The sequence below is a fragment of the Seriola dumerili genome, unplaced genomic scaffold (assembly GCF_002260705.1).
Source record: "Seriola dumerili isolate Sdu_G_001 unplaced genomic scaffold, Sdu_1.0 BDQW01001414.1, whole genome shotgun sequence".
In the NCBI taxonomy this organism is placed as follows: domain Eukaryota; kingdom Metazoa; phylum Chordata; class Actinopteri; order Carangiformes; family Carangidae; genus Seriola; species Seriola dumerili.
Window position 1 is genome coordinate 232,138 of NW_019175669.1, and position 61,167 is coordinate 293,304.

At 40.3% G+C, this 61,167-nt stretch overlaps 2 protein-coding genes across 3 annotated transcripts; one reads left to right on the forward strand and one right to left on the reverse strand.

The window, feature by feature from the left end:
* Window positions 1-11,508: 11,508 nt before the first annotated feature.
* LOC111238517 lies at window positions 11,509-15,857 on the reverse strand. Its single transcript, XM_022768079.1, has 4 exons — window positions 15,666-15,857; window positions 14,771-14,983; window positions 13,239-14,427; window positions 11,509-12,527 (listed from the first exon to the last, which is right to left on the reverse strand). Exons 2-4 carry the CDS (start codon window positions 14,907-14,909, stop codon window positions 12,341-12,343), a joined length of 1,515 nt encoding a protein of 504 aa, XP_022623800.1. The 5' UTR covers window positions 14,910-14,983; window positions 15,666-15,857; the 3' UTR covers window positions 11,509-12,340.
* Window positions 15,858-29,956: 14,099 nt separating this feature from the next.
* Window positions 29,957-60,545, forward strand: LOC111238520 (alpha-2-macroglobulin-like). Of its 2 annotated transcripts, none has more exons than XM_022768086.1 (36): window positions 29,957-30,182; window positions 31,890-32,070; window positions 33,100-33,256; window positions 34,925-34,977; window positions 35,835-35,855; window positions 36,445-36,613; window positions 36,737-36,821; window positions 37,922-38,042; window positions 38,132-38,246; window positions 38,335-38,444; window positions 39,333-39,488; window positions 39,748-39,984; window positions 40,360-40,423; window positions 40,826-40,971; window positions 41,126-41,275; window positions 41,996-42,256; window positions 42,800-42,890; window positions 42,984-43,122; window positions 45,940-46,165; window positions 46,344-46,470; window positions 48,104-48,225; window positions 49,509-49,560; window positions 50,121-50,204; window positions 50,312-50,488; window positions 51,037-51,118; window positions 53,576-53,732; window positions 54,009-54,083; window positions 54,465-54,630; window positions 55,736-55,932; window positions 56,036-56,251; window positions 56,971-57,089; window positions 57,979-58,069; window positions 58,461-58,529; window positions 58,676-58,781; window positions 58,915-58,956; window positions 59,661-60,545. In XM_022768086.1, the coding sequence occupies exons 1-36, from the start codon at window positions 30,100-30,102 to the stop codon at window positions 59,681-59,683; spliced, it is 4,470 nt and encodes a 1,489-aa protein (XP_022623807.1). In that variant the 5' UTR covers window positions 29,957-30,099; the 3' UTR covers window positions 59,684-60,545. The 2 variants fall into 2 exon arrangements, with proteins under 2 accessions (XP_022623807.1, XP_022623806.1); XM_022768085.1 differs by lacking the exon at window positions 42,984-43,122 and adding an exon at window positions 43,240-43,384.
* The last annotated feature ends 622 nt before the right edge of the window (window positions 60,546-61,167 follow it).

A 61,167-nucleotide genomic window follows, 5' to 3' on the forward strand; every position in this document is an offset into this window, starting at 1 on the left:
ACGAGCAATTAGCAAAATCCTGAAGCTTTTGCCAAATTCCTGGATAATTATCAAGCTGATTAACAGCAAACAACATGTAAACAAGACAGTTTTCCTCCTGCCTGTAATCTTTGTGCTAAACTAGGCCAAGCATGTCCTGAGTCTCTGAACACAGAGATTAAAACTGATAATAACCTTCTAAACTAACTTGCAGAAACAGCAGATATTGATATTATTTTTTTATGTCAGTGTATTCCTTTATAACTACGATACTGTCATCCTTTTAAAGGCTTAAAATATTAGTCGTACTCTGATGAGCTAAAAACATTGTGACGTTCACGTGCCACCGAAACAACACGTCCTCTTTAGGACACAAGGTGCACAGTGGTGTCTGTTTCTGAGATGCTCCGACTCGAGTCAGCTGCCTGTTCACTCGCTCCCTTCATCTGTGAGTGGTCGTAATGTTTTTGCTCTTCGTGTGTATATTATTGTTTAAGCCATTTATCAGGTGTGTGATTGTGCCTCAGATCAGTTAAAGCCATATGATCTATTCAGTCTGATAATCTAATTTACTTTAATTGTATTGTTTTGTATCTTGCTTAAAGTCATGTTGTTGTTGTTGTTGTTTTTTAAATGATTTGTCTCAATTCTCAATAAGCTTGTTTTCTTGTTGATTTTTTTTATTTTTATTTTATTTTGAGTGAGTATCATTCTCTGGGTTAGACTTGGACGTTGGTGGTGTTGGGCAACGGTGGAAAGGATAACGCCACATATAAATGTAGCTGCAAGCCGTAACATAAGAGATTTATACAGACAACAGGAGCATTTTCTTTTTTACTGTAGTATTTTTGAAGTGATAAGTCATTTAGTGGTAGACCATAGTGAATATAAAATGTTCTGATTTATTGTTGTTATATGGAAGAGCTCGGTATCGGCGTACCGAGCGTTCAGGTTGCCTAAGTCCTGTTCTTATTTCTCTATGTAGCCGACAGTAGCCTTCCCCTTACAACTCTATGAGTCAAGCACTTTGGTACAACTTGTGGAATAAACAATTTTCATATGTTCGTCAAGTCCTAAACCTTTTTATGTAGCCGACAGTTTCCCCTCCAACTCTTTGTCCCAAGCACTTCAATACAAGTCCTGTTGTTCCTAAACGTGCTTTACAAATAAAGTTTCCTTACACTTTGCATTGCAAAGTAAGAATCCATCTAACAGCACCGGGTCTGTGTAAAAACCACAGAACAAATGGTCTCCCTGCCAAGACCTTCCCGGGCTTAGGTCATGTGTTTGTGCATGCGCCATAAACGTCGTCGTTCGTCAACACTATATAGTTGATTCAATGAGTGGTCAAGTCCAAGTTAAGTATCGTAGCACTTAGGTAACATTTGTTGTGGACTTTCACTTCATAGTTTCACTGTTTGTACAATATAAGTTTTTATACTCGTGTGAGTTGTTTTGCATTTGTTGTTGATGATTTTCTTGCAGTTTCAACGACAATAATCCACAGGACAGATTTTATTTACTGATCAAAGAAAGAGAGAGAGAGAGAGAGAGAGAGAGAGTAGTCCACCAAAAAGTAATCAAGTACTCACGCTTGAAAGAGTGACATCATTTTGTTCATTTACAGTATCTTACATCTTAATATATGGCATCTTGCTACTTAGATTATAATGTAAGGTCAAGGGTCAATGAATTTTTCTTCTGAAAGTGTAACTGATCACTTAGGAGCTTGTTTTATCTTGTTTATTCCTGTCAGTTTAAAATGAGCTACTGTTGTTGAAAAGCTTTTACAGTGGGAAGGTTAGGTTTTTTAACATATGTAGTGATTCATAATTCATGGATTATTATAATTCATGCTTCTGTAACAATATGTGCACAATCTTATTTTTTTTATCTCATATCAATAAAGTTCTGTGTTCAAAAAACTTTGCTTTTCAAATTATTTTTTATTGCTGGAACTGAAGGTACAAATCTCTAAAAAAAAAAAATAAATAAATAACAGGAAAACTTCATGGTATATAACATGATTTTAGAATTATAGAGATTTTTCCTCTGTTGCACACATCCATGGAAAACATTATTATTATTCATTTTATTTTTTTTAAAGCCCCATTAGCCCCTGTTTTAATCACAGAAATTGTGACTAAAAAACTAAGTACAATAATAAATTAGCACAACACGCACAGTACAGACAATAACAGACACGTCCTGTAAACGTTCTTGGGGATGAACAGGATCAGACACAAATTGTTGAGTTTTCTGTTAATAATAGATAATAAAACGTGTATCAAGCAGCTGTAAGGGTTTCTTCACTTTCCGTTTTATTTTGTGGTGTTTGCCACTGTGACCTAGAGGATTCATGGCACCTGTACTGCTGATGGTAAAACGACTGAACAACTAAAACTCACAGATTTACACTAGTCCTATAACATACCTGTGGTTACTTACAGAAAAATGTAATAGCTCCAATTAATTCCAAATCTTATGGTTTTATTCTGTTTTAATGGATGACAGATTTTTATAATCAGAGTCACAAAACTCAGCCAATATTATTACACATCTTTAAAATGTCAAGCTGTAACAACAAAGAGCTAAAAGCTTTCTGAAGCAGTGCACTCTTCAAGCTGTCAGGCTCTTTCATGTGCCTCCTAAGTATTGTCTAGATTTGTCGGGGCATGCTGGGGTGGCGTGGGTAGATGACTGTTCAGCTATGAACAGTTTAGTTCTCAGTGCCAAGGTCTGATGGCCTTTACCTGGGAAACAGCCTGTTGAAACTCACTTTTTCATGACTTACTGTAACAAGAGGCTTTTTGCCAAATTGGATGACCTTATCAGAGATGAGGATCACTCTTCAGTTTACATGGAAATTAGAAACCATAACAAAATAAGAGATGGAGCGGGGGAAAAAAACAAACAGGTCTTAATTCAGAAAATTAGATCCTGTTTTCACATTTGCCTGCATGAGAGAGACCACAGGGAGGGCACAAGGAATGTCTGTGATGTCCAGCTGAGGGGGAAAATAGTTTTAGGCTCATCAATCCGGTTCTATATCACAGTCTGATGAGAAATGTAACTGCATGAAGCCGACGTTAATTGCAAGAGAAAGTCACAATATCTATGATGTGACATTAGATCTAAAATGTAAGTGTAAAAAGCTGAGTTGATGTCCACAAATGTAAATGAAAAAAGGTCTAAATACGAAAACTTTTATTAAAAATATTTAAATTGTGATCATTTTTTAAATATTTATTATGGTGGATTTATATTTTTATTGTTTTAATACATAAATTCTTGTAAATACTGAGTTCGATCTCAATCTACAGTTTATATTGAGTCTTAAAAAATAGGTTTTAGATCCTGTAATTTGTAGTTTTTTGCAGTTATATGCAGTCTTATGCATGCGGTGCTTAAAACACAACACAATGTGCTTTACAGGCCAATGAGTCACGATAATGAACACACACACTCCCTACACCCACTGTCTATTATAATAGTAGTCAGTGATGTCAAAGCAGGAACGTAGGTTGTGAAAATTACCTTGATGTGACATCAGCGGTATGGGTGTGGCCAGAGGCGTAACACACTCTAAGGTTTCAAACCGCAGAGAGCTGTGCAGCAGTAATTTTCCATCCTTTACACACATGCAGAAAGGCCTTAAACACTCATGGGAACTGCAGCCGCCGTCTGTCCTGACTACTCTCCATGGTGCTGATCGTGTCCTGGATATCTGTGCCACATCTGCACCAGGCATACGCACGGCCGATCTTCCCAGGGATACATAGATACAGCTGGGTTTGTATCCAGCCATGCATATATGTTTAGGTTTGATCATTCATTTGGGGTCATTGTTGTGTCTATCTGATGAATGTAATGCCGATCAATAAGTGTACGGTGGGAACCAAAACACTGAATTTGCAGGCCGGACATCTAAACAGCTGAAATGTACTTTAAGCTCCGTAAATCAGATAAAGGTGATATTTCTCTGTAGGTTCATCTCTACCAAAGACATCTTCACATTGTCATTGACATTACTTTTACATTGTCATTTCATATGATGTAATTATAAAAAGAATTACTGATTATAGCGGCTTTAAAGCTAAAGTTTAACAGAAACTGTTTCCAGAAGGTTTTCCACAAAATACACATAATGGGAAATAGTTGCTTCAGTGCTGTGAATCACAAAATCTCTTCCATTGCCATTGTTGAAATCTCTCAAAAACCTTGGCAAATAATGACAAGATAACATCATGGGTAAGTGATAAAAGATGGATTTTTTTGTAATTTGGGCGAACTGGCCCTTTAAGATGGGAAACTCATGATGCTCTACACCGTGCATCCAACACATTTGTTAGACGTCAAGGAGACTCAGTGCATTTCACTGAATATAAATATAACTCATCAGGGTACCTTTACCTTCACACTAGAACAGACTGTTCTGCCCACCCTGAGGATGGTTTTAAAGGTAGATTTTCAACATATGATAAATAAGATGAATAAGAATATAAATTTATAAAGGATAGCAGAAATTGGATAAGAGAAGAAGACTTTCTCTGCATTTCCTCCAAATGCATCATAATAAATATCGACTACACCTTGTCCTGTTATGCATGCAATAACACGTCAGGAAGGTGTCAGTGTACAAATATGTTTTCCTCACGGGCTATCTTTTGAAGCCAGCACAAACAGATGGCATCTAGATTTTAATGCTGTAATTAAAAATGTTCTGGGATATTGAATTCCTGATTTATCGTGCATTTATGAACATTTGAAAACATTTGCATAATCTGCATATCCTGAAGTATTACCTGTTTACCTGTGGTGGCACATGAGGGGATGCAATTATCCTTTATTCACAGAGTCATGTTCTCTGCATGGCCTCAGTATCTCTTCATCGTAATCATACAGAGGAATGTAAAGCACTTTTATGAAAGCGCTACAGAATATTTCTTTAAAGCAAATTGGGTTTTATTGGCTGCCGTTAAAGCTGAGGATTAAATGTGTTATCATGCTTGAGATGGACAACAATGACAACAAATGTTTAACATTTCACTTTAAAGAACTCTCTCACTCTCCAGAGGTGGAAAGTAACCATCTTGTTTTGCTTCTATTTCTATTGTTTCTATAATTCTACTGAAGTTAGCATGCTAACAAGCTTGCTGCGGCCTGGTTGGACTGTCTCGTCACTTTCCGATACCGAGTCACTGTAGCGTCCAGGCTGCCCCGATAAGGTAGCGCTGCTCAGAGGACGTACTATAACCTCTTGTATTGTAAACGCATCAATGGCTGAAGCTCTTGCCAAGACTATATCTATGTGTCTGTCCGTGTAATATCTCCTTTAAACTTATTTTGGTTCAAGAAACGACAAAAACATCTTCTGTATCTGCTGCAGAAATGATGAGTGATTGAGAATCTGACTCGGTGTGTGTTATGTATGAATTTAATCAATTAACGTTAAACTAGAAATCAGAGTTGTACCACGAGTTTAGTCTTCTGCAACTCTAGCCCCCTGAAAGCCCCCTTTCACCCCCACCAACTCATACAGCAACCGTCTTTAACCTCAGCACCTACCCTCACAGCTTCTCCAATGGCTCATAATGAATTTAAAACCTGCTCGCTGGTGTACACACAGCCTCAAACAGAGCCGCGGGCCATTCTGCAACACTTCAGCTCACTCCAGCTACTCTCCACCACTGCTGGATGCTCACTGTGGTCCCTCCACCCGCCTCCTTCATTTCTCTCTTTCTTGCATCACATCCCCTCTCCCACAGCGCCCCCCCCCAGTTCACCGCACCCTCGCCAAACGTCTAATATGATTCATGTGTTGCGTTCATTTACCGTCTTATTTCTTTAGGCGTGCGCACTTGTAGACCATACTCACAGGGAATATTAATGTTTATTGAGCAATGTAAATTTGCAGGTGCTGTTTGTTACAGGTGATGTAATTTGTCATTTATCTTTCATTTCTTCACTGGAACAATCTCATGTCATTAGTCATTAAATGTTGCTGTGGCCCAGTTTTTATGCTTAACATTAATTCAATGCAGATTTATAGTTGTGTTTCACACTGGAAATCAGCGCCAAAATTCACTATACTCAAAGATATCAATGTGCAGACTATGTTAGCTGCCTTGTTTTTTTGAGTGTGCTATTAATTGTTAAATGCTACACAAATTGACCACAATGCAATGCACAAAAAAATTGAAATTGCAGTATTTGGTAAAAGACAAAAAAGAATTGACCTTGAGGTGAGATTGTTTTGTCAACTGATGTTTCCAAGGTCAAACAACCTTAAATTATATATTTGTCCTTTTTTTTATATTTAATTTTTGTTTCATTTAAAAAAAAAAAAAAAATTCTCTTCTTTTTGTTGATTTTTTTAATGTTTCTTTTAAAAAAAAAACTGATATGACTGATTGTAAATTTTCCGATTTAAGTAAATGGAAGTAGAATTGTAAAATATATATATTACGCCAACACGGAAGTGCCAAAGACTGCAGTTTCTCGATTGACCACTAGAGGCTGTCTCCAAAAAGCGAGAATCCTCATAGACTCTGATATTGAAATGTTCAACTGTACAGCAGAAATACACATGTTTACAACCTGGTACAAAAACAGTATTGGTCTCTATAGATAATATCCCCCTTCATGATAACTGCACGGGGGGTGAATCTTTATGTAATTTCAACTGTTTAAATTTTTATTAAGGCTTAACATTAAGCACAATTGAAGGCCATGGCCAGCCGTCACAGGTGGCTACCCGCCCGGTGTCTGCTCGGCGTCACGTCAGCTAATTCAGTCAGTGAACGTGACTTTGGTTGTTATTTTTTGGGGTATTTTTCATGCAAATGTCGNAACGTGTTTACAACCTGGTACAAAAACAGTATTGGTCTCTATAAATAGAGACCAATGATAACCGCACGGGGGGTGAATCTTTATGTAATTTCAACTGTTTCATTTTTTATTAAGGCTTAACATTAAGCACAATTGAGGGCCATGGCCAGCCGTCACAGGTGGCTACCCGCCCGGCGTCACGTCAGCTAATTCAGTCAGTGAACATGACCTTGGTTGTTATTTTTTGGGGTATTTTTCATGCAAATGTCGGACAAATACTATGGCTTGAAGTGCAGTTAACTGACTAAACGTGAGGACCGAACGAGGAACTCTGTGCTCCTGTACGTTGAGGTGAGTGAAACTACAGTGTGTCTGCGCTCACCATACCCGGCTTGTTAGCTTAGCTTGTTGACTAGCTAATTAGCCAGCGAATGAATTAGCCTCGGGTTAGCCTTCGGGCGAGATGCCTAGCTTTGTTAATGATGCTAACGGGAGCTATGATTGTCACATGTATTAAACCGGAATGTACCGAAGTCTCGGCTCCACACACGCCCCACCTTTTTGCCTGTTATTGTACAAGTCGGACGTTAAGCAGAATCAGGCAGAGTCAAGATGGCGGCGGCAGAGCAGTTGACTCACTGAACGTCAAAACTGCTCTTCGGAATCTTATGGGTGACGTCACGGAGGCTACGCGTAATGAACGCTGCATCTTATTGTGGCCAAGGGTTTTAGACTTTGTCCCATTGAATAGAATCGAACCGGAGGGTAGTTATAACTTCACTGTATGTTGCTCAATAGAAAGAACTACCCACCGTGTCCAAGCAGAGCCGGGCAGAAACATGATGACAAATTCTGCTTATCCTACTTACTGCCAATTTTTTGCAGTTTATCATGTCACACCTGATTACCTCCCTTGTTAAGATAGATAATACGCCTTTCCGGGCTAATTCACGTCATACCTGTGTGGCCTCCTGAACACTCACATTGAGGTGTGGACTGCAGGTGTATTTTAAGAGTTCCTTGGAAGACACTCGCCTGTGCAGATTTGGTTGATGTACAAAATCACATACAAGGTTGCACGTAGGCACACTTGTATGTGTTTTATCTATGTGGATTTAACAGTCGATTAGTCGATCTAATTATTAAGTTAATGCAATCTTTTCCCACTTACACTACAAGCAAACTCTGTATACATGTATTTATATATATTATATTTAGTATTTCCTGTGTAAAGCATTGTTATTCTTGTGTTGTGTGGAAATGATACACGTAAAAAATCAAAGATACTACATTTTGCATTGTAACCTGTTGATAGTCATTTTGTTGTGAGTGAAGAAATGTTCATTTTAGGAGAAATATTGTACTATAACTACCATAAAATAGTAATTAATTATAGTAATTAATGGTGTAATGTAATATTAGTAGAGAATCACAAGATTTGAAAAACTGGATTTAGAATTGAGAAATTAGTGTAGCCGATATTTCACTGTATGTCTATTTCTTTTTAAAAACTATAACTCTTTACCTCTAGACCTGTGTTGTAACTCTAAATCCGCCTCTTGTAGATTTGGTTATATTTCAACATCATCATTTGCTCATTAGGTCATAATAAGGATTGAGTTACAGAACAAGAAAACAAACATGTCTTACTGCTCGGTAACAGATGTGTACATGAGATTACCAGTCACATGGTTACGAAAAAAATTGAAGATAAATGAAACAGCCTTAGCTGTAAAAAAAAAAACAGTTAAACACCTTTTTACCAAACAAATGGAACATATACTAATGTACATATATATATATTGACTGAGCAGGTTCTACTGAAATCAAAGCAGAAATTTTACTTCTTCTGAACCACTGTTTCCATTATGAGACACACACTGAACGCAATTAGTTTTTGCTGCTTCAAGTGTTCAATACAACTGTTTTTCATCCTATTCAAGTAGTGCTATCGGCAAATACGACACTAAAGACATATTTCCCTCCACCCAGTTTCATTCCTTCAAGTGCAAATTTAGTGCTTTTTTCAATTATGTGTGATATTTATGAGCCTCAAAACATAATATAATAATAAATAATAATAATAATAATAATAAACTAAAGGCACTTGTATATTTGAGCTCTTGCTACTTTAGATGTCCACTGTATTTCAAAGGAAAATATTATTTTTAGTAAATTAGTAGTTTTCACGCATCTACATTTATCTGACAGCTGTGTTACTTTTTTGATTAAGGTTTTACACACAAAACACATGGCAGGTTTATAAAATACAATTCATTGTTAGACCTGAAACCATCCTGGAATATTAAGTAGTTAAATATAAGCACTATAATTGTACATTTTCTTTACAATACTTATGTACTTTTACTTGAGTAAGAATTAATTTTACTTGAAATGGAGTATCTTTATACTGTGGTACTACTACTTTTATTTAACTAAAACTAAATTAAAAGGATCTTAATACTTCTTCCACCACTGCTCTTTCAGTTTGTTATCTTTATGCGTCTATTTTCGTACTGTGTGTTTTGCTGCTGCGACACTTTAATGTCCCTCTGTGGGATCAATAAAGTTCATCTTATCTTAACACTCTCCATGTGATCCACATTAAAACACAAACTGTGCGTAGATCCAGACTGCAATATAGTGTGCAATGTTTCAGGGTGAGTGTAGAAATCATATTGTGAAAATAACAACCCTGCAGGGCTCCAGTGCAGCAAGTGTTTTTCTAAGCTTAGAGCGACACCTGGTGGTGAAGGAGCCTTACATGCAGCAGATCTCAGTAGAATATTCTGCCTGCGCTCATGAGAAAATTATTCATTTCTCCCTGTAGACAGTGTATGTGCAAGTCTCTCTGTAGACCTGCTCATGTCAAATTAACCCTCATTACAGTGTATATTTATATTTTATACATACATATATATACAAACACATGCGCGCGTGGACACACACACACATATATATACATGTATATTGCAAATTAAAACGTGGCTCTCTTATCCTTACATGTGCTTTTATCTTTACATTACTCTGGATATCTGTGTAGTTCTCACTGAAACTACATATTTTGCATCATTAGTGTTATTTAATTTGTGCATATCATATATTTGGCTCAGTATTCTTCTATAATGTAAAGACATCACAATTTTGATTCATTTTAATTCAATGTTTTTGATTGAAATGTTGCTTTATTGGTCATATACCTCAAATTTGCTCTTTTTAAACTGTAATTTGGCTGATTTCTTTTTTTTTGTAACATTTACATTTAGCATCATATTCATATGATTTATCATTTACAAACCTGGATAAGTGAATAAAAATAGATACATGGATTCTCATCTGATCTAAAATGTTTAAAAAGATAATGTTATAGTGAAGAACTTTATTGAACACAATGCAAAAACAGATTATAATATACATCTTATATCAGCAGTACAATCCGTTTTTACATTTCGTCTGTATCAAACAAACAACAAACAGAAAGAAAACTGAATCAACAGATTTAATGGCATTCTCTGTCAACCCAGTACTTTTTTATTCCGATAGTTCACTTGTATCTCTCTCCTCCTTGTGCAAGTATTGTGTGATATTGCCTCATGCACTTGAAAGGCCTACGACTGCTAGGAGAGATACCAAGAGATTTCACACACTCACACACACACACACACACACACACACACTCACGCTCACACACACTCACGCGTATACATGCATTCGCACACCCTCCGCGAGCTGGGAGATGAGATAGGCAATTTATGTCTGTCTGTTGACTGCCGGAGCTTGATATGGCTCCACTCAGCCCTGCGGATCAATCATAGAGCAGGAACAAAGCAGTAAAATATTGGAAAAAAATAACATGAGGACTGTGTATTAGTGTGTCTCCAAACATACCCCCCCCCCCCCCCCTCCCCCCCCCCCCCTCCCCCATTGTGAGGCTGTTTGGACGAGTCGACTCACTCCTGGCGCCTAAATCTAAAAGAAAGCAGGTTGTTTTGTTGCAGAACGGTCAGGTGTCACTCAAAGCCTGCCCAGTCGATGTCCCGCCGTCCAGTGGTGAATCTTGGGAAATCACTTGGACTCTTGACTGCATTGCAGCCAAAAAAGAGGGCTGGAACCAGCAGTTACGGGGCTGGGCCGAAAAAAAAAAAAAAAAAAAAAAAAAAGATGGGAGGGGCAGAGTGGGTTTATTCTACACCTCTCTCTCTCTATCTCTTAATCCCACAGTCTTCTTATTCAGTGTGTGTGCTGTTCTGGGTGCAGTTGGTGTACTTTGCACAGCCCGTAGCGAGGCGCTTTAATGGACCAACAATGAACAGCATGCAGTGAAGAACAGTCCAAAGGCAGAGATGAATGATACTACATAACTTATTTTTTATTTGGCTGCAATTTACCTGATGTATAATTTCCTGACATTGACATTGACTATTAAAAGAACCTGAATTTCAGATACATCAAATTGATCAATTGAGAAAAAAAAAACAAAAAAAAAAAAACAGAATTTCCCATGAAGTCGTACCATTACCCAACAACAATTTATTGTTGCGTCAACAGGTGATTGTTTGTTCGCAAAATACAGCCGAGAGAGGGAGAGAGGGAGAGAGAGAGGAGAGAGAAAGGAAAAAAGCCAGTGAATGTTGTCTGTTTCTCAAGAGCTGAAAACCAAAACCTGAGCATGGATCACACTGGCGGCGGCGGCGGCGGCGGGGGGGTGGGGTGTGGGGGGGGGAACTCAGAGAAAAGTCGCCAGCTTGATGAGAAGAGTAAAGTCAACTCAGTTAAATTGACGCGGTGGAGATCTTGAAGCCATGCAGTTAACAGAATATTGCCTTCAAATAACACTCGCACATGCTTTTCCAAAATCAAACATGCATTGGGTATTTCAGTGGGGTAAAGAAGTGTAAATACTCAACATTTTAGCAATACAAATTTCTAAATGTTTCTGATAATGAATATTTGTAGAGCATGTTACACACTTTTTCCAGCAATCCCTTTATTCACTTTGATTGTTTTTAAGCAAATGATAAATGAACATTATTAAGTAAAAATAAAAATATAAAATAAAATATATATTTAGTATGGATCTGCCTTGATGCTGCCAATGTGTGTCACAAAAACCACAAGCAAATTCAACCACTACTACTAATTCAAAGAGCATTTTGTAAACGATCAATCATTGCAAGCGCAAACTCAGTCATCACAAGGCTGTGAGTGCAGTTCGGATCACAGTGGTCACGGACAAGTTCAGCATCTCCTCTGGAAGCCACCTCACTAAGGCTTTTAATAGTTTAGTCACCCATCTGGAAACTTCTCCTTTTTTTTTCTTCTTTTTATAGGAAAGGTTTGTTTTTGTTTCGCCATCCTCTTGGAACAAAAAAAAAAATTTTTTATTTTTTTTTTTTTTTTAGAAAAGAACTACGAAAATCATGCAACTACCATTTCATTTTTGTGAGACAAAAACCAGTTGGTGCTCTTGACTTGATTTTTCTCTTGCTGCTGGTTGGGAGATTTTGGAGGTGAGGTCAGCGTGGGCGTTTTAGGCACTGCCATCCTGTTTGAGTCGCTGACTGCGAGCCTTGTAGACCTCGATCAGTAAATCTTTGACATACTGGATTTCTCGTTCCACCGACTCCGCCTTGTCACGAAGCTCTCGGTTCTGCCCCTCGAGGCCATGCAGCTCCTCCTCCAGAGAGTCCAGCTCCGCCCTCTTACGCAGCCTGTACCTGCAGTAGGAAAGAATGCATTCGGTGGGTCTTACAGGTTTTTTGCTGCCTTGCATCTTTATTAATGAGTCAAGTGAACGTGACCTTTTGAGCTACATAGAGCGGATTACTCACACAGCTCAGACACCCCTTCCCTGAGATAACATCATGTGCTGTTTGTTCCACGTACTGCAGGGTTCATGACTGATCAGTTTCCACCTTTGCAAACTTCTATCTTTCCCCCAACATTAAATAGACTTTTTCAACATATATCTCATTTTACACAGATGTGACTAACTGAAACTTACGCACACAGACAAAACAGACTTATAGAAATGGTTAGGTGGGGCTGAATCTGGCAAGCAGTGAGGGACTTTCCATTTCCCTCCTACACTCTGTAGGACATTTAAAGCACTGGGGTGGCTGGTTTATGTAACACTCCAGCCATGTTAAAGTGTCAAGCAAAACAACAAGTATGAGCAGTGGATGGATAAGCTAAGAAAAAGCAACAATATGAACAGTAATGACCCACTACAACAGTGGCTAGATGAAGAAAATAACTTTACTTAGTTGTGATTGTGACTATTTTTTTTACTTTTTATTGTTATATACCACATTTTCATTACTGTATTATCAGACACATGACCTACTTTATTTTTTTTTTTAAAACATGTTTATGAAGGATGTTTTTATGAAGAAAGAAAGAGGGGAAAAAAAAAGTCACTCATTTACCTGTGAGCAGCAGTTTTGTTCTGGTCTCTCTTCTTCTGCTTCCTCTCTCCACTGTTGGCTTCCAGAGAAGCGGCGCCCATCACTAGAGATGGTTTGATGGAGCAGTGTTCATCCTTTAGCCTCTGGGTGGGGCGGTGGATTGGGGCGCCCATCAGCGGCCCCTCGCCCTCCCCTCTGGACAGACATTCATAGCTTTGGTCTGCAAGGCATTCTGGATAGAGGTAGTGGCCGTGTTGGGGCTCTACAGCCTGTGCTTGTGACGGCTGATCTAGGTCACCTATAAAGCTATGGTAAGGCTCTGTGCTGGCCATTGACTGGTGGAAGTAGCCGTCACCGGCCACCATTGTCTCTGGGGGAATACTTCCAGAAAGTCCTCCATCTTTGCTGCAGTGCAAAACATCGAGCCCCGTGCTGTCGTAACTTACATTGACCTTCACATTGTGCATCAACTGTCCCTCTCGCTTGTGGTGGCTCTCGTACGAGCCGCCCAGACAAAAACCTCGAGCAATCTCTTCGCTGCAAAACATTCCTTCTGAAAAACAATAACTCTCCTCTTCCTTCAACGATAAAGCACATTCTCTCACCTTCTTGACGCTGCCGAGGCTGTTCTTGCTCACTGTCTTCAGTGTGGAGTAGTGGTTCACAGACAACTCTGTGCTTCCTGAGTAACTTCCCCTGGAGCCCCACGTATCAAGTCCAACTTCCTCCCCTACTTTCACAGCCTCGCTGATTATTCTTCGCCCGTTGTTGTGGTGGTAGCGGTGATGGTAGTTGTATGGAGCGGGTCGAGCAATTTTGGTTCTGCCGATGGGACCGCCACAGAAGCTGGCCAGGTCCAATTCCCCTGTTGCCAAGGTAACAACCACAGGGCTGGTTTCTGATTGGCTGGACCCATACGACCCATAGGGTAACTGATAATAAGACTGGGAGCCCATGGCTTGAGCACCCTTGTCACATTTTGAGGATTTCTCCAACTTGCTTGTCGTGGATGTGGACTCGGAGCGGAAGTAGTCCTCCAGCTGAGCCAGCTCCTCCTGCAGTAGAGAGGTCATGACCTCCAGATCCGAGGGCACCTTGACATCTTGTTCTAATGGTGAGGGTGGAAGGGAAGAGCTTGGAGAAGACTCGGTCGTCGACACAAATGAAGACAAATCAACTTTTTCCGTCATCCAATCTGAGTGACCATCACCTATAAAAAATTAAAAATAATAACCATATAGTGAATAAAACAATCCATTTTTTTTTTCATTCAGCTCTTTGTATAGAATAACAAATAAAAACTAGAAATTCAGGAAAAAAAATTCTTAAATCACGGAAGGTTGAGAGGATAAAAGCTTAAGTTAAAAGCAAGCAATACATCCGAAAAATCCAAGTGAACAACTAACCGATCATCTGAAAATGATTGAACAGCATCGTCTGCATTCGATAAATATCCACTTAGCTGTACTCACTGTACGACATTAGCCCCGTGCTGCACTGCGGCTCCGACCTCGGGATGTGGAAAAATAAAAAAGCGTCTTGGCAAAACTCACCAATTAAGTGCTGCCTCTCCACAGGCTCCGCCCCCGTCCTGGGCAGTGATTGGCTGTGGCTAGCCTGTTGGAGAAGGGGAGCGCCGAGCTCGCCTGTGGAAATGGGGGGAATTTTCCTGCGAAGGATCGATGCCGCCATTGTGTCGTCTGCTTCGATCGAATTGTTCAAAAGCACAAACCGTGCACTGGGTGGATGAAATAGAACTGGAAGACCTGTGGGAAAAATTAAGGAAATAAACAAATTTTATTTCACCCTTTAAACCCCCCATTTCAAGCTCTATAGCATTTAATAATTCCCTAAAAAAAATTTTTTTTTTGACCATTATTAATATATTAGTTATTAATATTTAAAAATGACACTACAAAAATAACTTTATATTAAGGTTCATTGAGTTCAAATTGACTCTTAATTTTTCTGTCCACCTGTCATCCTCATACTTAAAATTTATGTCAGTACAATTTAATTATTATAAAGCAACATACAAAACAGTGAGCTGACATAGTTTTAGAAACACACCATGAGAATATATTGCATAAATAAAAATGAGAACATAATAAAGACTTTAACATAATTAGACTTTGACACACATAATAGAAATAGAAATAGAAAGTTATTTTACATAATGTAAGCTGCAGAAACACTTTAAAATATGTATCATGAAACAGAAATTCTATTTTTACACATGAAAAAGTAACTTTGACATGGTCACTTTAAAACAGTAATAAAATACAGTCCTGCCTCTCCTCTAATAAAATAAACCTTTAAATGACGTAAATTAACAACTGAATTCACCGATAACGTTGGTTTTAATCAATGTCTTGACTGGTTTGTTTGCTAAATCCTCCTCCGAACTTTCCCCCTGTTCCGCCAAAGCTAGAAAACAGTTTTACTTACCCCATAGTTTCTGAATAGTCTTGTAAAGTGCGTTGCAGGAGCAAAGCACACGGAGCTTTACGGTGAGCACGAAGACGGTCACAGTTTAAAAAGCCATGTTTTCCCCTTTTGGAAGTCAGAGACTCTTCTTGAAGTGCTATTTCGACGAAAAGACTTGCAGACAGAAAGTTTTTAAATCCGCTACTTCTGCAACTCCTAGTGCCCGGGACCTGATCACAGGAGACGAAATTAATCCGCAGCTTACAGCGTTCACCCGGCCGTTACGTCATGAACCTGGGGACTTTCCCATTATCCAGAGGCCACAGACTGTTTGTGTAACCAGCACACACTCATCTAACATGTCTTGTTTTTTTTGGTTTTTTTTTTTACTCTACTTTAGCTTATTTTATTAACTTCATTTAGATTTTACCCTCTTTTTAAATAAATTGAATTATTTGTAATAGAAGTAATAAATAAAAATGACTCTAAATATTCTCTTTTAAGTGGTTTGTATAGCACTTATGCTCTCTTTAGATGCTACAGAAATTAGAAATAACTTAATATTAAAATTACAGTGTAAATGAGTGTTGCTGGTTTTTTTTTTAAATAAAGTAGTGCCCTTCTGGAAAAAGTCACTAAAACATGTAAAAAAAAAAAAAAAATTGCCTCCTCAGACACAGCAGTAACCTCCCTGTTTATCTCATCCAGTCACACGCGAGATAATAAACACACTAAACAGAGAGAGAGTGCAGAGGATCAGGGGATGTGCTCAGCAGACGGTACAGCCGGCACTAGTTTTCGGTGCGCCGTAGCGGAAGGACATCATGTTGCAGTTCGAAGGTGTAACTTTAGTTGCAGCCCTGTTGCATCAGATCCGCTGGGGATTCGCTGAACGCTGTAACAATGTGGCCACACCATTGGTTTATCTGGGGGAACTTTTCTATTTCTATTGGCCTGCTATCAGTCTTACACTGATTGCTAATCATTACACATTAGCACCAACCTGGGACCACAGCACTGTACCTTTATAACAAGAGGCGGTGTGGTGAAAAGAAACCATGGCCTCCAGCTGGGACAAACGGCCACTTAAAGTCAGTGTCCATCCGGCATTTGTGTAAATCCTCCACAGTGAAGTATTTCAGTCATAAGTCTGAGCCACTTTGTGTGAATTTTCTTCAGAAATATACTCAGCAACTTAATCTTTTTTTTACTAACTAAACTTTTAATATAGCTAATAAAGTTTACCACTTTACTGCTACTGCACCTCGTGAGGCTTCTATTAATATTTCACATATAAACACATTTACACTGCATTATATATGAGCAGCATCATGAAGAATATGTGTGTTAAGTCTTTTAAGAGTAAAAAAAAAAAAAAAATCTAATTCACTGCTTTGTAAAACTTTTGTGAAAGTATAAGTGATTTTTTATAAAGTTTTAAGAAGAGATAGATAGAAATATAGATCTCAGTCTGTGTGCAGTTGTGCTCAGAAGAAAATTGGAGCACATGATTTTCAGGTGTAACGACTAACACACTGTGTTTCAGATAAGATATGATAAGATTATTTATTAGTGGCGCAGCGGGGAAAAGTAGCAGAGTTACAGCAGAAAAGTGGACAGTTAAAAAAAGAAACTGTCAAAATGTCAATATCAAATACTTTTATCAATAAGATTAATAAGAGATAATAATAAGATGTGTACATTCAGATATTTAAATATAGCAACAGCAGATAAGTAATACTGCATGGTTGGTGTCTGTCAGTGTAACATGTTAGATACATGTTGCATTAAAATCATTCAATCTTAATTTAAGATGGACTTTATGATTCCCCCTCTGTACTGACCCATGTTAACTATTTAGGAGCATATTTGTACTTAATATATATTTTCCTATTCAGTATAACATTCATACAGCTCCCACCCTCACCCCCACCCCTCCAACTTCTTCTCCTTCTGTAGGCACCAATAAGAGGAGGACGGTGTATAAACACACCCTGAATGACAATAGTAAAGTAAAACACAGTGATAATTATAATAAAATATCCCTTTTATAGCAGAAGTTGTATGTAAACACACACACACACACACACACACACACACACACACACATATATATAACAATTGCTTCATTATACAATTCCACCTGCCTCTTCACACCCTGACGCCTTTATAACTCTCATCACTGTCACAACAACATCGTTATTATTTAAACACGCCTCTCAAAACAGGATCTTTACTTAATGATGAGGTTTAATGAAGCGTAAAAAGAACAATCGGTCGACTATAACTGCAGGGACATGAAAAATGTAAAGACTTGTAAATCAATTACACACAAGATGTGGATGTTGTTACAGTCTTCGGGATGCAGCTGACTGTCACGTCAAGCTGCTGAAGGACGGACTTTGATCTCACATTGATTGATTGATGAGACGGAAGAAGTTTATAGACAGTGGCAATAAAACTGCAGTTAATGTGTAAAATGTGTCTGATATCTCGTCTGTAATCACGGTCTCTTGTCTGTAATCAGTCTCTAATGTGCTAATGAGTCTGTTTTAATCAGGTGTATTTATTCTCCCTCTCTCACCAGGCTGTCGCTCTGTTTGTGCTTCCTACGCCTGACCTCCGAGGCTGCCTGGCGGCATGACGGGCGGCGTGACAGGTAGGACGTGTGGAGGTCGGACAGGCTGGCTGACACCCAGCGTGTCCCGCTGCCCTCATTAGTAAAACCAGGGCGGCTCTGCGTGGCTCCCCGGCTGGAGCTCCTCTGCCTATCCTGGGCCTCCCCAACACGCCAAAAGCTGATTGAAGCAGCCAGGTCTTCCTGTTGCTATAGTAATAGGCAACACTGGCTCACCCCTTTCTCAATAACATGTTTTTGGCATCCCTGTAGCCGTGGCTTTTACGGCCTCCCCCTCAGAGCTCATACAGCCCCATTGTTTACACTGTTCGTCTCAGTATTTTTGCAGGCAGTGCAGTTTTTTTTTTTATTATGCACGATGCACCTCTTTAGTTGCGCATGAATTTGTAATTCGAGGTTGCGGAGATCAAGAAAAGTTGTGGTGATACGTGCAATGCCCCTGCAATCATTTTATATTTAATCTGTTCTGTAACCTCTAACAAATCACACATCAAGATCAGTTACTGAACACATCAACAGTGTTCATTCATAAAAAAATATTTAACTCATTATATTTCAAATTAATTGAAAATCACATTATTACTGTTAATGCAAATTTAAAGAAATAAAATGTGGAAATTTGCATTTGAAAACAAACAGAAATCTCTGACCTTGGCCTATAAATAACATATTCTGTTTGATATTAACCTCCCACTCTTGACTTTACATACTGTATATATTTACAGTCCACAGATTTCAGTGTTGTGTGCAACAGTGAATCCACAATGAATTCCTTAACTTACAGGCTTTTTTGTGTATTGCGGCAAAACGATTGCCTGTTTTTGTGCAGTATTGCCCTCCATCTGTCCTTTTGTACTGTACAACCATACAGGAGCCCTCTCCAGCAGAGCATCGTGGGATGGGAAGAGCCTCCTTCAAAGATGCAGGCGGCCATGCACTCCTCTACTATGGCACATTGGTATCAGTTACACCATAATTTCATCACCAGCAGCTCTCTGTGAATCCTGCTTACATTAACTTTTTACAGGGATTGGCAACACAGAGGCAGAGATGCATGGCAATGCCAGCACTTGAACCCGTTTAGATTTAGCCCTCCTATTCAATAGTTGGTCTCAACATATTGTTATTTGTTGATGAAGTGTTGTATTTGTATGAACAAATGGTCTGCATTGTGAATAATCCCTGCAGTTACAGTGGGATTACATTGAGAGAAAAGGCGAGGGGGGATTAAAAAAACAAGAGGACGGGGAGACTTCAAAGTGGCAAAGTGTGCAGGGCTGTGTTTGAATGATGGCTGGCGTATTGTTTTGATAAGTGTTCCCTGAGGAGAACATGTGAAGCTGCGTGTCACTTTCTCCTCTCATCTCTGCGATAGGGAGCCGGGCACCGAGGGGATGTCAAAAAAAAAAAAACCAGCCGTAATTACAGCGTTCATACAACAATGCTGCGGAGCAGTTGGCTCACACTCGCTCAGCAGCCCAAATGTGAAATGCAAATTAATTAATTTGCTTTAAACATGAAATTAAATTAACATGTTAGACCCAGAGATGGTGATAATAACACTGGTGCACAGGGAGCAAGGGAAGAAAATAAAAGAATATAAAATGTAGACGATGTAAATCAACTCCCGTGATACACAGAGCTGCTTTCATCACTGTTCATTGAGATATTATCAGCTACTGTGAGAGCTTGTTATGATGTCAAATACACTGTAAATTTCCATATTTGTTTACAGTGTGTGAAACTTTAATTAACGTTATATTGTTTCTGCTCACAAATACAAATTACAAGAGCAGCATGAATAAACATGAATTAATTAACCCATTAGTTTGGCCATGAACGTCTTTTAGATGATGAAATGATGATGATCATGGGAGGTCTCATTAACAAATCTATTTATTGTGACATTTTGACTTATTTCATACATTTATATATTAAAATTTCACACACACACACACACACACACACACACACACTATAGTACCTCTAAAACATGCACAAGAAGTCAAAATGCAGGAAACCACACGCACCATGTTTATGCATTAAGATAATTCAGCAGAATCAAGCAGCCTAATCTTAGATGTTCTTCTCTCTTATGTGCAGCTGCAGTGAAATATTTTTATTTCATTTTTTTTTTTAAACAGCTTCATGGTGATATGAAGCTGAAGTGACACAAATTATTCAAAGCAGACGTTTTCATAACAGATTTAAATAATGTTCCGTATAACTGGAGGAAGAGGCCGTGACCACGACAGTCATTTCATTTAACCCACAGGTTTCACCATTATACTGATAATTCAGTGTTAGTCTGTTGCAGTAGTCCCCAAACTAAGGGTCAGAGGTCACGAGATGAATACTGGGAGAGGAAATAGAAAAAAGAAATGTTGCTTTTTTGTCGCAACCAAGTAAAGTCAAGTCTGTTTTATTTATATGGCCCCAAATCATTTATTTGTGTTCAGGTCTTTACGGTCTGAAGAGAAAACTGCCCTTGGTTTCAAAGTGGAAAAAGAAAATCCTTCAATGACGAAACATGGACGACGCATAAACACAACATGGATTGTGTATCTTTATTAAAATGAGATGTGATGCAGTGTTTCTCACCTGTGACATAGAGTATTACGTATTTATTTTAGAAATGATTGAAGAACTAATCAGTGTTGGTCACTGACCTAAACAGAACAAATTACATTTTTGAATTGGGTTCAATATAAATGAATATTTTACTGAGCGTGAACAGAGAGCTGCATTTTGGATTTATTTCATAAAAATAATCAAATTTAATAATGCTCAACACTGGGCTGGTGTATTGGTTTGATTCTGGTCTAAATATTCATCTTTAAATCCCTAAAATGTCTAAAAAAAAAATAGCCACAGACCTGAATGGATGAACACAAACACACACAGTGTCTTATCCTATATATTAAATGACCTCAAACTGAGAACAGGTGAGGTTTATAGAGAGAGACAGGTCATCCACCAGTGTCACTGAACTGAGGGGGAAAAAACCTGTGATGGACCAATAACGTGATTTCTATGCACATGAGCGAGAATGCTGATTCTTCGATTATAATATTTATTAAATCTCAGATTCCCAGTTCTCCAGCAGCATCACGAAGCTGAGCAGATGAGTTTACACCCGGAGAAACCCACATTACTAGATTACTGTTGTGTTTCTCAGGGTGTTTCACTGCAGTCTCTCGTAACAATGTTGTGGTTGGGGGAGAGTGTACCAAGCCATCCCAGCTATTTCAAGTCATTGTGGTCTCATTACAGCAGGCTGTTGGTAATCCTCTGCCTTTGATCTGGAAGCTGAAGGGAGCTGCGTTTTACTGTAGTTCAAACAATGTTCTCCCTGCTCCCTCAGCACCTCCACCAGGAGCCCCGTGGTAACTGAAGAGCCACAGCCCGACAGTGGGAAGTGGAAAGTTTGTTTTCCAGCCAAACGCAGGTGAGACAGAAACACAGACGAAGCTTTGTTGTGTATTGTGTGTGTGTGTGTGTGTGTGTGTGTGTGTGTGTGTGTGAGTCAATCTGAGGTTAAGCAGAAGGAGATTCACTCCACTGGGGGCTTCAACAACGGGGTCAGAAGGAGCGCTGCTTTACAATACAAGTCGATTCAGAATATTTTATTCACGCCTGAAGCGATGATTCAAGTCAGGCGAGTCCACAACTAATGAGAGGCGAGAGCACAGAACGCCATTCATACACAGAGACCCACGAGGAAGACAATAACAGTGAACAACAGCTTCATCATCATAGAACAAGTCTGTTCATTCATCAGCTTATGTGTCTGGTATAGACTCATATAACAAAACCAAACCTACTTGTGTTTGTTTTATAAAGAGTAGCTTATCAATAGTTTAATATAAAAGACTTATTGTGATGTGAAGTGTGGTTGAAAACAGACTGTGTTCTGTATCTGGATACATCAAAGACAAACATGGTAACGCAGATATAAATACACGCAGAATGCATTTGGATCAGAATGTGGATTTGGATCAGCCGGACCACATTCGGAGGTGGTCAGGATCGATCTGATCTCGGGCCAGGTGTCAATACAAAACAAAACAAAACAAAAAATCTGCACAACAAGTTGAAAGGACACCTAACTCCACCTTCGGAACCGGATAACGCTATGTTGGTTGACAAGTCGGACTAATTTGCATGTTTAGATCTAATCACAGTGCATTTTCAGACATCATTCATGTCCAGAGAGATCCAGATTTAGATCATGTGGTAATTACAGGTGTAAATGGGGCCTTGAGTGACAGGTTGGGCCACAAGTGTGAACATGCATCCCTTCCGTGTAGAAACCTTTTAAAACAGAAACAGCAGAGCACTGAGTGTTGTTCTGTATCACTTTATGTTCACAGATGACATTAAAATATGCAGTATATGCACTGACAAAGGTCACGCCATTTGAAGAAATACTAAAACATTTCAGGAAATAAAACGAGCTTAGCTTATCTTAGAAGAATAAAAGAGGGGAAACAACACGCCTCACTCTTTCCAAAGGTTAAAAGTGACATACGTCAGAAATCTTCTGAGGTTGAGGCAACCAGTGGAGTCAAGAAATAGGTACAGAATAGTTTTAGATATTAGTCTTTCTTTTCTTTTCCTTTTTTGTATGGATGAAACAAACATACAACATGTCCCTTAGTGAGCTTTAAAGGTGCTGGTAGGCGTTTCCCCTTGTTCCCAGTCCTTAATGCTAAGCTAAGCTAACCAGCTGCTGACTGATACAACAGTCGTATCACAACAGTTGTCTGCCTCAGTCAAACCAAGCTGATGGGAGCGGTGAGGGTTTTTCCCTTCACATACTATTAGTCATGTGATCCATTATTAAGATAAAAATGTCGATTATAGCTGAACCTTAGTTATAATAACTTGACTCCATGTCTCCATGTTGCACTGACAGCTCTTTGGAGCACTGTGGTGTTTCTATACAACACCGCTCCGCTGGGCTTTCACCACAGCTGCTTATGTCATCGACTCAGACAAACCCACCAATCAGGAACAAGCAGCTGCAAGAATAAACAAGAATTGCAACAAGAACTGTTACAATGTTTTTAACCAGAGAGAATGTGCTCTGACTTACAGTGAGTTTATGCACCTTTCTTTAGAGCTGTCAGAGGGCATTCTGGGAAATGGGATGTATAAGCACCACAGTCTTTTGTCTTTAAGGTTTTATTTTCTTAAAAGCTTAAAAAAAAAAACAAAAAAAAAACTAATTTTGAATGAACTTGTCTAGTATTTCTTATATTGTCATTTTGTAATTTGTCTTAATTCTATAAGTGACATATTTTATTGATTATTGTTTTAATACTCTCGTTTATAGAATATAATTAACATGAGCTGATTTCTATTTCAAACAGGTTGAAGATTTGTTGGGATGGCAGTCCGGTCTGTCTGTCTGTTGTTCTGCGTCATGTTGGTCCAGATAAAACACAATAATGATACTAATTTTGGAGATTTTCATCCATCACCTTCAGGTTTAAGTTTTAATTTGTCCAACCTTTTGGTTTACAACCAAAAACCTGAGAAACTTCTGACATTACTAGTGACATTCTTTTTTTTATAGCCTATTGAATATTAGCACGCTCAGATGCTAAACTAAAGTGACCATGGAAAACATTATACCTGTGTCCCAATTCAGGGACTGCATCCTTTGGAGGCTGCATTGAACACCGATTGCGCAACTATTAGGCTGTCCTATTTCGAAGGCTCCTTTAAATGCCTTGAAGGAGCAATACCTCCATCAAGGCTCCAACAGGTGAATCCTTCGTGGCCCAACCTAGATTCATCACACCCTGGCAATGAAAATAATATGGCAGCAGACAGCGCCGTCAGTGAGCCCAAAGATTACACTTTTAAACGTACGTATTGGGTTACAGCTCAGTTGAACTGCTAATGGTACAACTGTTTTTGTAATTAAAAAAAAGAAAAAAGAAAAAGTTACCTGTTGTCAAGGTTGCTAGGCAACAGGAGCAAACTGTAAGGGAGGGCACAGCTGGTGACACAAAACGTAAATCCTCCGTAGTCCTTCGGTCCGGCCTTCATGGTCCAGACCACGTCCTCCGAAGGATGTGGCCCCTGAATTGGGACGCAGCTTATTACCTGCTAAACATACGCACGATAGCATTGTCATTGTGAGCATGTTAGCATGCTGACGTTAGCATGTCACTCTGCTTGGTGACCAAGCTGCTACATTAGCTGCTAAGAATCATCATGTTGGGCATTGCCACTGTGAGGATGATAGCATGCTAATGTTAGCATTTAGCTTTACTGTGCCTAAGTACAGCCTTGACAGAGCTGCTAGCGTGGCTGTTGAGTCTTAGTGTTGTTAGGATTTAATTATGGGAAGAAATGACTGATTCTTTGGTTGTAGATGATTCAGTTTTCTCAATTTAAACATGAAACAAATAAGTCATCAGAAACTAACTAGATTGTGAATCTTGAATGATGATCTCTAACAGAAAGTATCTGAGGGGGAGTTCTCCTTTAAATCTTAAGTCATACAAGTACAAAGCATACTAAAGCTAAGAGGCAGTGTCCGGGTCTCTGGAGCACCCATGGGACTCTTGAAACAAAGCAAGGCGGTGCTTAATAAACCTCTAGAAACTACACAGCCAAAAGAACCGAGGAAACCAAAGGCAGCCAGCTCTCTGCTATATCCACCACCTGAAGCCCAACATATCCCTGCTCAAGCTCTGTAGACACACACACACACAGACAAACACACACAACTCGTGGATTTTTCTTATACCAATATGGGAATCGTACAGTCTGATATGGCCTCACTGACAAAAATTCTCTGGGATTGTGCTCATCGCTGGCTCATGTACCACCGCTGTGGGCTTCTGTTTGTCCCTGATCTTCAACATTTTGGTAGAAGTGTGGATTCCAATAAAGGCTTGTTAAACAACAGATTTCATTCTCTGACTCAAGAGGGCCCTACATGGCCCAGAGGCGTAAGCTGCTCCTTTGAACATCTAAATCCCCATGCAGCGTCTGACTTCCCTTTGTTATTCACTGGTGGATGTTCCTCCACTGTTTTTCCGTGTGTGCTCTCGCTCTGGAAAGGCTCCAGTGGACCGTGTAGAGGGAGCTTTTAGCTGTAAAAGATCATCTCATTGAGATCATCAAGCCCCAGTTAATTGAACTTTTATATGATATCCTTGTAGGAGCACAGGGCGAACATATTGTTTTAATAAAGAATTCATCAGCCAGAGATGGGGAGCCAGATTTAATGAGCCCTTCCCTGAGAGGGGGATGAGAGACATGAAACAAACACTGTGCTCTCAGCCCTAATGTCTGCTGCCCTCCCCTGCCTGCTGCTGTGAACACACACATTACATTCAAATGCCTCGTGTAGCAGCTTCATGAAGCCAGAGCAGTGAAAGGGTTTTAGCACCAAAGTACATGTTTTTTTTGTTTTTTTTTTAAATTATCTTTTAAACATTTAATTTGAAATGTGCCCATCATGGCAGCATTCCCTTTATGACCATTTTATCAACTGTAGCATTAGTTTTTTTTAGTTTTTGTATTTATTTGATCAGGACAATGCAGTTTAACAGTTTCAAAGCAAAGTAGGAAACTAATGTGTTGCACAAAGAGTTTGTTGCTGTTGCTAATTCTCGACTTCTGTCCCTAGTTGGGTTTCTACATGTATAATCTAATTAAAACAGTCAATAGCAAAAAACTACATAATTGATAATATCCTGCAAGTGGACAGGGTCCAACAAAGACAATTAACAACAGATACAATTACCTAGAAGTGGCTGCAGCTCTGCTTTGCTTAAGTATTTAGCCTCTGTTGAGAAGGAATTTATATCTGGAGTTAATTTGATTTCAGTTGGTGATGTGTTGCAGAGTTGTCAGTCCTTTATGGAGAAAGCTGATTATCCAAATTTAGAATCTTATTAGGGAATTTGTTTGATCAATGTTCAACACAAACCAACACAGGTCCTTTATTATCAGAAAAAAAAATCTAGTTTTATTACCTTTTACTTTCAAAACTGATATTATAACCTCATGGTGCATTTTTCAAATTAAAGTCGTGTTTAATCAAAGCGCCACAAACGACGACATGACTGACTCACAGAAAACCAGGGGTCAGGTAGTGTCCTAGTGTCAGAGCACTGCGTCTGGGAGGAGGGAACATACCGGGACATACACAATATTCCACAGGCATCAGGTGTGGGGTGGTGGTGGGGTCAGTAGGGGGCTCCACTGCTAATATTTGCCCTGGTGGCCCCCTCACAGGTTAATGTGTTTACTCTTTACTTAAAGTATTAAAAGTATGTACTTTGACATTAAATGGATATTGTGCAGGATTCACAGCTTGTTTTAAAGGCTGAAATGAACTACCAACAGCTGTTATCTCAGGCAGTAACTTCCATTTTAAATGCCATTCATGAGACACTGAGTATCTCCATAACAACACACTGGAATAACTGACACTGAATGCAGCTCGAGTGAAACCTGCATGAGGACCGCTGATTGAAAGCGAGATTGCACCTTTTCCTTTAGGGCTGTCAAACGGCATTCTGGGAAATATATGAAGTGTTTGTTTGGGGTTTTTTTTGCCAAAACCTGCAAATGCAGTGAGAGTATTTCATATTGTTTCAAAAATGAAAACAATGTGTTCCCAGTATTATTTTTTTTTAACAGTAAGTCATTTTCCTTATTCTGATGCAGTGACCTGCTTTATTGATTGTTATTTAACACACAGACTCAGGATTGTTCTGCAGGGAGTAAAGAGGAAGTAGATGATGGATGATGAGCGAAGAACTTCAGTTTAAGTAAAAAAGAAAAGAAAAACGTCTGTTGTGACTGATTAATCCCTATAAAATGCTTGCAAAGCTGATTTTTAAAAAAATATTTATACTAAAATATAGTCAGCGTATGATGTCACTTCCTGGTTAACCTCTGCTCCACCAGCTTCTGTAACTCAGCCTCTCGCGTTCCTGAGGTTTACTTTCCATGATATAAGTTAAACAACGGTTCCTGTGTGTCTAGGGTTCATGGGAAATGGTGTTTGTCAAAGGCAGCTAAAAGCATAAATACTGAATTAACAACAATGTAAAGAAAGAAAGAAAGAAGGACTAGATCATCCCCATTCAAAAGTCTCATTCAGTAAAGTTAAAGTACCCGTTTAGTATAAAAGCTTTTGTCAGTGGTGTTTTAATCGCACTGAAGCCACGTTAGAATCAATTCAATTAGCCAATAACTGTCTCGACTGACCAGCTTAATGTCTGTAAATTGTTGCTATAAACACTAAACACTCTTTTCTTTCCTCTGCTTCATTATGTCCCATACAAACGTCCCCTCAGGACATATAGAGTGGTAATCTTTACTCTTGCTTTTCTTGCTCCCAGACGAAACATTAAACACAATGATTATTGTTCTGAGCGTCTCCGACCTCAGACAAACGCCCAGACACTGTGGATGAATCTGAAGCGTTTACAGACAGAATAAGAACAGTGCTGCACACAGTCAGACTGAACTACTCTGCATTGTTACAGTTTCTGGCCCATTTATTCTTATATCTGATTGATTTTTCTTTTCTTTTCTTTTTTTTCCCAGCCGCAGAGATCAAAGGCAGGAGGAGACAAAAGATAAAAGAAGATAAAGGAGGAGCTGCAGAGAAGACATCCTAAAAGCTGTCACCATGTCACCTCCAGTTGTGGAAAACAGGTTCTGCTGCAGACCTGAAGGGAATGAGAATGTGGCCCCTTTCGTATTCTTCTGCCAGTATCTGATTTTAACTGGCCAATTTGCAAACTGGGAAAGTCGGACCTTCCTGTCCTCACGCAGGAATGAGCAGAGGGAGGGCGGCTCGTCAGAGAGAGTATTTTTTAATATCCTGAGAGGAATTCTCCTCATGCTTACCCTCGCCTCGCAGGACGACGGGCCCTTGACACACAATGTCATGAGCCACATTCCCTCAGCTGTGTCTGGTTACTGCTGGATCTTGTTGTTGCCAAAAGCTCAGGTAGAACAGCTTCACCCCATCTACCTGCAGGGTCCGAATGTTGGAGGGAGGAGGAGGTCAATCCTGTCAACGATGATGAACTGTTTTCTTATCAGCAAACCTTTAAGCTGAACCTTTAAAGGGTCAGACCGCAACTTTTACTCATCAAGATAAGCTCACTTATGAGAAACACACTCAGCCTGCGAAGCAGTTGTGTAATCTGTTATTTTGGCAAATACAAAAGCTTAATGAAAATCCTGGGATTTTCTGGAAACTGGAGATGTGAGGTTTAGAAAACACAGGCGACGTGGTCTGACGAAGAGACGCTATTGAATGGCCTCATGGCAATTTGGTACGATTTCGAGGCTTGATCCATATTCAAGGTGATCTTTGGAGTTTCCTCGTAAACGAACAAACATTTACAATCTGTGTTTCCTATCAAAAGACAGTGAGTGTGTTTCTGTCCTCGCGAAACATTTGCGAAGCTGATTTTTTTAAACTATTCGAACTAAACCATAATCAGTCTGGGTAAAGTAGAGAGCTGAAGTCATGATGGCACTTCCTGGTTAGCCTCTTAGCTGGTCAACGATTACTTTGTGAACACAGAAAAAACACTACAGCTTCAGCGCTACAAGCATCCACAAAACTCTAACTCACGAGCTGTGACAGTTAACCTGTGACTGTCTAGGGCTCATGGGAAATGATGTGTTCATTAAAGGCAGGTAAAAACATAAATATTGAATTAACAACAATGATAGATCTTTTAAAAAATGAGTGTCCCCATCGGAACATATAAAGAAAGCCAATACAGTATCGAGAAAATCTCTGCAGGAGCTAAAGATCCAGTTTAACTTTGTTTCTCTGTCAACGTCATAATTAGCGGAGAGCTTGCTTTAAGCCCCTGTGGAGGTTTCAACCCTTACTGCTGCAGTGGAGATGTGTTTTTAGGAGTGCGGCTATGTTTTGCTTGGCACCAACACACACACTGTTTTCACAGTATTTCTACAGGTGCTGGTAATGCACAGAAACACACCAATGCATTGTTTTTCAGGTGATTTAGGACTGAAGTAAAGAGCACAGGTTTGACTGTGAATTATCAAGTAACACAAGTCATTATTGTACTTTCACAGGGGCCCTCCATGAAGCCACTCGGGGCCCCACAGACGCAGGGGGAGGTGTTTGTGGGTGCATGTTACTTCATATACCTATGAGACGACCTGAAGTCCAGCGGGAGGAGCAGATTTATGTGTGTGAAGCTTATGACACCCACAGGGAGCAGGAGAATGTCTCGAGGAGAGCTGGGATCTGTGCTGCTGCTGCTGCTGCAGTCAGGACTGCTGTTGCTCAACTGTGGTGAAACTGCCCGGTCACTGCGCCTGCAGCAGACAATGCCTCCTGTATTTGCACCTTCCCACCTACCCACCCTCTCTGCACCCCTCACACAGTGCCATATGGACTCTTACTGAGTTCTTTAGAAACTGGAGGAGTGGACTCTGGCAGCAGGCAGGACTGTGTGATTCAACTTTTGGGAAATGAAACTCTGTTGGGAATAGGGAGGAGGCTGCAAAAGGTCCAACGAATTTGGGGGGAGTGACTCGGTTGGAGGGGGTGGCGGTGGTTTGGGGGTATAAACAGCAAGCCACTGCCACCGCCCCCTCCGTTTGAGCGACTTTGTGCCCTGCACATCCCTCTCTCTCTCCCTCTCTCTCTCTCTCTCTCTCTGAGTCCGGCCCGCAGTGAGGGTAGCAGGCAGGAAGTGCGTCCTTCTCCTCTGGTGCAGTCCGGTTCGCTCGTGTGGTCCCGCTGCGTGCAAAAGCACCGGCTCTGCTCAGTCTGCAGACATGACACCTGCCCTCCACGTATGTGCTGTCATCTTCGCCTCAGCGCTCCTGCAAACTGCGACACCAGCCCTCCTCAATGACACGTAAGTAAAACAAGTTTGTGATGAAGCTGCTGCATCTCACGTTGTCTGCAGAAAGAGAAAAAAGTTTTGGTTTGTGCGTCACTCCAGAGGACGCCAAGTGCACGCGCCAGTCTTTGCAGGAGGATCAGCTGCACGTGATTGAGTTAGCAAAAAGTTGCAATGTTTTTTTTTGTTTGTTTGTTTGTTTCTTGTTGGTTTTTTTTAATCAATTCATGTTGTAACTTACTGTGGTGTGTTAGTATGACATCGTCTCACCGTGAGCCAAAAAGTCCAGTGGTCGGCCTCAGGATACTGTTACGCAATAGAGAAGATGTCCCACCAGTGTGTGTGTGTGTGTGTGTGTGTGTGTGTGTGTGTGTGTCTGATAAAATAATCTGGACAAAGTAAAACAGTGAGAGATGATTGAACCAAAGTGTTTTAAAGGATTCACCAGATGTTTTGTTTTTTATCAAGATCAAAAACAAAAAGCTCACTGTCTCTGGATATTGATTTCCATTCTGATCTTTGTTTTTCACTCCTGTGTGTTATCTGCTCTGTGGTCATCATGTCTCAAATGCCTTTCATAGTTTAGTATCAGAGTCTAATGACTTTTCATCATCGTGCAACTTCCTCTCTGGCAGAAACAGCATCAATATGCTCAACAGCACCACCTCCCAAAACTCAATTAAATGTGTCCTTTATTTCTCATTGGCAGCAGCAGATCCCTGTGTGCGAACCAGCCGACCAAATACTGATCTGCACGCTTTTTTTTTTTTTTAAAGAAAGTACCAACACATTAACTTCATTCAAATTCTCACATAAGTATTAATCTCAAACTTGACCTCTGAGTCAAAAGTAAAGTTCTGTGAGTGATGTTTTACAAATGCAGTAGAAGTATAACGGAGCATGAAGTGCTCAAATATTAAAGGAAAGTACAAAATTAAAAGTTGTACTTTGTATTTTTGTACGTTTAAACCTGCAGTGACTGTTATTGGCCTTTTGGGGGCAGCAGAACACAGTTTTGACATATTACGACTTTTCAAGTTGATGTGTTTGCACCATAGACTGTATATAAAGATGGACGTAGCCTCCGTGATGTTACCCACAGGTTTCTGAAGAGCGGTTTTGAAGCTCAGAGTGAGCCGCCCCACCGTCCCCATCTTGGCAGTGGCCTGACTCCGCCCCTAACCTCCGGCTAATCCAAAAATGGGCAAAGAGGGGGAGCATGTGTGGAGCCCAGACTTCCATGCAAACATACGCTCGCCCACGTGTCACTCAAAGAGGCCACGCCCTTAATTATGCAGACCTTTAAGTCTTAATAAAATGTAAACCGGTGATTTATATAAAACGGTGTCATGAAGGAAGAAATTAGCTCTAGAGACCAAAACTGTTTTTGTACCAGGCTGTAAACATGTTTATTTCTGCTGTAAAGTTGGACATTTTAACATGGGAGTCTATGGGGATTGACTCACTGTTGGAGCCAGACTCTAGTGGTCATTAGAGGAACTGCAGTTTTTAGCACTTCAGTGTCGGCTTCATTTTTCAGCCCTTTAGGTTTCCGCTTCGTTAGCACACAGTTTTCTATTTATATCTAACAGAGCAACATTATTTATGTGGCGTTGTGTTTGCAGAGGAGAGATTAATAAAAGTCCAATATTCTCTCCTTTTATCTCTGTCTTTAACTGCTAACATTAGCCGTTAACATCATGTTCCTTTTTCTACCTACAGTATTTATGCAGTGACTGTGAGCTCCCGCTTGACGGGGGGGAAACAGGAGACCCTGTGTGCCCAGATCCACGGCCCCACGGAGCCCGTCTCTCTGACTGTCCTCCTCGAGGTGAACTCTGGCACCACCATCATTCTAGCGGAGGCCGTCAAGCAGGACTTTTACCGCTGCGTCGACTTCCAGGTCTGACTCAACATTATGCACACACAGTTTGGCAGCTTGCACGAGAATGTGATATTTCCGTCTGTTTGCTTTATGGTTTTCCAGTGGCAGTGAGGTAGAGTAGAGCAGAACAAATATTTTCAATGTTTAGTGGTTAGATGCATCTGTGAGGTTTCCAGGCATAGTGCATTTTCCTCTCCTCGTCCCGTAGCCCTCCATTAAACTAATGGCACAAATCCTGGCGTCATTATGTACCTAATTATCCAGCCGGCGCCATGACTGAGGCTGTCAACGCCAATGGCTCTCTGTAAATTACTGCTCTGGTTTCTGTCACACTGTTCGGCGCTGTTATGCAACTTAGAGGCCTTGCTACATATTGATGCGAAACGACCCGACAACCCCAATCAGCTCTATGACAATAGCACTTAGTTTCACTTGGTTCCCCAGTGTTTGGCCCTGCCGCAGGCCTGGTCTGGAATTTGTTTATCTGCCACTAAACAAAGGCTGCTTTCTGCCAGAGGCTAGCTATGTACCTGCATTCCTCTGGAAAACATCCTCTGCCCCCTACTCTCAGTCTCACAACACACACACACACACACACACACACACACACACACACACGCATACTAAAAAAGAAAAAAAAAAAAAAAAACCACCCCTTGCAAATTTTGGAAGTGGTTCCAGCCTCTGTTATGTAATGGCAGCTCTATTAGTAAGTGAAAGCATATGCTATACAAGGATGACAGCATTCCATAATTAACCTCATGTAGTGGAGGGGGTCTGTTATTGCTCAATATCAGAAGAGCTCAGATGGATTTGCTTCCAAGCAGTTGTTCTATAACATTATAGTCGACAGATGTTTCGCAGGAAACACACTCCAAAGGAGGACAATGAGAAAAAAAGTGCTTGTCAGCTGGGCACAAATTCTGGTTCTGCATTAAAACAAAATTTAAAAGTCCTCCCTTCCTTCCTTCCTCTCCTCCTGGACATTCAAATAACCCGTGGTCCCGGTCCTGTCCGACAGATGTGATGTGTTTTCTGATACTGCAGGTCCCTACGGTGCGCAGCAGACTGGTGGCAAACATTAATGTCACAGTTCAGGGTGAGAGCGCCTTGATGAGCAAGAAGACCAAGGTTGTCATTGAGCCTCCTGGTTTTATGCACATCATCCAGACTGACAAACCCATCTACAAACCCGGACAGACCGGTAGGTGTCCTGATGCTCATCAGTAATACTCTGGTACTGCTCTTAAATAGCGCTTCATACACACTCATACACTGATGCAACAGCCATCAGGAGCGATTCAGGGTTCAGTATCTTACCCACTTTGACATGCGGACTGGAGGAACCGGGGATCGAACCACCGACCTCCTGATCGGCGGACGACCCGCTCCACCTCCTGAGCCACAAGCATCATAGTTTTAGATTCGGTGATACTCTGCTGCAGTTGTGTTGTTCATCTAGCGCACATTATTCTCTCTGCACTGCTTAGCAATTCAGCTGCACTCGCACAAATGTGGACTACTTTATGATATCTGCATAATGCTGAGCCACTCGTTGACAACTTCAGGAACTACGTCTATGTTCAGCACACAGAAGAACGGCTGTTCCTCAACAGTTCTTGGGGAGGTTGTTTGGATTTTTCCTAAAGAAAAAGTGGGTTGAGTAGGTTTTTTTTTTTTCCCCCTTTAATTTTTGCAACATGTTTGGAAACATTAATATGTTATTGCTGAATTAATATAACCTTGTAAAAAGTTTTAGATACTGGTTCAGCCGACTTATCGTCTCTTTCTTACACCAGTCATATTTTTAGGATTGGTATTTCCTAACGTCCCATAATGCAACTCAATAGCAACCGTTATTAGACCACCTGGTAAACACCTGCTTCTTTCAAACTCAATGTCCCAGAAGCCCAATCTGAAATAACCCTGATGACATCATCCTTGTGATCATCCTTAAAAATCAAATGGATAATCCAATCAATTAGACATTAAAACCGATTTGGTTATTTCTGCTAAACCTTTGAAAACAGTTTGTTAAAATGTCTTCTGTGGCTCTGGAGGAACGTTGTCGAGCCTCGGGAAAAAACTTGATGATGTCATAGTGACGATGTCATGGTGATGTCAATAGGGGTTGCCTTGGCTTGAGTTTGGAGAAAGCCTGTAGTTAAACTGGGGGCATGGAGTTTGAAAGATGTGGATGTTTAACAGGAATCTTATACACTTTTGATTTGCATTATGGGAAATGTGGTCCAGTGTCTTTGGCGAATTATGACGCGTCTACACGGAAAGCATTTCAGCCGTGTTCGTCATTCGTGTCTAACGGAACAGATACAGATACACGACCTGAAGCATATTTTTTTTACACTTCAAGTTTATTTTCCTGTGTTTTTTTGTTTGTTTGTTTTTTCAATACTGTACCTGAACGCATCCTGCGTCGACACAGATGGAGCAACGTAGCTGCTGCTGCTCTGCTAGCATGCTGTTCATGCTAACCCTTCTGTAGACACGGGGTTACCCATACTCGGGGCTAAAATCAGGATATTTTGGCCTCTGCTGCTTCAGTTTTAATCATTTCTTCTCTTTTATTAAATGTCCCTTAGACCTTGTTTCTCATTAACCAAAGACTGGTGATAAATACCTTTTTTTTTTTTTTATTTGTTCCTTACACCATCTGCTATCACCAGAAACCCTGTGCCATATAGCAAACCAGCAGATTTCCCTCGTAATCCCATCTGCTAGCGCTCAATTGAAAATGCAGTATATTGAAGGATTTCATTCTGTTTATTAGCTTCATTTCTTTGCTGTTTCACTGTATCATGTATTTCTGTACATGTTTTACATTATGTTTTTTTTTCCTCCTTTTTCTTTAAAGTCCAGTTTCGAATCGTCTCCCTGGATGCCAACTTCATCCCCGTAGCTCGAGTGGTAAGTTTTTATTTATCTTCTCCAAAATCATGTGACACCGTGTGATGTATGTAATAATTCCAACCAGTGAACTTTGTAATCTGTGCGTGCTTTCCACTAAGCAGCCGGTGAATGTGAAGAGTGAGGTCTATTTTGGTTCAGGAGAGTGGGAGGTGAAAGGAGGGCTGTTTGTTGATTTTGAAGACAGCGTGGGTGTGAAGCGCTGTGTGGAGTAGTGTGATAAACATGCTGTCAGAGTTCATTTGGCACACACTGCATTTGACCCAAACATCTGAATCAATATGGGCTCAAGGCCTTTTCCGTTTGTGATGAGAGGCTGAAAACACAACTGCGTGCATTGACTATGAAATCCATTCAAATATCATACGATGAAGGTAGTTTGCTGGAAAGTGGTAAATCCCATCAGGTACAAAGAAGATTTCAAATGGTCTCAACATTAAAGCTGTAAGATATGAAATCTAAATGTTTTCACACAGATGGTATGACACTTAATCCATCTGCTTGTTTTGACACTTCATCTGAGCTACATGAATGAAATATTTGAACCCAGTATGTTTATGTTTTTTTTATAGCTGCAAAATTATCTAAGGTGTCTTGCATCATTTTATATAAACATTTACTGACACAAATACTCATGTAAGTAGTTAACTACCCTGCTCTTCTTCTGTTTATTTAAAAAAAATCCTGTGCATTAAAAGTTTCTGCTTTGCTTCTGTGAATTAGCTGTAGATTCAAAATCACTATTATACTTATATAAATATACCGACACATAGAAGAATGTTTCACAAACGTTCCCATTCCCATTAACTCAAATTTTACATTAATTTTTTTGTTGTTTCTCTTTTTTTTTTCTTCAGTACAAAGTGGTGGAACTCCAGGTAAGACTTTTATATTTATAAACGTATACACTCGAGAGTTATTTGATCAAATTGTTCAGGGATTTAATTGATCACTCAAAAGTGGGTGTGACTGAACATTTTATAGACGAAAAGACAAAGATTTTGATTATATTGTATAAATACACAAATATGACTTTTGACTTAGACACAGAAACCGAGGATGACATAATTTACAGCTTGGAAATGCAATATTTATTTAAAAATGAATAGGATACTTAAAAGTATTCAAGCATATAATTGTTTTATTTGCAATGTGCTATTTTGAGAACATTTTAAAATCCATTTTGTGCTGGATTTTAAAATGTTTGACTTTGGGGATATACAGTGATATCATTACAAACTGATATCAACTAATCAAGGTACGTTGAGATGAATAGGCTGAAATCTGATACTAGACTGCACCAATTTTCAATATAATTGTAATTTTTCTTCACAGAAATTTTGTACCATCTGCATAATTTGATATAATAATCACATGACAGTACTGCACCTAGGGGCTTTAATATTAATATAATGCAGAATGGAGCAGCCGTCAACAAATGTACGTCTTTCTTTATTGTTTTTGTAGGATCCCAATTCAAATCGCATTGCCCAGTGGTTGGAGAAGTCCATCGATGGCGGCATCCTTGATCTTTCCCACCCCATGATTCCCGAGGCGGCACAAGGAACCTACATCATCTCTGCCTCAACGGACAAAGGAGAGCAGATCTCCCACAGCTTTGACATCAAGGAATACGGTCTCCTGCAGTTTCATACTAAACAAATTTAACCATGACTCGCATTTATCAGAATAATGAGTTTAATTTATGTAAGTTTTTTTTTCCACAGCAAGATTTTTGACTCTGTTTCTTTTGTTTTAGTTTTGCCAAAGTATGAGGTAAAGGTTCACCTGCCCAGTGTGATAACCATCCTGGACCAAGAGGCGACGCTAAAGATCTGTGGAAAGTGAGTGTCCCACTTAAAACGGACAGAGGTTAACAATGGCACTGATGTCTAGCATAGACGACATCAGATATCACACGTAGCCAATTGAATTCTCCCCATTTTTTGTACAAGGAAACATAAATTGTAATGATTCTGCAGCCATTGTTTATATTTTCCTATTTTCTTAAGAGGATAAAACCTTTTTTTTTTTTTTTAGGAAACTGTGTCTAAGCTTCAAGTCTTTTGAGTGGGTGTTTTCCATGGCAGTGGTTCAGCAGCACCACAGCTAGGATATCAATTTCCATGGTGTGCTAATTACTGAGAACGTCACACTGTATTTAGCTACGTTGGTAGAAGACGTGTTGTCCATTTTTCAACAAGCCCACGCAGCATTAGCTGTCAACAGTTGATTTAAACTGTCTGTTACATTTAGAAAACCTATTGTACTGTTAAGTTTGTATACTACTTGGAAATAAGAAGCTAGCAAGCTAGGCTAACTAGCTTTCACTATTTGAACGTTGATTCCCACCAGCAGCTCCAGAACACTCAGTGTTGTGGTTTTGCTAGCTTTATCTGTCTCTCTTTTATGGGTCCATTTTTAGTTACAACCTTAGCCCGTGTATAAAGATGGACGTAGCCTCCGTGTCGTGACCCATACGTTTCTGAAGAACGTAGGCTCAGAGTGGGCGCCATCTTGGCAGTGCCTGACTCCACCTAACTCTCAGCTAATCTAAAAATAGGCAAAAATGGGCGTGTTTTTTGGTGCATGTCAGTTTAATAACTATCGCAAGCATAAGCTCCCATTAGCATCGTTAGCACAGCTAGGCGTCTCGAAGGCAAACACAAGGCTAATTCATTAGCTGGCTAATTGGCCAGTTAGGTAGGCTAACAAGCTACATATGGTTAGCGCAGACACGTATATCTGCTCATTTGTGCTAACACATAAATACTAGCACTTCAGTTTAATGCCTTTTAAGATGTCGTCCACATCTGGATTGAAGAATATCATGTTGTTCGTAGCTTTCTCATTCCACGCTTTGCTATGGGAACTTATTAACCTAAAATCATTGAACTCAACTAAACACCTGCCTTCACCCGTGTTCTTGTGCTGTTTCCTGCAGATACACCTACGGCAAACCAGTTATTGGTTCAGTCAAGGCGGTGTTTTGTAGAAACGCCATCCGGTTTTACTGGTATTCACTTACCCAAGAAAATGATCTCTGCAAGACTTACCTGCTGACCGTGAGTATTCCAGATGAAAGAAATGTGACTTGCTTACTAATTGTATGTATTATTTTACTATGAATTTCATCCTTGTTATTATCTTCCAGACGGATAAAACTGGTTGTGCTTCACAAATTATGAACATGACCGAGTTCTCCCTCAACAAGAGCATGTACGATGACAGTTTTGATGTGAACGCTGAAATAGAAGAGTATGGCACAGGTAGGTCGACCGGATGCCAGATACTGATCGTTGAGTGATCAGCCGCAGTTTCTGATGAGCTGTGATCTCTTTGTTTATTACCATCTAGGGGTCGTTCTCAAAGGCAGCGGGCGGACCAGCTTCAGCAGCCACATCAGAACCGTCACCTTCGAGGACGTACCTGCAGCGTACAAACCTGGCATTCCCTTTGAGGGGAAGGTAATCAGTGCGGGAGCTATAACCCACTGCACAGATAAATGTTTATTTTCATCCATGCTATAGTGGCGTTGTTAAAAATCGTCATGTTCAATGTCGGTTGGTTGCCTCACTACTTTAGAAAATATATCAACAAATATTGGACTGACTGCCATAACATTCAGGGTCCCCACAGGTTTAATCCTATTGATCGTTGTGATCTCATGACTTGAGTTTAAGCTTGCTGATTGAATGTTTCTCCCTGAAATGCTTCGGTTTACGGTTTAGTGGGAGAGTTTCATGGTCATCCAGGTCATCTGTGAAGAAAAGGAACAGGACTTTTACTCCTGAATTTACTTGGGTGGTCAAAATATCTCCATGAAGTAATGTGTGGTTATTTAGGGTCCCCAGAAGATGAATCCTTGTGTTTTTGGTGACACTTAACCTTAATTCCAGCGCCACCAGCACATCAAAATTTATTCTTAACAACACCTATAACAAGGTAGTTTGACAGTTAATAGTCAGATAACCATGACATTTGATGTGAATAATCGTTGTCCCCAGAGGTTGATTTTAATAACTTAAACGACCCTACTTCGAGTGTTGCCAACGGGACAATTTTACAGTTGTGCATATGAAATGTCAAGATCAGTATTTATATCAATAACAGACAGACAGACAAAACTGATTGCTTCCGTGCTCACCAGAGGATGAACCCTTCAAATATCAGACGCTTTATTAGCTTTTCCTCTTGTGCCACCTTCAGGCCTCTGTCACCTTTGCACATAAGACGTCTCACGCTCCCAGAGGGAAACAAACCCTTTTAGCTTTAAACCTAATGACGACCTTGATGTCTTGATACATCTTGAAAGCGTGCTGTCGGTTAGCTTCTACTTTCTGACTTGTCTGCAGGTGAAAGTGGTCGGTCCAGACAATAAACCTGTCGCCAACGAGCCAGTGTACCTGCTTGCTGGCGAGTCACAAAACGCGACCCTCACTACGAACAGCATAGGCATGGCTTCGTTTTCTCTGGACACCTCCCTCTGGAAGGACTCCGTGAATCTGAAGGTTGGTTACCGCTCTTATTCTGCGGTCCCCCCCCCCCTGGACCTGTTTATTTCAGTACAGTCAATTCATTAACTGCCAGTTCAGTATCAATTTTACAATCAATATCTAATTAAAGAAACTTTCATCCTATCCATCGTGTGGCCCACACAAGTCTATATTCCTAATTAAAAAAAAAAAAAACAAGTTGGTTGAGAATCGGTTGATAGGTTGATAACGGAGTATGAATTTGCCCTTTGACCTCCCGCTGTCATGCCAACAGGCGAGCTCAAAAAAGACGGATGAGAATGAACCGTACGTGCCCAATGTGCGCAGACCAGAGTACAGGTCGGCCCACCACCATGTCACGGCGTTTTACTCCAAGAGCAGCAGTTTTCTGAAGCTCATGCAGGTCAGCGGGAAGATCTCCTGTGACGAAGACGCAACCGTACGCGCTCAGTACATCATCCAGGGGGAGGAGCTAAACAAGGGCCAGGAAGTCCTCGACTTCTTCTACCTGGTATGTGTCACGGGTTATGAGCTCCATCTTGTACCTCGTTCCAGTTGTGAGTGAGAAAATGAGACGATATCCTGTTTGATTATTTACATGTTTACAAATTTATGGGACTGCTTTTGTTTATAATATGCTTTATTTCCTCTAACTTTGTTTCTGATCGTCACATCACAGAGACACTTTAACTGGAACTGACGTTTGTGTTTAATTGAATTGTAATTAAATCAATCCATTGACTGTAGAAAACAGGTGATCCTAATTGTGTCATGTTTACACTAGGTGTGTAAAATGGATTCCAAATGGATTTCCCCTTCTTTCTGTTTTTCATATTTAAAATGCACATTGATAATTTCCAGTGTCTGTGTTTGTCTTTCTTCGTAGGTGATGTCCAGAGGGGGAATTGTGCAGCACGGTCGTGTCCCAGTGGCTGTTAAAGCAGGATCAGGTACAAGCTGATGTTATATGATAATAAATAATAATTTACAGTGGCTGTGTTCACAGTAATGATGTCGTCAAATCCCACATATACAGTCAGCTGAAAATAGTCCCCAACAAATACACAATTTACTCCTGATTAAATGATCTGTGGTAGAATCTGCAGCTGTTTTAGAGAATTACTGAGCCCATATATTTGTGACTCATTTTTAAAGAGGTTAAAATCAGTGTTTTGTAACAGTTTAAAAGATGATGTTATGTCACGAATGGTCAGGGAAAGATGGAAAGAGTTGGGATGTACTGACGCATGTGCAGAAAAAAAGAGAAAGTATATTATGTGTTTTTACGTGTTTTGATGTTTATGTTAAACTGTCGCGTCATATTTCTTTTCTCTCTGTGTTTCATGCTTCAGTCAACAAGGGAGAGCTGACCGTATCGCTCCGACAGGTGACCGACCTGTCACCTTTTGCCCAGGTGGTGGTTTACACTGTGATGCCCAGTGGAGAGGCGGTGGCCGACAGCCAGGACTTCCCCATTCAGCTCTGCCTCAATAACAAGGTCAGTTATTAAATCAATCCAAGACTTCAAAGCGTCTTTTTGACGTACGATGAAATACGAAAAACACGTGCATCTCAGATTATTTTATACAGGAGGATAAACGTCATCTAATCGGCTCCCAAACCGTCTCTCTACCTTGTCGTTTCCTGCGTAGGTGTCTCTGAAGTTCTCCTCCGTCCAAAACCTTCCAGCGGAGAAGACGACGCTGAGTCTCCAGGCTCAGCCACGCTCCATCTGCTCCGTCAGAGCCATCGACCAGAGCGTCCTCCTGCTGCGGTCGGAGCAGGAGCTCACCGTCGACTACGTACGACACCCGTCCTCTTTTACCCCGCGTTTAACATCCAACACACACACAGCGTGACGTGGCGTTTGCATTTCAAACGGCGTTAATGCCTTGATTTCAGAGATGAGAAAAGTGGGAATGGTAATTTACCCACAAAACACAGCGTGAACGGGATCGGTCAGGCCCAAAGTCGTTCTGTCATCTCTGGGATTTTTTGCATATTGTACTTTTTTACATGCTGCATGTTCCTGCTACATTAAGCTCACGTTTAATGCCATTTGCAAAGATGTATTCATTGTTTTCCTGCTCCACATAGAAAACCTCAGACCAGATGGATTCACCTGTTGTTCTTTATCTTGTTTTATCTTGTTTTATCTTCTCTTATCTGCACTTTATTTCTCTTCAGACCCAGGGAATTCTCAGTTTCTCATATTTGAAGATGCACACTGACTAACAGAATAAAAACTATTTTATCACTGAATGTAACTCACTCACAGCTGATAGATTGAGAGTTGGTGTTTGTTTTTAGATCATTAGTCTTTGCAGCCTCTCAAACAGCATTTAGACCAGATTGGTTCACGACAATAAAGTTTAATTGCAGCTAATTTGCTGGAGAGTAGACGTGACTCCGAGCTGCTGCGGGTCTTGAAACATTTTTCAGTATTCACATCATCATTGCGTGGACCTCCATCACTCAGTCTGCTGACATGCCCTCGTGTTGTCTCGGGTGTGTTTGTGCAGGTGTACAGCCAGCTGCCTTTACAGAAGCTGTCGGGATACTCCTACGAGGTCGAGGACTCGGAGCCGTATCCCTGCTTCCCTCTGCCGGTGCCGGAGCCGGAGATCGAGCTCGAACCCGTACCAGAACCAGAACCCGAACCCGAACCCGAGCCGGAGCTGGAGCCGGAGATCGTGCCTGACGCGCAGGCAGCCCGTCGAGCAGCGCGCTCAATCTACTTTGGGCCCAACAATCAGAAGAATGACGTCTACAGCATCTTTAAAGTAGACAATCGGGTCGTTTTGATTGGCCATTAAAAAACAGGCTCATTATAAGGAAAAATAATGATCTGTCTATTAATCAATCTTTATCTCTGTGTGTTGACCTCTAGTTCTTTCTCTACCTCACTATTTGTGTTTCTATTTTTCTCTTTCATTATCTGTATTTCCCCCTTTTTTCTATTTCTTTCTCATTTCTCCATCTGCCTCCTTCCCTCTCTCTACTTTTTCTCTCTGTTTAACTCTTTCTGTCTTTCTCTCTCTCCAACTGTCTCTATCTACATCTGTCTCTTTGTATCTCCCTCCATCACTTTCTGTCCCTTTTTTATTTCCATCTTTGTCTAATAACCCAGGGAGATAGACAGATATGAATTAAAGCAGTTTGCATGAGGTGTAGCACTGTCTTCTGTTTTAACCTGTGCGTTCGTCAGTGCTGATAAAATCATACACAGTTTATGACTTAACAATCTCTCATTTGGTTTTACCATCTCTCTCTCTCTCTCTCTCTCTCTCTCTCTCTCTCTCTCTCTCTCTCTCCCTCTCTCGTAGGAAATTGGGATCAAAATTGTGACCAACTCTGACGTGAAAAAACCTTATGACTGCCGCGACAGGGGATACGATCGATTATATTATGACATGGGTATGTTTTTTATAGCACGCCACTTGTGTTTTCCATTGACTGTCCATTGATACTGGTTCCAGAACAAGAAACTCCCATTATACTGTTAACTAGAGTATGCCGAGCTAGATGAGGGGCTCCACATGTTAGCTGCGGAGGAAACAGCTGGAGATCCACCACCTCCACAGCCCAAGGCCAAGACTATTAGAACATACTTCCCTGAGACCTGGATCTGGGAGCTGGTTTCTCTTGGGTAAGTTTTACTTGTCGTGAATTTAAAAACTTTTTTTTTTTATTTTTCTTTCCTTTCTTTTTCTCTTTGTCTTTTTTTTTTTTTTTTTTTTTTTTTTTTTTATCCATGTGTTCCTAGATCGCGTAGACTCTCCCGTTCCCATGGCCTTCAACATGATGCCACAGAGTTCAGGTGGTGTGCTGAAAGGTAAAGATGAGGAGAAGAAGGAAATCGTCAGGACATTCTTCCCTGAGACCTGGATCTGGGACCTAGTTACTGTGGGGTAATAATGATATATATCCTATGAAAAGGATATACACATTCTTCCTACTTTCAGACGTGTCCGAAGTTTCATTTATCTTTCTTTTTTCTTTTCGATTTTGAATTGATTAACTGTTTAGTCTTTTTAAAAATGTTGAAAATATTGACAATGTTAACCGCAGTTTTCCAGCGGCCTGTGTGTGTGTGCTTAAGCTAACAACACAAAATCAATGATAATCTTTCATTTCTTTATTGAACACAACCATTAAACATCCACTGTGCAGGTGGAAAAAGTAAGTGAACCCTCTGATTTAATAGAAGCAGGTGAACCGCAAGTGTTAGAGCGAGCGCACCTATTCGAAGAGCCGATGACCTCGATTGCCCCGAAGCCGTAGCGCCGACCTTGAGACTCGGGGGAAGGCGTAGGGCAGTGGATTGTTGGCCCCACCCACTATAAATCAAACTGTGATTGGTTCAATTCACCTGCCACTTTCTAAACAAACGCACAGCTGTGGGGATTTCAGGTCTTCTGTCTTGGTTATGAAGTCCAACAAACAAGTAAACCAACTAAGCTTTTCTCTGCCTGGAAACAACAACAACAAACACAGAAAAATCTGATTGGATAAGATTAGAATTAGAAGAGAATAATTATTAAATGAAAGAGATTGATTGAATATAACGTTTATAATGCTGATATGTTTGGCTTACTCTGGTTCCCCACTGGTAGCCAGCATTAAGCAAATCAATGATTCTTGATCCTCGGTCTTCTGAGATCGTTTTTGTGAAGCATGGGTGACATCAGCAGATGTTTCGTCTGCATATAAAAACTCAAAATGTCCAAGTTAAAGTTTCTCTAACCCAAAACCTTCAATCTGGATTCACTGACTGGACTCCAGGTCTGATAACTCCTCACACCAGTTAGCTTTGGTTGATGTCATTTAGTCGAGGGGTTCATGTACTTTTTCCAGCCTGAACTTGTTTGAATGATGTTTTCAATATGAACGAGACCAATACAATGATTTGTGAGTTATTAGTTAAAATAGATTGTGTTTGTTCTTTATTGGATGAAGATCTGACGACGTAACACACGACTTAAATACGACATAAATTACGTTAATTCCAAAAGGTTCACTTAGTTTTTCTTGCCGCTGTTATGTGTCACATTCTGATATAAAATGTTAGGTCCAGGTTCATTAATGGATTTGTGTAACATCACATATTTGCCATTTGAAATAAGTTCTAACTCCTTCAGGAAGTACCGTGTTGTACAGGAGCCCGTTGCTCACAGTAAGAAGCTAATTGGCAAAAAAAAAAAAAAAACTTTCAGGGCCTTTAAATGTTGGTTTGACTTTTAATACACGTCTCACGTTTTGGCCACATGATGTAACATGAGGAGCCACGGTGGCAGCGTGGTTTTAGGGATGTTTCCAATAGTTTTGGAGATATTTCAGACTAGAACCGACATTTATTTATTCTTCTTTTCTCTGACTTGCAACCATTAGGTCACATTCTTGTTATACGATGTAAAACATAATATTTGTAAGGTTGGTTAGGTGGTAGGTCCACCACTAAAATATCTCAACAACTACTGAATGGATGGATGGACTGTATGCATGAAATTTCATACGGACCTTCATTGTTCCCAGACAAAGCATCCAAATGGTTTTATTGATCTCCTAACTTTTCCTTTAGCACCAAGATGAAATTAACGTTTGTGTGTTTTTGACTTAATATCTCTACAACTACTGGATGTTTTGTCAGGAAGTTGGTACAGACATTCATGTCCCTTGTTCCAGCATGCTAACATGCTAAATTGGTAAACATTATACCTGCTTAAAGGTCCCATATAGTCTAAAGGTCTCTGTCCATGTGTAGTTTGATTATAGATCAGGTCTAGCTTCTATATTAATACTGTGAAAGTATCAAAGCCTCAGTCCACAGAGAAATGCACACAGCCTGTATTCAGAAACTGAGCCTTAAAACCAGCCGTCAGGACTTCTGGAACTTTGTGATGTCACAACAAAGCAGTCACCAAGCCCCGCCCACCTGGACCCACCATCCAAACCTTGTAGGATTTGGTTTCTCTGAGTGTTTTTACCTGAAATCTTCTATATTTTTATTGCATCACTCAGAAAACCGCCAGCCATTTAAACACAGGCTCCGAGCCTCCTCTCTTCTGATTGGCTCACCGACCTGTTGTTACTAGAGCTCCAGAGAGAAGCCTGAGAGAGGAGATGCAAAACTACACTGAGATGGTTTTTGGTTCTTAAAACCACAAATATATCTTCTTATGGGTCAACACTTCAAATAAAACACAAGGGAAGTATTAAATATGGGACCTTTAACATCAGCATGTTAGCACTGATGTTAGCATGTTAGCATTAGTGGAGCTTGAGGTAAAATGTACAGCGTCACAGAGCTTCTAACGCGGCTGTAGAGTCCCCCCCCCCCAGGCCAAAACATAAGATATCTCATCACGTATGACACAGATTGTTAAGAGATTTTCTGAACACATTCATGTCTCCAGCCTCCGTGCTGCGTGAGGTTTTCAATGTGACTGCTTGTATGTTTGTACAGAGACAGTGGGTCAGTGGACGTGGAGAAGACAGTCCCTGACACCATCACTAAATGGGCTGCCGGAGCTTTCTGTGTCTCCTCTGTCGGCTTCGGCGTGTCGCCTAACGTTGGACTGATTGCCTTCCAGCCGTTCTTTGTCAGTCTCACTTTGCCCTACTCCGTCATCCGAGGGGAAGTCTTTACACTCAAAGCCACTGTCTTCAACTATCTCTCCAAATGCATTATGGTAAATATTTAAACGGAGATGACAGAAGGAATTAATTTAAACTCATTTACAGTTAAAAGTCTGCGTGTAGTGAGCTCGTCAAGATGAAATGAAAACATTATGATAATTAGAGACACAGATATTTTATTGCTGAGGATGTTTTGTTTAGTTTTTGTTTTTGTTTTTTTCCTGTCTGCAGGTGAAGGTGACACTGGCTGATTCAGACAACTACACCTTCAGAGACTGTGATGGCTGCCAGTACAGTGTGTGTCTGTGTGGGGAGGAGAGCAGGACCTTCTCATGGATCGTGACTCCAACCGCCCTCGGTATTAACAGATAACTGACCAGAAATAACACAGGCTCAGTCCCCTTCAATGTAGAAATAATAATATATACATTTCAAAATATAAATATTTTTTGACTGGGCGTCTGAACACGACTTAAATAATTTAATGGATGTCAGTGTTTTTGCATTTTTTTTCTGCCCATTTATACGGCTGCCCCCGAGAACTCAACGCACTGCAACTTAAGAAAACACGTTCAAATAGACAAATGAAAACATCTTTATCAGTTCGAAAACACATTGGCTGCAAATATTCAGAACACGACAGCTGAAGTGTTTCCAGGGGACACTAAAAAGACTGGGACACACTTGCATGGCTGTATTATAAAACATCCATGTGCACTTTTAGTTTAATGCTCTTAACTTCAAGTATCACAAAGCATTGAATGAGTGCGTCCCGTTGTACATTTACTACATAACACACACTTTTATAAACCATTCATTTGAATTATCATGATATTTTTGATGCAATTGCAGATTAGTTTGAAACCCACCAGTGGTGGAAACTACATTCACTCAAGTAGAGTTTTTAAGCACGTATACTTCCACAATACTCATAACATTTCCATTTAATGCATCTTTTTACTAATATTTAATACATATTTGTAGTAAAATATATTACTATTTACATTTATTTAGTACAAAGTGCATCACAGTCATCGAGTCAGCTTCAAATGAAGGCATGAGTAATGGTTTTAAGAACCTTTTTAATGTCTGAATACTCTTTTAGAGGCTTTTCAACCTGAGATAAAACAGTTAAAATTCATTCTCAGAGGGTTTAATTGTTTAATTTTTTATTGTCTGTACAAAATATCACCAATAAATGAATATTGGTGCCCTCTTAAAATTGATTGAACACTGTCTCAGTCAGTCACAGCTCTGGTGTCCCTGCCTCCCTCATTACCACAGAGACATTTTCCACTTGTCAGTTATTATCTCCACCAATAATTTAATGCAGTTTTCACACCTTCAAGATTAAATACTGATGTCTGTTTTGTCCAATACAATCTTATACACTTTGAGTGACAATGATTAGACAGAACAAGCTAATTAATCTCTATTAAGGGCACTGACAGCTGTTGACTCTGCACTGCTGGAAGCAGAGAAAGGCGTCTGTCGCTGTAACGCTGCCTGGTCTGAAAGCAGAGGATTTCCATCAGCCTCCATCAGCCGGGATGGAGATGAGGCTCTCATGAATGTCAAATTGCACTCCTCTAACTCCCCCTTAGAGGAATGCTGACAATCACTTGTACTAACAAGTCAGGTAGTATCTCTGACGAAACACTCAGAAACCTCTCCCTCGGGGGGTGATCTGTACTTGTCCTCCGTGTGAAGGATTGTGGGCTGCGAAGGGGAGGGGGGGGTTGTGGGAGAACGAGCCGTATGGGAGAGAGAGGCTGTGTAATAAGGCAACAAATAGGGATTAATGAGGGCAAATAAGATAGGAAACAGGGGGAGGAAGTAAAACACGGGGGAGGAGGGATGGAGGAAGAGGGAGGATAATGAGTTGGATTGAAGCTGTTTTGCCTCCGTATGCACAATGTGACTGTGTGACAGGGTTGCGGTGATCAATACACCCCTCCTTTCAGAATAAGAGCATGTTTGTGTGCACACAGGTAAGGTGGACCTGAAGGTCAGCGCTGAGGCCCTGAAGACTGATGTACTGTGTGGCAACGAGGTGGCCACCGTCCCCGACATGGGTCAGATCGACACGGTGATCCGCACCCTGCTGGTGGAGGTCAGTGACCGTCGGACATGACACTTCAGACGGGTGTAAAGAGGCGCAGCAACACTTACAGTAATCAGAGGAACATTATTAGACCGTGATGAACGCCACGAGCCGAAACGCATCAGTTCTTCTCTAAACTACGAGTGTTACTTCGCCGTTTTGACCTGCACGCGCCTTGGAAGTGGGTGAAGTTTTACCGACCTCTTCTCGGTTTGTCAGAAAATGAGTCACTAATGTAACTGTGGTTCTATGAGTTTTCAGTGACCGCCAGAATTGGTCCCGTGTGACGTGAGCGGCCTGATAAATGAAGCAGGCGCCCAGCGGGAGACTCTGACTGAAACTACATCAAGACTCTGAGTGACAGTGAACGCTGGTGGTCCTCCAGGACTCGTAGAACCATAGTTACATTAGTAACTGTCGCGGCCCCAGGGCTCCAAAACTAAAGACCTCCCACTGGCTCAGATGTTACGGGGAGAAATGACTGATGTCTGTATCTGCTCCCGTGACCTGTGGGTGGTTTGGCTGCTGGATGTCTTGGTGCTGAGTAACTATCTTAACCTGGCCCCTCCCCTCACACATATGATTATAGGATCACTGATACAAAAAGAAAAAGACGAACGTGATTCATATATAAACCCCTGAGGTTATTAAATGCAGCTGAAGACTCAGATATTTTTCTCAGTGATTGGTGGAGACCAAAACTGAGATAAAAGAGGGTAAATGTATGTTACACAAAGATGACCCCTGATGAATTTTAACTCCACTTATTTACTCATTGACAATGTGTTCGCCATATCAACTTTACAGGATGATAAATATGTTTTGTTCACAGTTTCTCCTGCCGCCACCAAAAGGCCAGAAAGTGAATTAATACAACAGCGAAGTCAGACAAAGAAATGTCGACCTGTTATTTGTTGACTGATCATCTCTTCAGAGGATGAAGCTGCAATTTGTTCCAGTCTGACTCGAGCTCATTTGTTCTTCTTAATTTACTAAAACAAGGCGGCACTGTAGGTTTTTAGCAAATACAGACGGGGGGAAATAATGCCTCTGTTGGGGACTATTTTCTGGATTAATCTACATTTGGTGCTGTGGTGAGTGTTTCTGGCAGTTCGACAGTGTGTTTATGGTAAAGATGAAAAATTCACTTGGTGTCTCACTGATGGGTTTTTAATATGTTCTGCTCTGTGGTAGAGAGGAACAAGATACACCAGGCTGTGATTATTATTATTATTATTATTATTATTATATTATTTAACAACATCATCATTTCCTTTGTGTCTCTCCTTCAGGCTGAGGGAACACCACAGATGGTCAGTCACAACGCCCTCCTCTGCCCATCAGGTGAGCGCTCACAGACAACCTGAGTGTCAGCAGCAGATACGCCGAGAGCCTCAGGGTGATGGGAGGGAAAACTAGGGCACTACAGAAATACATCTGTAAATGTCATCCTGTCATGGAGGCCTGTGCTTGCCGAATTGCACAAGAGGAGCAGTTTGGTTGCCATATCTCTAGATACACATCGATTTTTTAGTTACTGATTTTTATCCACCAAGAAAAACAATTTGTTTCTTAATTTGTAACTTTTTAAAATCATGATTGTTGATGCTTTTTTGCTTTCAGAATAAGATTAAATATATATATATATATATGTTTAATTAAATGTTAGTATTTATTTATGTTTCTGTGAGTGAAATGACACGAAGAAGAATTGTTCCTTTGCTAAAATGTTTAATAATCACAACAACAGTAAATACTGATGGATGAAACATGATAACACAAATGATACTGTGATTGGTAATAAAACACCAGTGTTGTATCTTATTATTCAATATGGAAATACTCTGTTCTGTGGACTTCTACCAGAGAAAATAAGCTCATTCTTTTTACCTGTGTTTCATCAGAGGGGCCGGCGGAGAAGAAAATCTCTCTCCTGTTGCCTGAGATGTTTGTGGTCGGATCAGCCAGAGCCTCCGTGTCTGTCCTGGGTCAGTAACATAAAATGTCTTGTGGTTTTGTTTTTTTTAATCAGGATATAGTGGAGTTTACTTCCACCCTGTCAAGTGTTTTAATCTCTCTCGTTTCGCTCCTGCAGGTGATCTGATGGGCCGGGCCATGAAGAACCTGGACAAGCTCCTGGCCATGCCGTACGGCTGCGGGGAGCAGAACATGGTGCTGTTTGCTCCCAACATCTTCATCCTCAACTACCTGAAGAGCACCGGTCAGCTGACCCAGGAGATCCAGGACAGGGCGACACGCTTCCTGGAGAGTGGTGAGACCCTCGGGACCGTCTCTAAATCAGCTGTGATGCGTTGGGATGGGTCTGATGAACCGATGTGTGGCTCCCAACCAAAAAGATCAAAGATGCATCTCATGGTCCTGCTCTCCGTCTCATACTAGATCGCCAACGTTGTACACTTTCTATTTTATTCTCCCTCTCTTTTTTACATTTAAAACTCTGTGTCATTTGATTGAATCTTATTCGTGGTAACACCAGTTCACCAAAGTTTGGGTTTTTTAACCGCTGTGACTGTGTCTGTCTGAATCTGACAGTGGATACTGGAGTAATTTCAACCTTTTATGGCAACTGAGAATAACTAGTTTAATGCTGAAGGAGGTGAGGAGGCAAAAATATTAATAATAATGATAATAAACTTTATTCGTATTACAACTTTCACACAAGAAATGCAGGTCAAAGTACTTTACAACAAAGAGATTAGCTGCACCAAGTGCTTCACATGAAAAGACATTAATGTAAAATGAAATGTATTATGTAAAATCTGACTCTGTGTGTGTGTGTGTGTGTGTGCGTGTGCGCAGGATATCAGAGAGAGCTCACCTACAAGCACGACGACGGTTCCTACAGCGCCTTCGGGAAGAGCGACGAGTCTGGAAACACCTGGTCAGTAAAAAAAAAAAAAAATCCAGAATCTGAGTCAGCGACATGAAATAATGGTGATTGATGATTCTGCTGAGGATCAATACACGAGATAAAACCGTGACATTTCATATGAACAACAGGAACTGGTGATCAAAAGCTTCACAGTGATTTAACTAATATTAAAATATGTTATGTCCTATATTTATACAGTACACTTTATCATTCATGACACTGTAGGTTCTTTAAATGCTAGTTCCTTTATTACAGGTCACATACATTTTAGTTTCATAAAAATCCAAAATACTAATAATTTATATACACAGAATAGGTTTTGTTTAAAGGAGGAAGCAGGTCTCTGTCTGTGTTCACAGCTAAAACACAATAAACACCCAAATAATAAAGAATCAGATCGTGGTTATAAAACATGGAAATGCTGCAGTTACTTTAAAACAGTTACTGAACATTCATCCAGAGCTTTGCTGATAAACCGAATATTTTCAGCTCAAATCTCACACTTCATTTGACGAGAGAATGAAAAATGACAAGTAGACACAGTGGGAGTTGGACACACACACACACACACACACACACACACACACACACACACACACACACACACTGTTTGGCAGCAGCAAGCATCCTAATAATTTACTTTATGAGGAACCTGCCAGAAAATATTAATATTTTCATTTAATGGGCTTAAAGCGCAGTCCCTCGGGGGATTTAACAAACCCTCTGCTGTTTTTGAAAGGGTGCTGGGCAGTTTGGCAGTTGGTGTGTTTGTGTGTGGGTGTGTGTTTGTGGTTGGGAGAAACTAGGGCTCTCAAGTGTTCGATTACATTAGAAATCCATCAGGATATTTCACAGAACGCAGTGTTGGGGAAGTTTGAATAAAGTGTGAGCAGATAAACTAGTTTTCGTTTAAGATGCACCTATCAGTATTTGTTCTATGGAGAATGGTTCTATGGAGAATGGGTCAGAGACTGTGTGTTAACATGACCCCCGAGACTTATCAGCCATCTCTGTGGTTCCCCTCACTGCTGCCAAACTGCACAGAGTTAGCGACTAGCTGAACGTTGTTCTTATTGCACTCAATCATCATGCAGTCAGAAACAAATGATGGCTAATGTCTTTATAAGGGGATAACACTGCATGTTAGTGTTGTTTTGGTTAGGTTGATCATTCTGCCGCGAAGTAGCCAAAAATAATTAATGTAACTTGAAAGATGTGATAATCTGTTGTTTTTCTTTTTCATAACGCTAAATTATGTGAAAAAGGTCACTCATATTTTCTTCTTCTTCTGTGTTTTATTTGAAGTGTTTGATCCATAAGAAGATATATTTGTGGTTTTAAGAACCAAAAACCATCTCAGTGTAGTTTCACATCTCCTCTCTCAGGCTTCTCTCTGGAGCTCTAGTAACAACAGGTCGGTGAGCCAATCAGAAGAGAGGAGGCTCTGAGCCTCTCTTCTGATTGGCTGACTGTTTTCTGACTGATCCAATAAAAGTATAGAAGATTTCAGGTAAAAACACTCAGAGAAACCAAATCCTGCAAGGTTTGGATGGTGGGTCCAGGTGGGCGGGGCTTGGTGACTGCTTTGTTGTGACATCACAAAGTTACAGGAAGTCCTGACGGCTGGTTTTAAGGCTCAGTTTCTGAATACAGGCTGTGTGCATTTCTCTGTGGACTGAGGCTTTGATACTTTCACAGTATTAATATAGAACCTAGACCTGATCTATAATCACACTACACATGGACAGAGACCTTTAGACTGGATGGGACCTTTCAGCAGGTTATAATGTTTACCAATTTAGCATGTTAGCATGCTGGAGCATCATATATGAGCATCTGTACCAGTCACTGAAATCAGCTGTTTTCAGTTAAAAAGCTCAACTGTCCACTTCCTGCTGAGCACAAAACAGCAAACAGACAAAGTTAGCCACCAGCTAACGATGAGCATTTAGCAGCTACAGAGTTTTTCTCGGAGCTGGTAGAGACCAAAGCAGAGGGAATATTAGACTGATTCCTCATGTGAACTGGAGGTAGCTGCTGTTTGCTAACATGTTGACGTGTATAAGGTCAATGTGTGTGTTTACAGTTTATTCTGCTGCCTCCCAGTGGCCAAAAAATACTGTTTTTATTATTCACTATTAACCTACTATAGTTCAACACAGTATCTGTCGTGTAATGTAATTTCTGAGGGGAATTTGTGAATCCATTCTCCAGAGATATGGGATGTGGAGGGACGTTTGCTGCCTCTCTCTCTCTGCTCCAGCTGTCTTCACTCTGCTGTTTGCATGTGGCTCAGAGGAATACGTTGTAGATGCAGCTCAGGCCAAACGCTCTGTGTTAGTGTGAGACAAGAGGCTGTTATGTAATTGTCCTGAAGCTGGGTTCATTTTGGGGTTACCAACACAGGCACACATGGTCAGGTTTAATAACGTGTGTGTGTGTGTGTGTGTGTGTGTGTTCCTCTAGGCTGACCTCTTTTGTGATGAAGTCCTTCGGTGGGGCGAGACCGTACATTTTTGTGAATCCCAGTCACATTAAAGATGCGAGGAGGTGGCTGTCGAGACACCAGCGACCCGACGGCTGCATCCGATCTGTCGGAAAACTCTTCCACAACGGCATGAAGGTAATGACGTAGATGTTTGATATGATTTCACATGGTTTCAATTTATATTTCCTATGAAACAAAATCACAGAATTAGCTCAGATTATGAAGAGTTTCGTTGCCTCCAGGCGAACAGCTCAGACGTACAGCAGAGGAGAGACAAAACAAATCATCACCCGTCCCTCACAGTAATTCAGATATAACGAAAACAGAGCGAAAAGAAAAAAAGCTTTAGGTGAAGCTGAAAGTCTGACGCTGCGCTGACCCACTCCTACCATGCGCCTGTGTTTCCACAAGGGAGGAGTGAGCGACGACGTGTCCCTGACGGCCTACATCACCACCGCCATGCTCGAGCTGGACGCCAACGCCACGGTGAGTCTGACATCACCTTGTTCATTTCGGACGTTTTGTTGCTGCAGCTGTGAGGTGTTCAAGGGCTGAACTCATTTCTTCATTTTAAGTAGATTTTTAAATTCTTGGTCTCTTTTGTTTTTTTTAGACTGCATCATTTTCTAAAAGCTGTTACCTGTATACAGGAAGTGAAATTCAGGAGCGTGGAGTCACGTGTTATCTCACACCACTGCCTCAAAGACACGTCAGCATGTGTTTCTTATTGTCTGTGCAGCTTTAAACCGTTAAACGTCTCGGTGGCTGCATGTGTCGTGTGAATTGCTAAAAACGTTGCTTAGCATACGTCCTCAAAACATCTCCAAGTTTCTCTTCTCATCTCTTCCTCTGCTCGGTGTCTGACAGGATCCCGTCGTACAGAACTGTCTGCGCTGTCTGAAGGAAGCGGTGGCCGGTCAGCTGGACAACCTGTACACCACCGCCCTGCTGTCGTACACCTTCAGTCTGGCAGGAGACGAGGAGATGAGGAGCAAACTCATCACACTCCTGCACCAGAAGTCCAGCACACAAGGTGAGACAGCGAAGCCGTCAGCAGCAATGCTGTATGCACATCTGGCTTTCAGCTTCGTTTTCCCCCCAAAACACTTTTACTGCTGCAAAAAATCTGCTGCTGAAACATGAAATAGTTTAAATACTCAAACAAACATAAATCTGCTGCTGAAGCAAGTTGAAGTGTCACTTCAAGATTTGGAAGTGTCTGTTGAAGCATAAGCACTGAAAGGAGTTGAAGTGGCAGTTTAAGTGTAGATGATACATTGTGCTGAAAACAGATGTTAGATGAATGTAAGCAGGTGAAGTGAACTGTGTGTTAAACAGTTGAAGCTTCAGATTTGTTTTTTCGTTTTTTTAAAGATAAAAACTTGGGGAATGATGTCATCACTTGTGCATTACACAACAAAATATTTTTTTTATGCTGTTGTTGTCTGTTATTTTTATATTGTTTATATCGTCCCTTCATTGTTTTTATTGTAATATTAAATTAATATATTTTACATTTAAATGAAGTTAGCTTTAGTTGCTAGAGTTGCAGCCCGACCAACTCCGCATCTACCAACATGTGTGTGAGGCGTTAGGGAAACATCTGTAAATTCTAGCGTCTATTAAGACTTTGCATGTGAGATGTTTAGGGAACATCAGTGAATTGTAGCATCTACCAAGAGCCAGCATGTGAGGCGTTTAGGGGACATCTCTAACTTGTAAATAACACACACAGAAAATAACCTGGTTACACTGTTCCCCTCTAAACTACATAAGTCTCTTCAGGTAAAGTCTCCTCCTGTGGGAAACACTGTTTTTGACTTAAATATTTTTCCATTTTATTTTTTTCAAGATGATAAAAAAAAAGGAAAATAAAAGGTTAGTAACAGCTGTAGCTCGGCTGTTGGTGTTATGACAGTAGAACAAACAGAGGAAGAAAATGATTTTATGAAAGGAAATTGGTGACAAAGCAAGAAAAGAATTTCTACAGTCGCATCTAAAACTGAAACATTAAAACAAACTCCTACAGTTTGTAACTCTGGAGGCTGTGGACCTACATGTACATTCATTTAACTGATGTGCACAAACATAGTCATTGCTAAGCTACTAACGGATGATTCCCCTCTCCTGACTGACAGGAGGGACCCGTCACTGGGACAGAGCGGTGGCTTCTAGGAAAGGCCTGGACTCCCTGGAGGTGGAGATCACGTCCTACGTGCTGCTGGCTCTGCTCTCCGGTCCAGCCATGTCAGACTTTGGTCTGGACTACTCCTCCGGCATCGTCCGCTGGCTGGCTCAGCAGCAGAACCCGTACGGCGGCTTCTCCTCCACACAGGTACGACAGACCACACACACACACACACACAGGTGGTTTATGTGAAACCTTTTTAACCGTGAATCGACTGTAACGGCACATTTAACCTCCCTCTGCTCCTCAGGACACGGTGGTGGCCCTCCAGGCGCTGGCTAAGTACGGAGCTGCCACCTACAGTGTGGAGGGCAGCACTACAGTGACGGTGACGTCGTTAGGAGGCCTGAACAAAGAGTTCACGGTGGATCAGAGCAACAGGCTGCTGTACCAGGAGGAGAAGCTGAGTGAGGTCCCAGGAGAGTACACCGTCCAGGCCCAGGGTCAGAGCTGTGTGCTGGCACAGGTACAATCTGTTTATCTCTGTGAAACTGACAACGAGAAAACTTACACCAAAATATTGGTCTCATATAAGGCCTTTGAATTTTTGTATTTCTCAATTATCAAGGCAGACGAGGCAAATTTATCTGTGTAGCACCTTTTAACAACATAATCAGGCATTATGATGAAATATAAAATCAACATAAAGTGATAATAAAAGACTCATCCATAAGATTTGAAAGGAATAACAGAATAGAAGGATAAATGGATCAACTGGAGAGTAAAAAACAAAGAGCAGCGCAACATATGAGTAAAAGTCTGTTGATTAAATATGAGCTGAAGAGCAACTCCTGATATTTCACCTCAGGCAGGGAGTTTGAATTCAAACATGTCTGGATGTGATTCAGTTGTATTTACCTATAAAATGAGAGAAAGTTAGAAGAGACAGACTATCTTTCTTTTTTAAAGTCACTTCTCTTACTATAACATTTATACATCCTCTGGATACATGAAGATATATGTTTATAACATGTTCATGTTATTTTGTTAATTCAAAAAATGCAAGTTCATTAAATCAACATAAATGTAAAAACTCTACATTCTTATTTATGTTTTTCTTATTAATGTTAAACACGTCTGATCTTCACATTCTGGGAAAATATTCTCAGACTTTTGGACTTTTGAACAGATGTTGCTGAACAGATGTTGCTGAACAGATGTTGCTGATGTCATGTCCCTCCACAGATCTCCATGCATTACAACGTGCCCCCTCCCCCGGACTTCTCTGCCTTCAACATCTCCAGTAACATCATGGCCAAGTGTAACACCAGCAGGCCGCAACTCATCCTCTTCGTGGACGTCAGGTGGTCATGTGACTTTTTAATCAGGCATTTTCAGAGCGAGTACAGATCAATAGTTTGTATTATTGATTATATTTTTGTAACTTCAGCGGAGGCTTTTACCACATAAACTAGTGTTGTGTTTACACCAACTACAACTCATTACAAACCTCTTGCCATAAAAATTATGATTGTGATTTTGTATTTATTTTTTACTTGAAATAATGAAGTTGCTCTTTCAGCTGCAGATGTTTGTGTGTTAGACGTCAGGGTTTTTCACTCAGATATAGGTTTAGTTTTCAGATTCAGTCCAGACAATAAGTGTTTGGAGAGTTAGATCTTAAAAGTAGTTGAGCCTGAAGAAGAATAACTGAGTCTCAGCTTTAATTTTTAGAGGTTTACATAAATATAGAAAGAAATGTGGGTGATACAGGTCTTAAAACACAAAGTATAATACAAAGTGTAGTGGTCAGAAATAATTGCACAGATGCACATGACTTCAAACAAGTTTGTCCAATTACTTTTTAAACTTTGCATTTTTGGCACTTTGTGTTTAAAGGTCTGTATCTGCCGCACACTTATTTCTATATTGATGTAAACCTGCTTAAATTAAAGCTGAGACTCAGACATTTTAATGTGCAACTGTCCAAATACTTATGTCAAACAGCAATAGAACAAATTGTGCAGACAACAAGAAAGAAAAGTTAAACCACCTTAAATTGTAAAGGGAAAAAAAAAAAATCGAACTCACAGGAAGAGCTGAAAACCTCGTGGGCTCAGGTGTCAGGTGAATGCACTGTGTGTGTGTGTGTGTGTGTGTGTGTGTGTGTGTGTGTGTGTGTGTGTCTCTGTGTCTCTGTGTCTCTGTGTCTGTGTCTCATGTGGTGTTTGACTGTTGGTGTGTATTTTGCAGGTACCAGGGCAGGAGAGAGGAAACCAACATGGTGATCATCAACATCAAACTGTTGTCGGGCTACATCCTGGATAAGAGCTCCCTGAAACTGGTCAGTCAGTCTTTCCTAACCACTTCTCCTCGACCTCGATGGAAAGCATCATGAGACCAAACATGTGAAGGAGAGTTCATAAGGACTAGAAAGAAAAGAATATGTTGAAATAACATAATATGAAAGAAACACACAAGAAGAGAAAATAAGGATCTGACCAAGAGATCAGAATAAATTATATTCAACATTTATGTATATAGTATTTTGTTATGATGATTAAATTATCTGCTGCTCAGACACTTCAGGTTGTTTCACTCAGTTTGAACCTTCATAAGCAAAAAAAATACTTTTTCAACCGCAGCCAAAGTCTCCTGTCGGCCTGTGGTTGATCATTACTGTCCCATACTGAAGTATGTGTTTATATTTATAGCTGTATCTGTGTCTGTTGCAGCTGAAGAGCGACTCCTCTGTGAAACGTGTCGACGTGGAGGAAGGATTCATCAACATCTACTTAGACGGGGTGAGACGGTCCGGAGTGTTCATATTGGTATTCCTGAGTAAATCTTCACTTTAAAGCTCTGTATGGGAGGGGAAGTTATAGCTTTATTGTGTGTGTGTGTGTGTGTGTGTGTGTGTGTGTGTGTGTGTGTGTGTGTGTGTTTGCAGCTGAAGAAGGATGAGACAAAGATATACAGTGTGACACTGGAGGAGGATCAGCCCGTCAGGAACCTCAAACCAGCTGTGGTCAAAGTCTATGATTACTACCAGACAAGTAAGAGTCTCATAAACATCTTTTCACAATAAAGTGTCTAAAAACACTTCCTGTATTTAGCTCTTCTTATTTTCCTCTATCACCATCACACCTCTATATCTCTAATGATTTTCTTCTTTTGTTGTGTTTGCAGGTGATGAGGCCGTAACTGACTACACATCCCCCTGTGCAGAGAGTACGTAACATTTCATTTTCACACTTTGTCTTACCATCTATCTGTTGTGCCATATCTGATATAAAAAGTAGATCTGAATAATTAATTATGGTGAAAACAGTATGAAAAGAATCATCATCAAATTATCAGACTTGATGTGTCACAGTAGGAAAAACACAAGGATGGCTGAATTCAGTTTCACAAATATATGTCAGACTGGTCTGTAATGTTGGTCCAGTATTTATTTGGTTCACAGATCAGTCGATGTTAGTCAGACTGTTTCACAACAATAAAGACTTATTCATTTTAAGCAAAAACCATTGGACACCTTACCCCAACAAAGAAAAACATAAGGTGGGGGTAAGGTGTCTAAAAAATGACATAGTATACTAAGACATAAAGAATGTCATAGTATAGTAAGGCATAACTATGACTTTTTATGCCTTGCCATACTATAATGCTTTTATGCCTTAATATACTATGACGTTTACTAATTTTATACAATGGCATAAAAGCGTCATAATATAGTTAGGCAGAAAAAGTCATGAACATGTCATAGTATATAGTAAGGCATAAAAACGTAGTAGTATAATAAGTCATAAAAACGTCATAGTATATAAAGGCATGAAAAGGCATAAAAATTCATAGTCTTGTCTAAACACAGTCACTTTGTCTCCAGGTCTGTTTGCAGTTTAAAGGTGAATAACAGTCTTTCTGTTTCCCAGGTGACAGCGTCAACGAGCTGTAAACACCCATCCTGCAAAGTCCCGACGTGGCTTGTGTCAGTTAGAAGAATCACTGTGTTCAAGAAAGAAACTTCTAGATGTTTATTTTTTTTTCTTACACTGTTTCTTTAATGTCTTTTTCTTTTTTTTGTTTTTTTTTACCCCTTTTAAACTTTTTTTTAGCTGTTTCAGTGTTTGAACGCCACTTTCTGTGTAATTTTAGGAACAGATTTTAATTTGTTCCACTTCCTGGTTCCATGGTAGGATTGTCATGATGTCATCAAATGAACCTATAATTAGTCGACATGAGAATCCACTCTACGGTCTCTCTCTCTCCTCATCACTGGATCCTCCTGAATTCAAGAAACACAGACGACGCTCTGTAACAGTTTTGTTTTTAATAGATTTGACAAAATCCATATTATTCATACCTGAATGTGACGCATGAGACGTACAGGGTACCAATAACACAGTATGGTCTGAGTATTGATTCAGAGTGTGTGTGTGTAAGTGTAAGTTTGTGTGTGTGCAGTGTGTGCGTGTGTGTGTGTGTGTTTGAAACAGGAACTACTTTCTAGAAAAAAATAAGTACAGTCACGTGAGTGCTAGGTGAGTTATTCTGTGTGTTCTGCTGTACCAGTAATAAAAAAGGTAGATCGATACATCACTACCATACAATTTAAAATGTAACTGACTGACAATAAAATTTCTAAAATGACAAAAATAAGTAAAAACTGTACTTATTTTCATACAATACTGTTTCATCTCAATAGTAATATTATTTTTTCATTCAGGCATCCTCTACAGTTTATTTAGTTTCCTTTCAACATTGATAACAACAGTAATGTTTATACCATCTACTATCAACAGACATGATTTAACAGCCTTGCCAATGTTGAATAGTTTGGTTTGCACATGTTAAAAAGGCAGGGAGGGGGGCAAAATATATTAAAGTCTTTTCACTGATCTCCTACTTCATGTTTTAGAAGTAAACATGTCACTCTCTCAGGCACCACAATCATAAATTAAAGTTACTGTACCAACACATGAAACTATATCAAGAACAGTTCCACATGCTCGATAGAAATCACAGTCTGTCAGTCGTCTGCTTCAGAAAACAGCATCCAGGTAAGTGTTGACAACAAACCAGCCGATCAATAAATTCACAATGTGACTATCAACATGACGACGAAGACAAGTCGACTCCCCGGTCGGTTAAAGTCTGTTAAAGCTGAAGTTTTCTTCATCAGGCCATGGCTCACAGTGGGGATTCAAACCAGAAAAAAAATTGGTTCTGAATTAATGATTTGCCAGTAAATTAAAAGTAGTTATTTTTTTGGTGTTTTTAAGACAAAAGAGTCACTTTGCTAACAAAAATTATACCTGTTCTTTGGTTAGTATCGTAAAGCATAAAAACTGATAGAAAAGACGTAGTATAGTAAGGCATGAAAAGTCATTAAAATGTCATTATAGTCAGGCATAAAAATTCATAGTATAATAAGGCATA

Bases quoted from the DNA above. Each gene is read 5' to 3' on its own strand.
- LOC111238517 (XM_022768079.1), bottom strand. From the start codon at position 14,909: ATGGCGGCATCGATCCTTCGCAGGAAAATTCCCCCCATTTCCACAGGC. The intron at 14,428-14,770 runs GTGAGTTTTGCC...AATTTTTTATAG, and splicing joins GGAGAGGCAGCACTTAATTG to GTGATGGTCACTCAGATTGG. The intron at 12,528-13,238 runs GTAAATGAGTGA...TTCCTACTGCAG, and splicing joins AACAAAACTGCTGCTCACAG to GTACAGGCTGCGTAAGAGGG.
- LOC111238520 (XM_022768085.1), top strand. From the start codon at position 30,100: ATGACACCTGCCCTCCACGTATGTGCTGTCATCTTCGCCTCAGCGCTC. The intron at 36,614-36,736 runs GTCTCCTGCAGT...CTTTTGTTTTAG, and splicing joins CTTTGACATCAAGGAATACG to TTTTGCCAAAGTATGAGGTA. The intron at 43,385-45,939 runs GTAATAATGATA...ATGTTTGTACAG, and splicing joins TGGGACCTAGTTACTGTGGG to AGACAGTGGGTCAGTGGACG.